This window comes from Ixodes scapularis, unplaced genomic scaffold (genome assembly GCF_016920785.2).
Source record: "Ixodes scapularis isolate PalLabHiFi unplaced genomic scaffold, ASM1692078v2 PGA_scaffold6__148_contigs__length_123643588, whole genome shotgun sequence".
In the NCBI taxonomy this organism is placed as follows: Eukaryota; Metazoa; Arthropoda; class Arachnida; order Ixodida; family Ixodidae; genus Ixodes; species Ixodes scapularis.
Window position 1 is genome coordinate 53,303,864 of NW_024609881.1, and position 72,089 is coordinate 53,375,952.

Here is a 72,089-nt window from a genome sequence, read left to right on the forward strand (position 1 = left end):
AATGTTGTTGAATGTGTTAGAAAATACTCTATCGTGTCTTTTCCATCAGGATAGCCCTTTGTGTACAACGTTTTCAAGCTTTAAAGAAAAACGCGCTAGATTTAAGAAGTCGGACGTGACTTCAAGCTAGCCCTACAGCGTTTCTATTAACGCTAAAATAAAAACACGCTTAAGGCCACGGTCCCACTGAATGTGGCTGTTTAGGTACTTTTTGGCCGGTCATAACTCATCTCCTTTTAAATACTGTTTTGTGGGATTGATGTCATTTGAAAGGCAATGGCAACCTCTTTCATTTGATATTATGTATGTGTTGGTTTTTACTGCTCATGCGCGTTTGTAGCGTTGCGAATATGATAGCGCGGACCCCCACTTGCTCCGCTAGTTCATGTTTTATGAACGATCCATTAAGATAGCACGGTTCCAATATAGAAGTTTTGTTAAGATGATGTCGGAGCAGAATGTAACGATATACTTTTTTGGTATTTGCATTAGCTTGTTTTTTTTCATCCCTCCCAATATTGCCCTAAAATTGACATTTTTTAGCAGAAATATCTTTTTAACGACAAGCGCTAGGGAAATGAAATTGGCTACAAATGTAGTGCTTATAATTGGTAATATGCAGAAACAAATTTAATGTTGTGTAAAATTTGTTTGTTTAGATATTTTATATCAAACGTAGCAGTTTTTGTGCTTTGAGTCATGGTACTTCAAATGCCGCTGAGGAAATAATTAAACTAAGATCAAATATTTTATAACATTTAGAGCTACAATGGTGGCCCAAGAGGTGGACGATGGCTTTTTTTCATTTTCAAAGTCATAACGCTTCAGGAGCCCTTCAAACTTACTGTTTTTGACGTATATCTTTTTTAGACATCAAACTGATTTATGGGCATCTAATAACATTTACTGTTTGAAATAGATGTACATCACGATGTATTAAATTTTCACAATGATCTTGCTTTGGTTTTTTAATTGGTGTAGAGCTTGGCTAATTTTAAAAACAATTAAAACTGTTTGGGTGTTTTGTTGCGCTACCTGGCGGATGGCAGACAAATTGCTGATTTCTAGTGTTCAAACAATTTCCGAGGGCGGCGTTGGCGTCTGTATCATCATCAATCTCCGTGTCTCTTTACCTTCACATTTAAAAAATGTATTGGAAGATTTACTACCGATAAATGAATGGTTTAAGTACTGGGTCAGGTTAATATATATAAGTCGAATAATTACACACGCGTAGCGTGATATAATGTGTTAATTATTCAATATGATTGAAATCAATAAACAATAAAGACGAAGTGGAAAATAATAAACCCGAGTACACTTCATGCCTAGAGTCACTAAATGAGCTTTAAAGTATCGGCACTCCGTTCCCCAAAATTGTTTTGGGCGCCGCCATTTCGGGTCTTGTTCAGAGCAAACGCAACTGCCGATCGTCATGATCCAAAAGTACGACTTCCTCAGCATTAGATGCGGTGCTAGGAAGCTGACGCAATATTGCAATCCTCTGTCGCGGGTTGTTTAAACATTTGTGGGGGACGGAAAAGCGTTTCCTGTTATTTTAGATAAAGCTTTAGGTAACTGTCAACCATGATTTTAAGCCACAATATGGCGAAGTGTCGTTACTCTGAACGGTAGCTAATTTACTGGCACAAGCGGGAACAATGAGGAAGAGGCAGGTGTCAAAAAGGCAGTGGCTTGTGGAATCCACGGGGCTTACGTCATGGCCCCTCCAGGTATTACAAGCCTCTTGAACAAGAGCATGAATAGTGTCATTGAATAAGCTACGCGTCAGAGTAGTGAAACTTGGCCATATTGTGGCTTAAAATCATGGTTGCCAGTTATTTGAAGCTTTATCTGAAATCACAAGAAGCGCTTATCCGTCCTCCACTTTAAACAGTGTGCGACAAAGCAAAGCAACATTACATGTGCTTCCTAAAACCGAACCTAATGCTGAGGATGTTGCACTTTTGAATCATGACGATCGGCAGTTGCGCCTGCTCTGCACAAGCGCCAGAATGGCGGCGTTCACAACACTGTCGGGGAAGAGAGTGACGATACTCTAAGCGAAGCTAATTTATTTGCTCTAGTTCCCGCGAAACTCCTTTTCCCTGACTGAAACTGAAAGTAATTATGATTTTTAAAAGAAATTATGTATCGATATAAGAACTGATAAGAAATATCCAAAAACTGATATGCGACATATGAAACTGATATGAAATATCCAGAAACTGATATGCAATATATGAAACTGATACGAAATACCCAAAAACTGATATGCGACATATAAGAACGGATGTGCAGCATATGCCAACGTATAAGAATGTGTCCAATAAACATATCAAAAATAAATTCATATAATTTTTTTTTTCAGTATACGACGTGCCGCGCGGGAAAGCAAACACGTGGCTTGGAACCGCAATGGAGCGGCTTGATTTGCTGGCTTTCAAATAATTACGGCATGAGCATTTACTTTTTATTAAGAGATTCATCCCCTGAGCCGTTCGAAATACTCTCAGAGGTATGACATTATTGAAAAATCATCCAACATGCTGATAATATTAATTATTGCTTAAATGATCACCGAAAAACTCCGTACTTACAAAACCACCCATATGAAAGGCGGAAGCGCAGAGCTTGGAAGTAGTTATTGGGTGTGCTGAATTGTATTCATGTTTGTTGTGCTATGTATGTCTATGACGCTCAATGTGTATGCTCAGCTGCAGTGATGCTAGTGGTATGCGTAATATAGTAATGTATATATATGTGGCGTGAGTAAATAAAACATTTTTGTAGCACATGAAGTTGGCGGTACCTAGCGCCACCTAGACTAGTGTAACTGATATGCAGCATATGAAACTGATATGAAAAAATAAGTTCTGATATGAAAAAGGTGTCCAATAAACATATCCGAAATAAATTCATATAATTTTTTTTCACTAGGGTAATACACCATTATTAGAGCTTATTTAATTATAACCAACTACACATAATGAGAGGAGGAAGCAGCCGGGTTGGAGAAACGCGGGTTTTATGTGCGACCGTTCTAACCGTCTCAAAAGAGAGAACGCCCGAGCTGCGCTGGTTTAAAAAAAGGCATCCAAAGAAAAGGGGCGGCACGCTGTGCTCTTTGTTATTATGCGTCTAATTGCAAATTGTTGTGTGTATGTTTATACAGCCGGAAGTTAGTTCGCCTTAGTGGGCGTCTGACTCTCAGGTGCAGATGAGCAATTTAGCCAGTGCGGTACAAGCACTAGTGATACACGACCTCAAGCCGGTACGATTCTCTTCCAGATCGAAACAGGCAGGGGCGGCGTGGCTTCTGCAGCGCGACCTTTCACTCCAAGTGCTCCGAGCTGGTGTGCGCTAGACCTTGCACTCGGCCACCGCCCCCCCCCCCCCCCCCCCGTTGTGCGTCTAATTTATATACAGGTATAAGTATTTGAAGATCGACGATGGACGTCGATCGTCTCGAGGTAATATAACGTAATAACTTTATATAAATAATAAACTTGTTGAAGGACTGAACGACTCAATTTTTCAATTCTTGGATTGTAATATGGCGGTAGCCTATTTTATTTACTGTTGATGAAGAGCAATATGAGATGACGAGGTAATGATTAAATGGTGAGGCTGTATAAGACGACGGCATTAGTGGGTGTCGAACCTCAACGTACAGTGCCAGACTTGTTTCAAGTATCGTTTACCCAAAGACTTTCTTCACCCGCAACAAAATGAAGACGCTGCTTTACATCTATACGTGGAACAGGAAAAATGCACTGTGCAGAAGTGCGGCTTATTCGTTAATAGGAGGGACGGACTTCTAGCAGCATTCTCTGATTGACTACTTGGAACAAATGGCCTCGTTGACGTAAAGTGTCCCCGTTCCAAAAGATTCTTGAGGCATACTTAAACTGCAAAGGAGTATGAGGCGAAAAATAAGGAAAGGAGAGCCTGGTGTGAAAGGTCCAAATCACCACCAAAGCTTCTACTATCAAATACAAGGGCAGTTACACAATACACAAAGAGAGTTTGGTGATTTAGTTATATTTACGCGCAAGGGCATTGATATCCAACGTATTCAGAGAGATGACTCCTTCTGGTCAACCAACATAAAGCCTTTTCTACTCAAGTTTCACATGGAAGGCCCTACTTTCGCTGAAATTCCTTACGTAGACGAGTTGTCCGACCGAATAAACTGCAATTACTCCCGATCTGGAAATCTCTCGATCTTCGTTTGTAAGCCATAGTATCATGAGATCGAGAAGTGTGGCTCTTCGTCCGCCGAATATTGCTTAGGCGGATGTTTTTACCGTGTAAGATGAGACCGTCGCGTGCTGCTGAACAACAACCTTGCGATTCTTCACTGAACTGCTTCTTCCGTAGGCTTAAAAAGGGTTTTTTTTTGTTTCGCATACCATCTCTTCTGCATACCCGTTAGTTGCAGGATAATATGGTGCACTAATATGATGCCTGATGCGGGTTTTGTTTCTTCAAAAACTTGTTTATTTTGTTTAAAGCAAGATTTGGCGCGTTATCAGAGAAAAGTATTTTCGGTAGGGCAAAAGTAGGTAAAAGAGACCGTAGAACGTCAATGACGTGTTTGGACGTCGTGGGAGGCATCGTGTAAACTTCCAGCCACTTAGAGTACGCATCGCCCATGACTCCGCAGATACGAATACGTTTCGCCACCCACCGATTGAATAGTGGATCGTTTACAGTTACTGTTGATGATGGCGTTGGACTCAAGGAAGACTTCGAGTCTTTCCAGAAAGTTAGCCAAGGTGCCAGGACTTTTGTCGGATTTTGTCGAAAGCGGTAAGTGTTCGAAACGTCTTCAACGTCGGTAGCCACGTTTTTTGCTTGACACTGGACACTTAACATTCACTGAGAAGAAACTTTGCTTGTTCGTTTGCCACGAGTCGTCCGATATCAGGTCATCACCGCAACACTATCTCCCGACAAAAACGCATGTCCATAGCTAGCAACCACGTGAACTTATAAACTCCCGGACGCTCGTAACTTGCCGTCGCTAAACGCCGTTATTCATTGCGTCAACACTGCAAATAAACGTCTTCCTATTTCTTCTCATGGCTTACACCATATTTCTGCTAAGCTGTACTTACAACATTTTCTGTGCCGGTACTTCCGAAAATATTGCAACGGCGTTTGTTTTCTGGGAACTATAATGTAACAACCTTTACAAAATCTTCCGGACCCAGTGAAACACAATATTTCATGACGTTATTTTAGTCGTCATTAAAATGGTGAGGTAAGTACCGTAAATCGCGTAGCAGTTTACTTGACGTCCGCTTCCACTGGTGTCTTGGAAGATTGAGTCTTCTGAGCGTGCATTCCTGCAGAAGAAATTTCATTGATAGAATACTGACACGTCAATCAACATTTGATTCCTTCTTGGTAACATTTATTGCGAAAGCCCGTTACAACCGCCGAACCGCATGTCCCTGTATCAGAGAACAATTTATACCCAGCCTGACATTCTCGCATACATCCGTTTGCTGGGCGACGCTACTTGAGCTAGCTGAGCACAGTTGGCAGCTGCGTGAGCAAGGCCACGAGGGGAACATGTTGGTGCTCGAGCCATCCCAATGTGAACCAATGTTTCGGCCACCCCACGGGTGCGTGTCGCCATCTATTGGTTGAACTAACGCCTTGTTCAAGATGGCTGCCGTCGGACCGCAGCCTTAAGGCTACCTGCAGGGAAAAGACAAAGTGGGGCTATCCTCGACACGCTCGGCCACCATTGTATTGATGGTTTTTAGCACAATTTACTATTTAGATGATAGCTAGAAAGCTAACTAACTTAGGTTAATTAACCAATTCGGCACATAGCAAAAAGGTTTTATTGACTTTCCCACTAGAATTGTGAAAAATACTGGGCTGGTGCGACAAGTCGGTTGCCAAAATTTTCCAGGTCTTATTACAATTTGATTAAATGTACTGCATTTTTTTAATCTTGCTGAATATCTCATATAATGTTTAACGTACCGATGTCAATAGGCTGCTAAAAAAGTAGGGCTGTACGTTTTGCGTTCCGGCCAGCACTTTGCATCAGTTTATAACATTTTAAGCTCTAGCAAGTGTTGATGGACTTTTTGGTCGAAGGAATTTCAATGAGATGAACGCACTTAGAGAGCTCTGCGCTGTGTAAATGCTCTGGACATAACTTTGTTATTTCCAACGCTTTGTATAATCACTGTAGAAAGGTCATTCGATTAGTTCAGTTGCAGTCATAGAGAATTGCATATTGAAATTGTACGCAAGGACGACAATCGCGTGATAGACCGTCGGCTCAAGATCCATGCTAACTGAAAAAAGTATGGGTTTTAAAATTACTTAGTTCTGAAACACTGTATGTGACATAGTACACACGTCGGCAATTAGGCACAGAAACCGCAATATTAATATCAGTACGCACTACATTTGTTTAGGATGTAGAAAAATAAGAAAACAAAATAAACAAGAATTACCTTAGCCTGTGAATCTTTTAAAATGCTTTCACAAATTAATTTCTTGTTTAATAATCTGATATGCCTAATGTATTTTTCTTTATCTCCGCACTTTTTTAAACACACATATTGTAGAGTTTTCGTTTGTTAATATGAGTAATAGTCAGCATCTTCTTAGTTGCAAAATACAAAATAATAGAATGTTAGTTTTCTCATACAGTTATAGAAGCAGCAAACTCAATATACTAGAGCCACTGTGTTTAAAGTGATACTCTTACTGTTATGAAATATTTTAAGCAATATTAGTGACGTAACTCAAAAATATTTATAAATTGCATAACAACCTTTCTCCGAGAACGCCTCCTACATTTATTTTGATCGCATATTTACGATTCGGCATAACTGATCCTGAAATCCTTTTAATTTTGGTTATTTTTTCTCAGTACTTTAACAGATGAGTGCCTCAAACGGACGAAAGGGAATCCCGTCATCTAAATAGTCTCAAAAAAATTTCTGAAATCCAACGGAGCAGTCAGTGTATTCTACAAAACATAGCTTATAGCGATCCTTGCTGGTTTGTCTCGTACTCCGAGTGATATGAATTCCCCCTACTATGGCAATATTTGTATATGTCTTGCGAAGCAATAAACTTATATTTTTGCGGAATATATGAATCTCCTTTAGAGATTTAGAAATCAAGATTCAAACAAAAAAGAGAGACCAAAATTTTATCCAGCACGCATGTCTTTGCGGTTAATACGGTTAGAAATGTGTCATCGACTATTGTTACAATGACAGACTTAAGAAACACGGTATCATCAAACCTGTTTAAAGCCAGCCTAGCCTCTCCATCTGGAATTAAGCCAAGCAAACAATAGTTAAACTCAAAAGTTTTCGATAACATCTGTAAACTGTGCAACTAGTACCAAACACAAATGTAAACATAAACTTAAAATTATTAAATGTGATAATAAGAAAAGTGTATATGAAGCAGATAGCACAGCACAAGTCATAGCAAAGGTGAGTTGCAAAGAGTGCAGAAATGCTGCGCTTTTTTCACAAATGAACAAAAAAAAAAACGCTTAAGTTTCGCTTCGGCATTTGTGTGCCTGGTGACGCTTATCGTTTTTAGAAATGGATTAGAGCAGGCAATATTTACATAAGTGTGAGTTGTATTTTAAGGCGATACAGTTTCTTAGTATATATTTACCATATGTTTTAGCTCAGAGCACTTTTGAAGTGAGAAAATTGTGTAGTAATTGGCTCGACCTTTGCGTTTCGCCCATAGTCAATAACACAAAAGATCATGCGAACTGAAGGAGTGTGTTTCCGAGTATACTCTTTCTACCATAAACAGGCAGCCGTCTTTTACGTTTGATAGAGCATATATGCCTTTCTAAGGGTGACCTTAATTCACCGCTAGGTTTTCTGGGGTATGTCTTTAGGCAGATAAGTATTTAGCACCGTCACAAGACGCCATTTCTTCTGATAGTGTCATCGTACCCCTCACAAAAAGGAGGGTGGTTTTCTCGCGCAATAGAACCTAATGCTTGAATGTGTTTCTTTGCCTTTTTTTGCGTCGCCAGGTTTGTATTCAACCTTAAAAAAAGGTTTAAATGGCACCTGCCGAATTTAAACAGTGATTCTTTGTTAGTCACCGAAACACGAAATATCATAACGTGTTAAATTTGAACTTCTTCGATTTTCATAGTCTTCGACTTAACTGGAAATTGGCAGACCAAGTAAATTGCCATTTGAATTGTTAAGCGACATATATTATAGAACAAAGATCAATTGTGCGCAGTTATTTCATTTATCGATGACACCTGTTGCTTAAGTTCCAGCGAGCGATTCTTTACTAGCAACGTTGAAAAGACTCTACTTTTCCCTACACGTAAGCGGCGGAACCGGGACGCTTCCCAGCATCCTGGCTCTCCAGCGGTCGGGATTGTTCTTTCTGTAGTATCAATGGTGGAAGATCCTCTGCAATGAAGCAATATGTGATCCAAGGTACATGGTACAATCAATGACGGGCAAACCTCGAGTGCGGTTTCGTGATTTCATTTTCCGGAAAGTATGCTCTTCGCACGGGCTGTGCAGTGGAAATGCGCGTGCGAACATCTTCAAAGTGCTTCAGCTAGAATACGGTTGTCATCTGAGTTATTTTGTTGATTACATTGGTGTTTTCCTGCCTTGTGGCAAAGAAACAAAGCATTAATGAAGGCTTCACAGCGAGAGAACCAATGCGACACGAAACATTCTCGCCCGTGCTCTGAAGACTCCTCAGCAACGAGCTGGGAAGTGGGAAGTCGTAGGTGGGATACTCAATGTCCCAGGCGTGATGTTTGTCCCTCGCCAATTTTTTCGAACAAATTCAGAGGGGTTCACACTAAGCTGAGTAGTTGCTTCCGAAAATATTTCCGGTGAAATTTTTTCTTACATAAGCACTGTTTAAAGGTCCTTGGAAATCGCGAGACATACGTTATAAGTAAAATTAAAAAAAAAAAAATATGAATGATTTTTTAGCAATGCCAAATATTTCAATTTGAATTTTCTTGCATTCGTGCACAATATGAGGCCAAATTTAACTTAATGAATGCGTTTTTGTATTATTTTCCTTCAATAAAGAAGCTGCAATAGCATATATATTAAGCTAATAATGTTTAAATTTACTCTTTTCTATGACCTCACTAGTATTATTTGTATTCGGTATTGAAGTTACAGTTAAGCATGAAATAAGTTCACAGTTAAAAAAATATCTGATATTAAAACATGAAGTAAAGAAAAACGGCACTCTAGTGAGGATTGAGATGAAAACTTTTCATCGGGGTGCTCCCAGTGAAATTATGTGAGACCACTCGAAAAAAAATCGGCCTTTATAACAGGTGATTTACAAAGTTTAATCTCGGTAATATTTTTGAATAGAGAAAGTCTTTTTCGAAGTTGGGCATTCTCGACATCGCGTGGAATGATACCTACTTGCAGCTGAGGTACTTCATGTGGGATATGTGCATTAGTTTGGCGTTGTTGTAGGTGGCTGCAAAGCTGATGAAAGGAAAACGGTTTATATTTATCTGCATTTTACTGGCGGTTTGTTGCGCCTAGCGAGAAAAAACTTATCAAAAATATTTTCGTGATAAAATATTTTTGAAAGCCTCATTGGTCAAATAAATGTAGCTCTCTGACTTGTTTGACACCTGAAATTCTAGAGTCACGAGACACGAATCCCCGAAATTGAAATATACTTGCAGCGGTAAAACCCCCGCGTACAACTTATGATGACTGCTGTCTTGAATCTTGAAGCTAGTTCGGCTCTCTTTTCCTGCAAGATGACATTTGGTACCCAAATAATGTTTGCACCCATGAAAACTGACCTAGTGGGGTGCTTATTTGGCCGCGGTACAAAAGTTTATGTCTGACTGCTACCAAACGTTTGACGATTCTTCCAATATTATTGCAGAGACTTTTCCGATGGAAGCTGCGTCTTTATCATTAATACGAGGCAGCGACTTTATCGTTAAAACTTTATCGAAGACTTCATCGTTCATACAAAGGTTTAGAAATTGAATTTATATTTGGCTGTAAGCCTGCTTCGTCGAGAAAGCAAAAAAAGAAAGTCCCTTAGTGTGTGCAGGTCGTTCTTTAGATGATTCAAAATCTCACTCGAAAATGTATACACTCCATGGGTATCATGTTCTAGGCATTCTAAAATGACAGTAAAATAGCGGACAAATAATGTTTGAGAGCGTTTTTGGTAGACACAAATATGCAACAGGGTCAAGTGTAGCCTGTTTTTGACCCAGTGATAAGACTGCGGGGGCGTCTTATCGCAAGAACCTCTTTCTTGGAAAAGTTCATAAGCACGATCGCCTCATCTTCCTTTAGCTCTGATTTTAGACTTCAATGTAACCGCGCAAAAGATGACCCACACACTCAGAACAAACCCACACCATCAAAAAGGAACCTCTCACGTTGCGCTGACTATCAACACTGATTAGTATTTTTTGTCTTCCTACTTTAAACTGATAAAAATGAGAAAACACGAAGAAAAAAAAAGGAAAGGGAAGAAAAAATTGTTATCACAGTTCGTTTTTTTCTTTCTATGGCTAAGTAAGACACCTCCTTTTTGGCGTGGTATCTCGTCCACTTCTGATTTTATAATCTAACGCACTTGTCGTCTTCGAGTAGAGTCCATGTATTACAACTCATTCTCAGAAAGTAATATAGAAGGAGTAGAAACACACATGTAAGTCTGCTTCTCGATACTCGCCGCTTCGATGATTTCTCTTGTGAGCGAGTGATGACTCTTGCTGATGACAAAGCCGTATTTGAAGTTGGCTGAGCATCTCCAGTCACGGCAGTGAATGCCTAGAGAAGACCCATGCAACCATAACTGATGTGCTTCGTGTGCATGAATATTTAAGCTTTTTGGACCCTAGACTGCTTCTGTCGTCACGCCATGTATGTTGGTCATAGGAGCCTAAGGGAAAAAACACTCCTTAAGTATGCTTCGGATAATTGTAAGTTGGTAAAAAGTGGTATAATGAGTCATTGATTCAAAAACATTATTTTAAAGTCCGTCCCATATTAAGTCTAAGTAAGCTTTGGAACTCGAGTATCCAGGATACAGAGAGCGCGTTACTTATCACATCTGTCAAGCTCAGTCGGTGAAAGCCTCCCTAAACAAATCAAAGGAAGGGGAAACGACACCGCGCCTATAGCTAGAAAGAAACAAAAACGAAAGGCCGGCTGTTATAAACTACACTCTTAATTTATCTCATAACCTCAAGAATATTTATAACCGAACAATTATTGACGTTGTCTTTTCGGCACCCGACTTCGAAATACATCCGGAACCCTATACGAGCACTTTAGATGCTCGTAAATAATGTCTTCTGGTTCATCCTGCAGATCAGTGTCTTTACGAGATGTCACTTCTTGCAATTACAGCAGAATGAAGGCCGATTCTCCACCTCTAAAGCCAGAAACTGAAGAATTTGTTCATATACATTTGGATCTAAAATATATTCTACAAGAATAGCAGTAAACCACTGTTGTGAAAATATTTTATTAAGTATTTTATTTTATTAACCAGATGCCTAAAACTTAACTCTAAGTTAAAAGTTTCCTTTGGGTTTTTGTGATTAGATGCCTCCCAACTGTCATTTTTTATTCGTGCGCCTCCTGAGGTTCACCTTGTAATATGTTCATTTCCTTTCTGGCTCATCCACATCTATGAAAAAATTAACACTGAAAACTTGTTATATTTTATTAATTTGTAAGTGCAGAAAGTACCAGCACATATGTTACTTCAATATATTAAAGCACAGTCAGCATCAAGGTTCTTGTTTATTTAACACTTACTCTTCCATTCTTAAATAACTACACCTGCATTTACATGCAGTGCGGTTGAAGAGGTGGGTCACACTTGTGTTGTACAGCATAGTCTTGTTTCTAGCATGATTGAATTGCTTACAGCAGCATACCTCACCATGTAAACACCACTAAAAGTGTAGTGCAAACGAGCGATTGCCTGGCTGTCGAGAAGGTGACACCAGGCGCTGGAGTCACACAAATACAGCGGGAAAGGTGGGACCCACCAGACTACCATTCTTATCAATGCTTTCCTGCCACACCAAAGCGGTCGCGTACGTCTATTTACCCCCTCCCCCCCCCCCCCCCCCCCAAGCTGTTTATGAATTGCGAAATCCGCTTTAGTTACGACTGTACGTCTGCAGAATATGAACACGAAAAGAACTCACAGTACTTGAGACAGAGGACACCTGAACATGCTGCACACATTTTATACTCTGTTTCCGCTTTTCATGAACCGCAGTGGACTCCACAAACCACCGGACACAATTCATCGCTCGTAGTGTCTTACGTGACCTTCCGCATCGGCGGAACAACGTGGGGAGCTTGAAGTCGCCTGGTATGTTCGGAATGTCGGATTGACTATGATGACTTCTAGAATTAGTTGGAGTATATATATGCACATATGTGGCTTTACCCAATGGTTTCTGTATCAAACAACTCACTGTTTGTAAAAAGCCCGCGTTTGCCTACACCTCGTGCGGGCATTGCGCGTGCGCAGAAACCAGACTCCGATGAGACGAGGCGTCCGCGCATGCGCAGAACCAACAGCTGCGTCACCGCATTTGTGTGACGTCAGAGCGTAGAGCTCGTCTGCAAATATACTTTAATAGGGGTTAAAGCATCTTTCACAAAATGATTCTAACGCATCACTAAGAAGGCCATATTCCTTAGTTTTCAATGCATTTCCAAACAATTGGATCGTTGTTAATGTCAACATGCTTCCGAATAAACACATTTCTTTTATTCCAGCACGTAAATCGATTGAATTCAGAACCCAGAAACCTTCTAGAGTCTTTAGTAAATATACTGTCAGTTTGTTTTGTTTAAAGGGGCGTAACATAGGTACCATCCCTTAGCGAAAACTAATACGTTTGAAATATACCACAATCTAATTCGAGTGTATTTTAAATACAGTTCATAATTTTAAGTACACGAAAAATAGACCGAAAATATAAACTTTTTTTTTTACTTAGTACTGAAATATACTTCTAAAAATCATTTTAAAATACCTTTACTTAAACTACATTTGAAGTTCCCTTCATGCGTTTTGAAATATGTAAATACTAAATTAATAGGCACAAAATACCTTTCACATATATTTCTTGAAATATTTATTTAATTCATGCAAAATATACTCCAACCCTAAAAAAATGAAACAATCAAAAATACGTGCAGAATACTCTTAAAATACCTGAAAATCGTAAATACTGTTGTGTTTTACTCTAAGTACCTTTTGACTGCAATACTTTGGTAGTTTGACTTAAACTACATAAATATTGAAAAGGTCCCTTCTAGAAGTTCGCTTCAAGCAGATATGGAGTACACTGAAGCGCCTAAATACAACATTTGATTAGTTTGTCAACTGAATTGCGGAGCATCGCACTGATAAATCAGCCCAGTTTATGTTATTGTTTCCTTTTTTTATCAAGAACACACCTGATCAGTTCCTTGTACACCAATCACAAACGGGGTTCGGGAACTACAATCACAACATTTGCTGATGCTGGAAAGCTTCAGCAGGTGCAGTGAACAGATGCGTTTGGCGTGGTTTTGTTAGCACAATGTTAGTTCACTGAACGCGTATACTCACCGTTGTACGTGATGCGAATAGTGACTTTAATATAGTGATATTAACTACCATATTAAATAGTCAACTACTAAAATAGAAAGGCAAAACAACTACTGTAAAATATTTTTTTTTCGCGTGCTCAATATTTCGCGATTTAGGTCAGAGTTGGAGTTTTGGAATAATTCGCAAATTCTAATTTTCGCGAGCGCTGCGATCGCATTATAGATTTTAATGTTTTTTACATTTGGCCGGAATTGTTCACGGGACGTATTTTTCGGAATTGTAGGCGATTCGCGAACTTTGCGAGAATGAGGTCCTCACAAAAATAAAGTCGTTTACAGTATTTTAAAGTAAAGATACTGCCTTAATTCGCTTCGTCCTGAGTGGTGCTACGCAGAGAAGCAATAACATGTATTTTATGAGCCGTTTGTGTGGATATTGTTTTAAGGACTGCGCCGAATTGGTATTAGTTGTAGCAATGCCTTTTAGTAAGAGATATCGTCCACGAACTTCAAAACACTGTTTCCCCTTTGACAGACTCCCGAGGAGAAGATCGAATACTTGGAACCTTAATAAGCGCAGAGGTGGTCACCGAAAAAATGATTACCTTCAATATGTAGGCTATATAAGGCTCTAGAGCAGTCAACGGGACTGTGAATGACCTGTTCAGTGCGTCATGGTGTTTGTGTTTGTGTTCGTTTCTAATGTAGCTTTGTGAGATGTATTTAGCAGTGCCTTCAAATATCACAGGGACACCATTTGCTGACAAAATCAAAAATAAAAAAATTGTGTGACCGGTTTTTAATGCACAAATGGCATCTTGAGTGTGAAGGGATAATATTTTTGGTATATTTAAATATTTTTTTTATTCATATTTAATATGTATTTTGAATACCTTACGCGCGTATTTCGAATGCGGCCAAAATAATACTGAATAAGTACAAAATGAATATTCGTACTAAATATATTTCAACTTCGTTTGAAGTACGGCCTCTTTTTGCTAAGGGATGGCTAATGTAACGCAGGATTGATTATTAACAGTCAAAATTGCTTTCTTCGTATTCAGTTATACTTTTTTTAAATACGTGTGCACGTTAGGCTTCCTTCTATTTAATGCTCTCTAAGCACCGAAGGCTACTGAAAGAATAAATTGCGGAAAAGCATTGCGTATTTGTACAAGGCGAAACAGATACTATATTTACATAATTAATTTTTTTTCCAAATAGAGCAAAAATGGCATCTCCAACAAAAATATTTTTCAGAAGCTAGAAGTTTCTTGACCTAAGTTTGAAGAATCATCTGATGTAAAATAATTGGGTACCACAAATCACAGCTAAATGGTATGAATATGTCCATACTGTCAGCCACACACAGATTTACATTGTAGAGAGCCAGCGCACTTTTACTAGGAGATTGACGTCTTCAGATGTTTTATATAAAACGTAACTAGCGATAAAATATTCGGTTAACTGTTTGGTAGCTTTATAATTATGAGATATCTACAAAATATTTGAGTCCATTCATAGTGAAAAATGTAAAGTTTCTCACTGGAAATTGGCCAAAAACCTTGAACTACACTTTATGTATTGAAGTTTTGCTTAGCGATGGCTGTCAAGTCCCTACTAGAGCTGCGTGTCTGCACAGGCTCTGAGATTCGAGCATGGTGTAACGAACTGATGCAAAATCTACTTTAAGCAGTAATCGCTAAATAAAAATAGAAGCACCAGTGAAGGCACGAAGCTGAGTGTACGCAAATGAGCCCATGTGGAAGTTAAAGTGATGATGCTGGTATACGAATGTGACATGCAATTATTCATCCTGAGCAACGTAAAAGCAAGCGTGTCCTCCAGGCATGCCCTTTCGAAATTTAGCTGTCATTCATCATGAACCACAGACGAATGCTTCTCAACACAGGTTGTCTTCCCAGCGACAGCGTGCCGTCAGCGTCTACCTTCTACACGACTTTGATGTATCTAGCGGTCTTTCGGAACTCCCCACAAAGAGGCATTTTCCTTTGCGTCTATCAAAGCACATTACATATCGAGTTATCTCTAAGCTTCTGCCACCTCGGTGGCTCCGAGGCAAGGCGCCGGCCTCCGTATACCCAGGTGGCGAGTTGGAATCCTAGCCGATGTGCCCGCAATCAAACAGGCTAATTGCGGGGAAGACACCGTGTAACCGAGCTATTTCTTACACCTGAAGAGATTCCCCAAGTGGTCTAAATTAGTCCTCAGTCCTCCGCTGAGGCGTGCCAGATGCCCGACGTTCGCTTCACGCGTAAAACCCCAAAATGTTACATTATATTATTAGGGTCCTGTGTTTTCAGCATACATTAATACATTCCGAAAGGCAACCCGCCAGTAGTTCGTTCTATCAAAACAAAAGATGGCCAAAAACAAATTTAAGCTGTTCTTGAAAAAAAGAAAAATACCCAAGCTTCACGAAAAAAAATAATCTTTATCTAGAGCTTTATTTTGTTTTGAAACGAAACACGACCTCCACTGAACACTGCGCAAGCCCTTTTCTTTCTTCGGAAACTACGCCCCTTATCTTGCTCCTTTATCTTGGGGACATGAACGCAGTCAAGGATACGTGTCACTTGCGTATATGATCCCCGAAGGTTTCGTAGTCCCGCGGCCATCTTGTTTTCGCGAAAAAAAAAAAAAAGTCCTGATAAAGCGTACTTTTTTTATTGTTCGATCCCGAAAATAGATACCTAAAAGACTGATTTTGTAGGAAGTTATGAACGGGAGAAAATACACTCGATTTTGAAGAGACACAAACCCTCCAAAAAACCGGCAATAGACAAAAAAAAAAAAAAAAAAAAAGAAATCAGTTGGTCTGTCATTTTATGCCACCACCTCGAAGACAGTGCAAATGTAGAGATAAGTGCGGCTGACAGATGACGCGCACCGCGTCGATCGAGTTTCGGCCGATTGGGGTTCTTTTGCTTGGTCGTCTGCTATCACTCCGCCGAAATGACCGGCGCTCCCTCGACGCGGTGTACGCCATCTGTCGGCAGCTCTTCTGTCTATGCATGGATAGTCGCGAAGTGGCGGTATAGATTAGATCGTACAGTTTTTTTTTTATTCAAGTTTATTTTTACTCTGAAATTTTAATACCTGCTTGCACCGCTGTATTAAATTGGAGCTGAATACGTTGAGAAGCCGGTTTTGCGGGCAGTGTAAATTGCCTTAGAAGCGTTAGTTTACATGGTGTAGTTATCACAAAAACTAATATTACAGTTTCCTTTCTGTGGTTACGTTTCCTTTGCATACAGTTGGCATTTCTAGGCACATTAGATAATACAAGAAAAAAAAACTATAATGAAATAGATCCTGTTACCTTTGCGAGCATGAGTCTATGTTTCAATACTCCTTAACATATCTACGGAATCTTGATCTACAGATAGCCCCCCTATATTTCCTATCTGGGGCCACATCGTACTAAAAAGGAGACGCCTCGATCGGCTGCTAGTCAGCACCGCTTGTGGCCACATTGGGCAAATTTTTGAATGCCATACTACCGAACAATTAGACAAGAGCGCCAAGGCAAAGGAGATACGAGTGTGAGATCGGGTAAAATGTTGGGCAACGCCGCCATGTTAGGGATTCTGACGCATCACTTAAAACAATATATTACATAGTTCGCAATACGATTCCAAACACATGGGCCATTGTTTTAAAGTTAGCATGCGTCACTATTAAACAAATACTTTTTTTATGCCTAGAACGTCAACCGAGTTAATCCAGAAACCAGAAACTTTCCAGAATTTTAGCAAATATACTATCTGTCTGTTTTTTGTGTTTTTGTTTGTTTAACAGGCGTCCCCTAGTTAGCTTTGCTAAAGTAACGCGGATTGATTATTCAATATAAAATTGGATTACTTTTTCGCGGTAGTACTTTTTTATATAAGTGTTATCTTTAGGCACTCCTCTGTCTACTGCACTCTAAGCCCTAAAAGCGCATTGAAGAAAGCAGATATAGCGAGAAATAACTGCGCAATTGAAAGGGGCCATACGAATCCAATAATTACATATTTCAGAATTATTTTCCTTAATAGAGCTAGAAAACGGTATCCTAAACGATTCTGTTCTAGCAGGTAGACCTTTCTTGAAAAAAGTTTGAACAAGCATGTCAAGTTGAAGATAATTGGGTATCAAACATTACCGCTTAATGGTGTAAATATATTAATACTGTCAGTCACACACAAATATGGATGCAGACTTCCAGCTTATTTTTACTAGGAGACCAACGTCTTCAAATATTTTGTATTGAACGTAATTCGCGGTACAATTATCAGTTAACTTTTGTGTTGCTACATAATACTGAAATATCTGCTTACTTCGCAGGGCTTTTTACACTGTAAAATATTTATAGACTGTCACTAGGGACGGATTCTCTTGGCTTAAACTTAATTTAATATTGTTTCTCTTAACGATGCGCGTTATAATGATTACTAGAGCTGCATATCTGCAGAGGCAATTAGATTCTAGCATGTTGCGACAAGCTGATGCAAAACGCAGTACTCGCTAGATAATAGTAGGAAGACCAGTGAAGGCGCGAAGTTGAGCGCACGCAAATGAGCGCAACTAAAGGCAAAGTGATGATGCTGCTATCTGATTACGACCCGCAATTATTCATTCTGAGCAACGAGAAACCAAGGCTGTCCTCCAGACATGCCCTTTTCAAATTTAACTGTGCTTCATCATGAATCACAGATGAATCTTTGTCAACACAGGTTCCCCTCCCAGCGACCGTGTGCCGTCAGCGTCCAGCCTCTAAAATGACGTTGATGCATCCGTCGGCCTCTGGAAACCAGACTTGTACCGTACGCATTACAAGTAATCAAATTACTTGTAATCGATTACTTTTTGGAGTAATTTTGTAATCAGTTGATATTTTTATTAGGCAGTAAACACAGGAGTAATATTATTACTTTTTGAAGTAATAAAATTACTTGTAACCGTTACAATTTATCCACGGGACCCCTCGCCCCCCCCCCCCCCCCCCCCCCGGCACACGCCTTTTTTTAAAATAAAATGACAAAAATAATTATTTTTTTTTGTCGAACGGAAAAAAGAAAGATTTTTGCGGAGCTGTAGGAAACAAGGTCAATTTGTTTCTATGTACTATCGGGGAAAAATGAAATGCGAACAGAGGAGCGCGTGGCTCGCGGTACAGGCTGCGCCGCCTGGAAGTGAGCCTAGGAGCGAGGGTTCGCGGCCTACTCCGATGTGTTCACGCCCCTCGATTGGTGCTCCCCAAGCTTCAGCAGTGCGCCTCTTAGTGCGCTGAGAGCTATCACTGCTATCTTTGCTGGCTCAGCGCGTGCGGTGCAAAAAAGCTCGCCGCACTCGCCGAGCAGGCAAAGATAGCGGTGACAGCTTTCAGCGCACTGAGAGGCGCACTGCCGAAGCTGGGGGAGCGCCAATCGAGGGGCGTGAACACATCGAAGTAGGCCACGCACCCTCGCCCCTAGGTTCACTTCCAGGCGGCGCAGCCTGTACCGCGAGCCACGCGCTCTGTTCGCATTTCATTTTTCCCCGATAGTACAATTTCTGTAAAATGCCCGTTTTTTTGTTTTTTCTTTTTCGAGCTAGGACTGGGAGTGGAAAGCCCATGGGAAGCCACAGTGCGTGATAGGAGGCCCTTCAGGGCGAAGTTTGAGGAAGCAGAATGTAGCTTTGTTAGTCCTTCGTTCAAAGTAGCTTCCTCACGCACACACACAGAGAAATAAAAAAAAAATCCTGCTAAGGGTACCTACTCGCAGCCCGTAGGAGAACCAGAACCGAAGAATGCCTAAAGCGGATGCAAAATATAACAAAGGCAGTTGAAATATTTCCCTATTTCCCCTACGTGATCTTTGTGAGAAGCAATGTTTCGAGTTGAAAAGTGGTCGGGGCGACCTCTTCCGCTAATGGATACTGCACATGATCCGTTTCAAATCCTGGAGCTGCTGCTCTTTTGTATAACATGCGAGCTCATTCACATGTGAATAATAAAATGAGCGACAACCCTTGCTCAAGCTTAAAAAGATCTAAAACCCCCTCCACTCCCCTCCCTCCCCCCCCCCCCCCCCCCCCGCAGACACACACTCGCGAACGCCCAAATCATTAAACGTTTCAAACGAATTCTATGCTTGTGTCCGCATTGTGAAGGTGCAACGATTACGAAGAGGGAGCCAGTTTTTCTTCTTCAATACTTGTGCAAATGTGAAATATAGGTTGGAAGTAGTTCATTGTTATGAGCGCTAAAGATGTGTCTTCGCACAATAAAGTAATCGGAAAAGTAACGATTACTTCTTCAAGTAATGTCCAATTACTTTTGCCGTCAAGTAATCCAGTAATCTAATCAAATACTCTTTAGCCAAGAGTAATAGTAATTGTACTCGATTACTTTTTTTTAGTAACGTGTACAAGACAGCTGGAAACTCTCCCCCCCACGCCCCTCTCCCCCCCCCCCCCCCCCCCCCCCCCGCACAAAAAAAAGTTTTTTTTTTCAATCGTTTTGATTAAAGCACAGAAGATAAATATGTCGAGTTATACCTAAGCTTACCCTGCTGAAAAATCTAATTTGTATTAGAAATTCTGTGTCCAATAAACACATATGAACCATACAAGATATACAAGAACAGATAAGAACTATATCAGAACTATATACGATATATACGATTATATAAAAAACATAGGAAACTTGTGAGAAGCTTCTTATATGGTTCTTATATGTTCTTATACATATTATATGATTCATATGTGTTTATTGGACACAATAAATTTATCATACAAATGCCTTTTCACTAGTGCTCCACTCGCGTGCGGATCCGCAGGTCGCGGGTTCGAATGCCAGCCGAGGCGCCCGCAGTCAGATTTGTGCTTATTGCGGAGAAGGTCTCGTGTAACCGAGCTATCCCTTACACGTCAAGAGATCCCCAGTCGGTCTAAATTAATCCCCAGTCCTCCGCTGGTGCGTGCAGATAACGCCGTCGTCGGTTTGGCTTGTAAAACCCCAAATTTGATATTACACCCCCTGAAGGTTCGGAGTTTTCTGCATGCACTGATACATTCCGAACTGTAGCCCAAAAGCAGCACCTACTAGGTAACAAAGTCGAAGTACTGATACAGATGTGGTCGTGAGCGAAGGCCAACGCTGGACCCAGATCGGACGCGATGATTGCGTCAGCGTTCGGCTCAAACTTGACTGGAAGCCGAGTGCTGGCGAAGCACTCATTTCCAATCTGTCTTCAGCATTGGTCATCGCTGATGACGCAAAAATATCAGCACTACGAAATTGTCTTCTAGACGGTGCTGTCCCGGGTATGTTTTAGGAAAATCAAAGAAGACATAAAACGAATTTTAGCTGTCCTTGAAAAAAAAAATACGCAAGCTTCACTTACAAGAAAAACTTTTTTCGGGAGCTTCATTTTGTTTGAAACGTAACAAGGCCTCAAATCAACACTGGGCAAGGCATCTATTTTCTTGTGGTACTACACCCCTTTCCTTGTTTCTTTTATCATGGTCACATGAACGCATTCAAGTATGGGGACACTTGCGTGTGCTCCCCGAAAATTCGGCAGTCCCACGTCCCTCTTGTTTTCTTCAGAATAACCTAGATACAGCTAAGTTTTTGTTTTGTTCGATACCGAAAATGAATTCCTAAAAGACCGATTCCGAAGGTAAATATATACCCGAAAAAAACAAAAAACAACATCCTCGAATTCGAAGAGCCATAGGCCCTCCTCCTCCAAAAAAACTGGCAATCTACAGAATACACAAAATCTTTTCCGCGTCGAGGGAGTGACGGCCGATTCGGGTTTCTTTGCGAGATCGTCTCCATCAACCTTTTCGACGGGGGCACCCTCGACACGGTGTACGCCGTCTGCCAGCAGCAATCTCTATAGGCGTGGATCGTTTGTGAAGTGGCGGCGTAGATTATCCAAATATGTCTTTCTTCTTTTTAAAGATTTTTTTTTTTTTTTTACTGTGAACTTGAGCCACTTGTTTGCTCGTCTTTAGTAAATTGCAGCACTCTACGTTGAGACACCAATATACGCGGGCGGACTAAAGTGCCTCCGAAGCGTTAGTTCACATGCTGTAGTTATCAAAAAGACTAATCTTACAGCTTCATTTTTGCGATAGTTTTTGCTTCCGATCTTATATCGCCTTCCTAGACACCTTGGTAATACAGCGCAAACCTATAATAAAAAAAAGATGCATTCAAGTTTGCATGAACGGGTATATATTTGAAGAATTCCGACATATCTACGCTTCTTACTTTATATAGATAGCCCCGCTACTTTTACCAGCTATAGCCCCGTGAACGTAAACAAGAGGTTTCTCGGACGGCTGCTAGTCAGCGCCGCTTTTGGCCAACCTCGACGGCTTTTTTCATGGTCCAGCCAGCAAACGATAGAACATGGGTAATAAGTCACAGTCCGGCAAGCCACTCAAAGGTCGAGTTTAAGTTAGGGTCCATTCGTTGTGGCAACCGCCTGTTTCAGAGTTGCTAACATTCAGTATAAGACGGCGCCACCTGCCAAACCAAACTGCATTGCCCGGTGGGTATAACCCTCGTTTTCCTGGCGTGGGCAGTTACTGGCCACGAATATAGGTGTCTATCCAGTGGCAAGAGGTATCTATCATCAACAACTCGCAAACTACTCTTTAAACACAGATTGTGTTATATGGCTCGCTCCTAACTAACCATTTCTACGTCTTACTGCGACGACGGAGGAAGACACATAGTTACAGGTAAACACTGACGCAGAGCTTGTCTGGGATGCAATTTTGGTTAACGCGAGAGGGAGATCGAGATCTCATTTGCTTCTCATGGAGCAGACGATACTAGTGTTCGTAGACGTTTTGCCTGCTGACCCTAGCAAGGAACGTGGATCGACGGCTATAAAGCATCATAGTCAGACAATAATGAAACAAGAAAATGCCATATGTCGTCTCCTAACTGACCGGAAATAAATTTGATCGTCTGCAACGAAGCCAATGCCGCGCGGAAGAAGTTCGAGAGCAATCTAAAACTGTGATCGTCTGCTATTTTTTTTCTTGAAAGCCATTGACAACCCACGTTTAGTTTGCACACCTTGAGTTGCTCTACCGTACACAAGTTGGCATCAACGGGTCCATCAAGGATCGCCCTATTGAAAATTCTCATTTGTATGAGAAATTTCTGCGTCCAATAAACACAAATGAATCATACAAGATATATAAGATCATATAAGAATCATATAAGAATCGTAAAGAGCAATATAAGAACTATATAAGATATATAAGAACATACAAACACTATATAAGAAACTTGTGTGCAGTTTCTTATAAGTTTCTTATATTGTTCTTATATATCCTATATAATTCTTATATAGTTCTTATATGTTCTTCTATATCTTGTATGATTCATATGTGTTTATTGGACGGAAGAAGTTTTTCATACAAGTGGCTTTTTCCACTAGGAGTACTAAGGACAAGCCCACCAGGGATTAAGAGACATCCCTCGTTATTTGTATATTGGTGAGACGTTCTCACCAAAATATGGGCAAAACACGGCACTGGCAAAATGATAAAAAATTATCCTTAAATGATTTCGCCCAAGGTGTGTCATCACGTTCAATGAGTAGCCGAGAATGTCTCGCTCTCACATCGGCCAAAATCAGACCCCTGCTCAATGACTGAATGCAAGTGCCAGTCACACGTCTTACTCGAGTTGGTTTGAGCTACTACCATGGTGACATCGCGCGAACAAACTTTGGCGGTTCCCAGCGTTCCTCTCTTAATATGTATAACACGCTAGACGAACGAGCACCGGTCCTTTAACCATGCTGTCGAGCACGCGTGCTGTTTTGTCTTTTTAGGGGCGAAGCTCCTTAGGGGCTAGCCAAGTCCGTATGTCCGTCCGCCGTCGGGTGCACGTGCTCCTGCTCGTGAGCTCACGCGCTCGTGAGAATCCATGTCAGAAAGAAAGTGCGTGGTATGGAACGTGGTTATATACGCATTTGAGCATTTGACCAGAGCGTGACATGGATGAAAACGAACGAAAGTCTCGGCATGCTGCGGCTCAGCGTCTACGCAGACATGAACCACCAGAGCTTCGCCCAATCAACATCATTCACCACGTGGAGATACGGATTTTTTTATGTATGTGCTTTTCCTAGGTGCTGCCGTTCACAAAAAGCCGCAGTACGCCTCTTCCGTATTTACTCTCGTTCGCGAGGTCACGGTGCCGGAGTGCTCGGGACGCCAGAAACGGTGGCTCTGCGATCGCATCTTGCCCGACGCTGTAGCCACATTTTGTGTCGCATTTTGCCACAATAGTGCGGTCGGAAGAAGGCGATCATTTCAACCTTGATGGACGAAGGGCGTCTTAGTGCAGGTTAAGGTTGTGGAGATAGCATACCTCTTGGACCAAGGCAACACAACCTCACCATTCCACTAGCAACGGACATTTAGGAATTCGGAAGGCGAGGAACCAATTAAAGGCGGGAAAATCAAGGAAAATGCCACCTTTCTTGTAAGTTTTTTTTTTTTTCTGTTTTTTCGCATGTTTTATTTTATTTGAGGGTTTTATGTTTTCAACAGAGCCGCCTACACAACCGGGACAGAACCCCCTCAGCAACCTCACCTCCCCATAAAAGGCCTCTAAAGTATACGTGGCGTGTATTTCACGCGTCCTCATGAGTCCCTTGGATTTCGGCCAAATGACGTACACACGACACATGCTACGATCCCTGCGCTTATAGAATATCTTTGTATTGTACGTTATCCGGCACACAAAACACTAGGGGGCTTGTACGCAGCGCGTAAAAGCCTCTACAATCAGCACAAGGACAAGTGAGGGAGAACCTCTCCTGCCCTTGCGCTAATTTTGCCAAGATGTATAGACAACTAGCAAACCAAATGATTTTAAGGCATAAAATCTACATTTATGTAATTTTACAGTATTACTGCCAGTGCGCGACCAATACAAAAAAAAAACAAGACAAGAAAAAAAATAAGCTTACAAATCATATTTGTTGTACATCGTACATCAAACTGTAGACTACACTGAAAGCACCCTTGGGAGAGCTGTGGTCCAAAATAGGAATTGAATGCAAAGTGGAAGTCCCATACATCGAACTTTATCAACAATTGAGAGAAAAATAGCGATTGTGCAGTCCTCAAACCCGGGAAACGTTTGAATCGGGTGTTGCAGCCATTAGTGCTCAGAATTGGGGGCAGAGAGGGGGGTACACATCAGGTGTCCTTTTTACTGTAGGTCGCCACACTTGCACGCGCGCACGAACACGTACATCTAACCTTTGCAATTGGTGCCCGCTACTCAACTTCCAGAGACCTTAATGCCTTCAGCAACTTTATCTTTAAAATCTTGGCTTTCTAACACGAGGGGCCGGCTCCGGTGTCGTAATACCTTGAAACTTTGCCATCATTTTGTGGACATGGGGAGTGTAAGACGGTGTTGTCCCCGACGCATTCCAGGCACCATATTAAAGATGAAGGCGTTCTTGTGAGCGCACTTTTTCGCGCGTCATTCCAATACGATACATTAAATTACTGACAGTACTTGAGAAATGCATAAAGCTACGCTTGAACACAAAACCGTGTTGATTTCTTTTTTTTTTTTTTCGTGCGTGTGTTTTTCAAATTAGAAGGAAGTGCAACGAAGCTGCTGTGTGCAGTAGATCATTTTCGCAAGCCTCGCGTTATATATTTATAGTTGGTCATCTTTGTCCTGAGGAAGTCAGCGATATTTTAAGACAAGCAGAGCATATTTTCTGATGATCCCAATATTTTTTTGTTTTTTTTTGTGTTATAAATGGCTGATGCAACAATACAATTTCATTTGCAATGAGAAGCTTGTAACTCGACACGCCCTCTGTTGCTTGGGTTGCCGGAGAGTATAATAATACTACCAAATAGGAATATTTTATTACAACCTGTCGTCCAAGTTGTAATAAAATCGAATCCATTCCAAATTTCGTCTGGTGACACCTGCACCTGCGTCGAAGTCGTCACGGTCCTACACACAGTGACTGCTTAAGAAACGTAGGACGGGGCGAGCGTTGTGCACATAATTATCACCCATCGTCCAATGAGAGTGCTGCACCTCCCGATAAGAATGTCAAAGAACGAATCACAAAGCAAGGACAGTGCACATAATCATCTCTACTCTGAGTTTCTTAAACTATCAAGGTCTATATTTTCCGCAACTCGGCAATAATCAGATATCAGTCGAGAGCCATCAGATTAGAGTCGTTCACACAAATATAACAAGCGGAGTGGAATTAGGCCTTTCCAAAAGTGGGCGCCTTCCAGTGGCACCTTCGAAGCCGCCATTGTTTGGGCACGCGCTTTGGGCATGCATTGAACACTAAAGTTGTGGAAGCTCTCGGTGTGATCGCGGATCGTATTGAGCGATTCGCAAAGGAAGCGATGCCAAAAATATCGCTGCCGCCAGGCTGTCTTAACGAACTTTTGAAAGGGCTCTATTGACCCTTTCAAAGGAGTCCAATGAGAACACGTGGATGCAGCACGCCCTAAGGAATATGGAGTCCCGTCGTTTTTCCTATGTACCTGGCAAAGCAATCACTGAAATCTGTAACGAGAGCCCATCGAATTACGAGGCTTATAAAAAAGCTTGAACCTAAAGACCAGTCTGGGCTGCGACACTGAGTATGACGTTCTACCATGTTGAGTGTTACACAGCAAACGGCTTCATTAGATCTGTACAGATTCCTGGGCGAGCAATTCCACGAGATTCCACCGATTATGGCGGTGACTGCCTCGACCAAGTTCTTTGTAAAAAGGTAGACGCCGTATATTTTTTAGATTGTCATTTTTGGTGATGCGTACGTCAGTGGCTGCCGCAGGGTATCGAAGCATTTCCATTGCAGCACAACGTAATTTTATTCCGTTTCTGTTTGAATAAAAACTAAGCGAAATAGCTAGATGTTGTTTCTTTAAAGCATATCACACATTTTTTTATTTGCGATAAGTCGACTAAGATAATCTAAAAAGTTAAATATTCATTGTCCCAAGAGAATGGCATCTACTCAACTACAGCTTGCGAAGTACGCTGCCTACAATTCCTGGAAAAAGGGGGTTTGCATACCCACGTACATTTCCCTCCCATGTAGTTGAATGAATCATAAATAAATGTAAAGAGGTTATGTCTACGGAATATTTTTTTTTCGCGGTCAGGTTAGTAGTTATATGACACTTCATTATATACTGTGAACGAATTATCTTTCGTGATATCAATATTTCGCGATTTATGTCAATGCTGAAACTTTGTAATAATTCGCGGGTTCTAATTTTCGCCACGCGATGGGGTCTCAATATAAATGAAGTGTTTTTAAATTGTACCGAAATTGTTCAAGGCACACATTTTTTTCAAATTGTAGGTCATTCTCGAAATTGGCTAAAATAAGGTCCTCGCGAAAATAAAGTCGTTTACAATACTCCTTCATGCCTTGCAGTTTGCGTTTATAGCTTTTGCTTCATTAGCGGCTTCTATTGATAATTCGGAGATAACCTCGGTGGATGTGTTTTTTTTTCTAGTGTCGCATCATGGTAACCTTCAATTTGACTGACAAGTAAAATCCGCATAAATCTGACAAGCAGCTAACATAATCAGGATTACGAACTAAAAATCCGTCTTCGTCATCTCATTCTCCCCTCGCAGTACACACGACAGCGTATACCGAGAAATAAATAAAATAAATCAGGAATAGGTCACGTTATTTTCCCCTTCTGGCATGTCTTACCTCATTTTTATTTCGAAATAGAGAAGCCTTTAAAGGTCGTGGTGACATCTCGGGACTGTATAAATAGCCGTGTAATCCACGGAAGCTTTTGCCACAAGTCGGTATTCGGTCCAAAATGCTCAAGTATTTCGGTCTCGTATTTGCAATATTCCTGGTTATCTGCAATGCGGGTGAGTGCCTAACCGTTACTAAGGTGTAAGCATTTATAGATACCAATGTCGAAAACTGTAAGACTTGTTCCTGATAATTTGGATGATGAAATTGCCATAAAAATTAATATTTAAACTGAATTTTGCATTAAACTTAATATATAAGGATGAAAGCGATCCTATTGCATTTTGTTACTTTCTGTAAGTTATATTATTTTATGTTGTTTATTTCAATATTAAAATGCATTTTTTTGTATTATTTTATCAACACATTTGGGTTATTCTCGCTTTTGTAGAAGTATAAGTACACATTGCTTTCTTTGGGCTTTCAGAACAAACTTAGTATTTTTTTACACTTCAACGCCTTATTATATTCAAATGTCCGGTGAAAGAAAAAAGTGACAAGAAGTAAATGTACACCTTGAAACCGTTTTCGTCTTCTGGATCTTCAGAATAAAGACTTAAACCAGCTCATGATTCAGAAAGTATATCGCCTATCCGGAAATTCTAAGACGTGTTTAAGGAAGTTCCAGGGAAATTGAAACTGGCGTCATTTCACTGCATGATTGTTTTTGGGAACTCGTGTGTGCAAACACAAGCTTTCTAACTATGCCAACATAAAATAAATTTGTAAATTATTTTGTACATTTTTTCCAATTTGATTTACTTGCTCCTAATGTTGTACGCCGCAACAATACTTTAAAGAATATGCACGAAAATCTTGGTCGTCGCTCTTGTTCTTATATTTAAACGTTTGATAATGCACACTCGCAGAACTGCCAGTGGAGGAGGTTGTCTACCCGAGAGTCCTAGAAGCCAGGGGCCTCAATGGCGAGAAGATGCTCTATGTACGAGATGGTCTTACCTTGAGCCTAGAGAAGAGCACAGTGTTCTCCGAAAACTTCGTTTTCAGCGAACATGATGGAGAGAAACAGTACGATAGAACTGTAAGTAGATTCCTAAAATGTGTGAAAATTGGTGCGAAGTCAATGAAAAATGTACGGTAAACGTCGGAATCCCATAAAGCCTTGTAAATATTTTAATAGAGCCCCTTTCATACTTGAAGGCGTGCCTGATATCACGGACAAATTTAGAGCTGTTGCTTTGCTATAATTTTCTGCAGTTTCTCGTCTAGGTATACCGCATAAATATCACAGCTCATACAGAAGCGCTAAGCGGCGCAGTATTGAGTTTTGAGTATGTGCCAAGTGGCTATATGAGGTCAGCTGGTCGACATGCTGCAAACACAAGTCGAACATTTATTCCGCTGAAAATATATGGTAGAAAACCTGTCATTATATTTTATACTTTTTATGCTGAGCGTCCTAGGAACTATTTTCGCGATATGTGGGCAGTAGTTGCGTAACTCAAATTCATAAAACCTTTGTACATATACAAACACAGACAATCCCTCGACTCCTTCAAACTCACGAATCGGCTAGACTCTTACAAACTTATAATTGTTTCATACATTTAGGAGCCACACTTTTTTATTAACTTTGTTCCCGCATTAATCTAGCTGACCCTATCCCACTCTCTGTTTAATACTGTATTTAAGCATGTGCCATATTGCGAAATGTGTTGAACGTCGCAGTATGTCACTCACAACAATTTGTGGGAGTTCAACCTCCATGGGGTAAAGGTGTAGCCGAATTTGAAGTCTCAAGCAGAGCGCCAACAAGTTATCGGGAACAATACACTAAACATTATTATGTTTTTCAAAGACGTCACTGTTGATGCAATGCTCGTACTACCACAGCTGACGGAATCAGGAACCGTTTAGCATGTTGACCGAAATATTTTATGATGTCAACACGCAAGCCACAGCTCTTAATTCTTCTTAAAGATTTTATTTTTAAAGCAAGGCGTAAAATGTATACCAACCATCGTGTATTCTGGTGCTTACACAAATGAAAGCTATGTTCGAAGTGTTATTTTTCTGTTTTTACCAGGTGAGCGGCAAGGATCTGGAAAACAATTTGTATCACAACATAAAACATGGCTCTTCTCTTCTTATCGACGAATCGAATGGAAAAGTCCAAGTGGTAAGATTTACCCAGCTTCCTAAGCTTCAACTCACGAAAAATCAAACTGTTCCGCGTTTTGAGTTTGTTTAATTTGAATTGACTTTGCAGAGAGGACTCCTAAGTGACCTGTTATCAATCGAACCGCTATTAGCAGCTGAAGAAGCAGACAATGGAGCCGTTGCTCACAAAATATCCAAATTGGACAAGAGCCAAATTCGGTTAGATGATTCCGGTGAGACCCATGACCGTAGTGCGACGTTGGTGCCGCTCTACAATATAAAGTTCCTTTCAGAGCATATTTTAGCCTCGAATCATTTATTGGACTTTTTTCTGTAATCACTGGCACCTTGAGGAATGTAGGTCATAAGAAGTTTCAAAAATCTATCATAGCTGCTGAGATAATGAGATTCCGTCTTTAACCAATGAGCGGCACGAGAAAACATAAAACGCCCAAAGCCCAGGTTTTTAAGACTGTCAGTTAATATAGTATTCACATTGGTTGTTGATTACTTTAATCAATGACGTACTGAATTCATAACTTCGGAATACAGAAAAGTTGAGAAGAAAATGTAATATATCCTTATTGAAAAGAAAAGTTTCGAGATTAACATGTTTAGCTATTAAAAAATAAAATAAAATAAGCTGGAGTAATTGCACTGCATAACAAATCGGTTTTAAAATTCGTTGCAAGTACTGTAGTTCCTCTCCCCACTCAGAAGTCCAGAAAAGTTGTGATTAGGGCCCATATATGATAATAAAATACAAATTAACAGAATTTTAGGATAACTTAACTGAAGAAGCCGTTATTTTACCCACGTACGGATTTTAATTTCTTTTGTTTACAGTCAGAGAACTCAATATTCCGGAAGTGGAAGCTCAGTACAATTACCACCAAGGTAAGTTTAATTGAAGAGGGTGTAGGCCGTCTTCAGATGGCCTCTGACCTATAGTGTTCTTCAGGAGCTTCAGATGAAAAGCCAGCATGTATACCTGTACTCTGTGTACGTAGAAATATTATTTTTGTAGACAATTCAAACGGTTTGAATTAGAACTAATCATACTTTAGATATGCATATTAATGTTATGTCAGAGTATTCTGAACATCAAATCTTCCTCCGAAAATTAGGAACGTGAATGAAGAAAGGGTTCTCTGAGTGCAAAAACGTTTGGGTTGTTAAAAAAATAAACCTCTTATAACCAATCATCAAGAACCAAGCATCATCCTATATTAAATCAAAATAACGTACTTTAGCAAAAACTAATGTGCACATCTTTAAGAATCGTCTAAACAACTGAGGAGTGTCTATCATGAATAATTTTGCATTTTTCGTTATTACGTAGCAAGCTTGAATTTAAATGAAATTAAACGAACGAATGAATGAATGAATGAAACGAGGCTAACCAGTGTAGAAGAAAGAAATGAAGAGCCCAACCATTTCGTCGTTTACCCTGAGACTGGGGGTAAACGACGAAATGGTTGACTTCCACCAGCTAGCCTGTACCTTGACTCTTTTCTCGAAAATGAAGAGTGCCTGTAGCGAAATTTTGCAACATTTTCGTTCACGTGTGACGAGATAGATTGAACTTTGCGTATCCTTCATTGTTAACGCCAACCCATTATTTCTTGAGGTTACATTTTCTTTGCTACTTTTGTGTAGAATTTTGGCAGCTCGACGGCTCTTTGGGCAGGCTCATGCGATTTGCCTTGTTTAGTTTGAATCTGCAATTGCATAGCATTACTCCATGTCCTGTAGACGTAGGACAATTAACACTTTGAGAAGATCGATTCAATAGTCAAAAGTGGTCAGGTTTAGCCCGACTTAGATCACCCGAAACACTCCATTGCAGTTTTTTGCTCTGTAGACTTGAATACATACAATGCTTTTTCTCAGCACAGAGTTAGTATATCACTCGCATTCTTTTGTACAAGCCATATTACAAATAAGAACTTTTATACCTATTCGATATTTAAGATTATATTCAAAAGAACGAACTGGAAAGAAATCTTAATGACAATTTTTTTTAATTTAATTAATAATTTACTTGAGCATTGACCCTAAAGAACCTTCTATCGTGGTTTCATCATTTCCATTTTGTTTCAGTGGGCCGAAGTCTAGAAAATCTGCCAGAAGAAATAAAGGTTGAAGTGCTGATAATATCCGACCACGTTCATAACGAGAATAAAACAGAAAAGGAACTTATCGACCACTTCTCCATTCTTATTAACCAGGTGAGCGCACTAATCATGCAAAGAAATATTTGTGTAGTATATATTTACTTTATCAACCTTTAGTTTGGATAATTTGGCTGGGTTCGTTTAGTGTTAAGGATTAAAATACTATCTGTAAATAACAGCTTCAACAAGTTAAATACAAAAGTAGGCGTGCGTTTAAAGTATTTGCTGTTAACGAAATATTTCTCTTTTTTATCCTTTCGAAAGGTTCGCGATTATAAATATAATAAACGTCGTGTCGTTACAAGTAGAGCAGCTTTTTGGGAACGATTTTGTATTTGTATGGCAATTTAGGACCGTCAATTTCAAGAAAGTCAAGCTATAACCAAATTTGATATTTTTTGGCAAGTCTAGAAATATCGTGCTTATATTGCGAAACGCGTGTGCAAGTGAGGCTTTAGTGACTTCTGTGGTTGTAACCTGGCATCTTTTGCTCTCAGCTCCCGAGGAAAGGCTAGAATTATGTTTAAGAGCTGGTTGTCCGATTGATACATTGTATTCCTTAGAAAATGTGATTATGAAACAATAATAGCCATTCAATCTTATGAAACAAAAAGCTACACTTAAAGTAAGATACAATATATATCTCAAATATACCTTTCCTAAATTTTAGCGTACTTTGAATTTTAGTGATGCTTTCTGCACGGTTGCTTAGTCCGGCAACTGAGGTGCACATATTAGAAATATATGTTTAACATAATATTTTACAGTGAACTAAAAGTTCCACTACGTATACACTGCGAAGTGTTTTATCAAAGTACAAAACTGCAGTACACTTAGTATATCTCTTTCTCCTAAAGAATGTGTGAGATTGTAAACGCGCTTCACACGTTTGACATAATTAGTTTTCTTTTTAACTGAGTTTTTCAATATTGACGGTAGCATAAAAGGCGTAGCAGGCTCATAGATGGGAAATTTGCGTGAGCTTCGGAGATAATTGCTAAACTAGAGCAGACTAGAAAAGCACCAACCTTGGAGCATCACATTGAGTACAGAAATGCGAAGATAGCTAACTTTCAAGATAATTGGTTTAATAACTTAATTTAATTTTTCTGAGGTAACCGCAGACAAGCAGAGCATGGCTTTTTTATACTGACGTGATCTGGAATTATTTAGAGCCATAATCCGAAAACGGCTCATGTTCTTACGTATTTCGTTTTTCTTTGATGAAATATCATTTACCACAGATATCTTTGTCTGTTAGTGTAGATTTTTTTCTTATAACTTAAATTTATTTAGGGGAGACAAAACCATAATTATAGCGTTTTCATCAACTACAACGTGTTTGGTACTATAAATGCACCGAAAAGTTACCACGTTGCAAATTTATGATCTGCATTTTGTTCACTTCAAAAGTACTACATGTGTTTACGGAGCTGCACATGTTGGGACTTTGATAGGTTCGACAGACGTTCGTGCTTTATCAGATTTACAAATAAGCTTCATAATCTGAAAAAAGTGTCTAATATTAGATTATGTCCAATGAACACAGATTCAAGAATAATAATTATATATGAAACATACAATATTTTTATTATTCTTATTCCTCGGTCCTCATGTTTTCTGGCCTAATTACATCGCTACCGTTTTTTTTTTTTTGCTTTGTTTCTCACAATGGCCGTCTGAATTAAGCATATGCGTCTACTGCTCCCTTAAATTACACCATTACCAATATGTAGAGCTAATTACTATTATTATTATTATTATTATCGGAGTCGTTTTTTTAAATATTTCTTTTTGTCTGCACACATCCTACTGTTCTCCATGTCATTGTAATGAAGTCCAATATTGCGATATTGTCTAATATCTCGACCTTTCATGGAATTCGCATCTCAAAAAGTGTGTGCTAAGTAACGAAATGCTTTCTGTCTGCTCTTAATACGAAACTATTGATATCTATCGGTTTACGTAAGCCCAATTCCTATTCATTAGCACACCCATTTGCGGTATGGCATAACTCAATTTGAGATAATTTCGAACTGCAGCAAAGGATAATTGGCAGTGCCGTGAAGGAAACAATGAGAAGGGGGGGGGAGAAATGCTCTCCTTCGGATTCAGATATTTCTCAAACTTCTAAAAGGTTTGAGATATCCATTGAAGTATTCGTACGTGCATCATGTACTGTTCAAGTATTTCTGAAGGGTGCGAGAAGCACGTCATAGTTTTATGAGGCGTGCCTGCTCCGTAACATTCTCTCGCGAAAGAGCACCTGACCTATCAAAACATTTTAGCGGGTCCGTGGGAGTGATCACGTGACCCTACAGAGTATATGCGTCGGTGAAGTCGCTTCGCAATTTTGTATCGGGCGGCAGCAAAGAACGGTAGCTCAGCTTTGACTTTCCGTCCCTCGCATGGATCCATTTTATAAAGCTGCTCAACGTGCGAATAAAAGAAGTCTCTTAATGCAAAGTGTTTTGCTCTTATTGATATGTTCGGCTTCAGAAGGTTGTGCGAGCGCAAAATTCCGGGGACGCTGCCACGATGACACCAGCGACGACAATTAGAACGCGCTCAGGATTCCGTCAAAGGCAGCGTATGTTGGATTCGCGGTCGTAGTTTTAGCTAAACATGTTAACGACAGTGTGTGTGTGGGGCAGGCCCGCTTTGTTTCAAGAGTTTAACTACCGTACATCTCATGAATGTACCCAGTGGCACTCTGAGTATCTCCATACCTATTTTGGAGGCAAAGATCTCGGTTACAGCTCTTTGGTGTGATCGCTTCCCTCTAAGGCTGCTTGTGCCCGGGTTTGAGTACACATTGGTACGTAACGTGTTTCTCAATTTAAAAATGAACGTAAGACATAAGGTATAAAATAAGCTTCAAATGACGCCTTAAACACCTGAAGGTTTGGTTTATGGGTCACAGTCATTTGGCAGCCTAAAGTGTTCGAAAGGTTCAGAAAACCCAAAAGACTGAAGGGTCTGAAGGGCTAGATGGGTTTGAAGGGCTGACGGGTCTTAACGGCTGAATGGGATTGAAGGGTAGAAATTACATCAGAGCCGGAGGGTGCTTTTCAATAAGAGTCATATTTCATAAAATAATGGTCATTTAATGATATATATATATATATATTTAACGCAGGTTAAATGTGCTTGTCGAGTACATATCAATCCTCCCAAATTATTTTAATTATACCTGAATGTCTCGCGGGACCAATTTCGGGGACCTTTGGCGAGCGTTGAAAATTAATAATTTCTAGATTTATATAATTTCTAGATTTATATATTTTAAACGAGCACTACATTATTGCTGATTTTGAAGGTTAACCTCAAGTACAAGGAACTGACCAAGCCAAGTGTTCAGCTTGTCGTCGTTGGCATCATAAAAAGCAAGGTAAGTTTTACCAGAATGTAATTCTATGCCACGTCCTTCTCACTATACAAAGGTGTTTAGGCTTTACGGACTAGCTTAAGAAATTGGAAGTTAAATAGTCCTATAAATAAATAATCGGGTTTGTACGGGTGAGTTATGTGGTCGAATATATTTTTTGCGGCTGAACACCATAATAGGCCGGTTAGTAAAGAAAACTTTGTTCATTAACTATTTAATTAGCAAAATCAAAAATACGGTTCCAATTAGAAACTATCTGGGGGTAATTGAATGTACTAAACCAGTAAATTTCCGAGAGCATTGAAGCGCGAGGTACGCAGCAATTTTGCAGTCAAGCTACCACCCATGCAACAGGCGCGAGGCTGGAGGTGTAATAACGGAACTCCAGCTTTGGAGGTACGGTTTCGCTTCTCCACGTGCATATCATCCGTGTTCTCGCATCGTCAGCTTTGAGATGGCAGTGATATTCGATGAAGCCAAAGCGAGTTTCTGGATAGTATATACATTTATTTTGACTGATCAGAGCGTTACCCTACACATTTTCCTTCATTATTTCACATCGTCACGAATAATTCCTTGTGTTAAGTTCCTCTTCTCGTATAACTCACCTGCGTAGACCGAATTATTGTAGCTTTCAATGCTTTTTTTTAAATATATAGCCCATAAAAGCACACTAGGGTATGCGATTTATCTGAATGCCTCCACTACTCTTCCAGAGCGAACCCTACGCGAAAACGGAATACAATGAAGACCGCAAGGAAGTTTTGATAGATGTGTGCGGAACACTAGCACCTCTAACCTCACATATTTCACGCACATTCGAACGAAAGTCTATGGACGCTGTGTTATTCGTCTCAGGGTAAGGGATTGATATTCAACGTTCGTATGGTACTATTGCTCGCACAAAAAAAAAAACACACTCAACTGTTACAGGTTTTCCTTCCTCCTGTGTGAACCGGGGCGTTAAAGAGGCAAATAAATTAAGTCACATATGTTTACTTGTCATTGACACAATGATGGTGTTAGGGAAAATGCTATAGGAACAACTTGAAGTAAGACATAAATGCATTTTGAAAGGCATGGGAGATTGCTGCCATTAATAAGTATCAACGCTTCGAGAAACGTTACCAGCCAAATATTGATTAGAGGGCGAATCTCACCTCCAGAAAGCCCCCATCAGAGAGCACATCAAGTCCCGCGACGTGTACCGTAAGGCCATATTACCATATGGGACACAATGATGCAGACTTAGCGCGTTCTATAGTGCTTCAGCGCGCAGCTTCAATGATATATAATAAAATGGAAGCAGTTTATTTCAGATTCGGGAAGTGCGCTCGGACTTTAATTTATTCACAAAAACAATTATTTTTTTCAACTGATGATATGGTTGAAGTTAAAAGCGATCAGTACAAGTGAGTGGCTCTTTAACCCACGAAAAAGCAACATGTGCAATTGAGCACAAAGGAAATCTGCGGAAACAAGCTCCTTTGGTGGTTTCCATCTTTGTAGCATGTTGCCGGTCACGACACAGCAGCTTTTTTTCCAAAACGCGCTATCAGGACGCGTCTGCTCTGCCTCAGGCTTGGGTATTTTTTTGCGTACTCAATGATAGCCGTAGTACCTTTGTAGTTTGATCAGTGTTCTAGGATAATCGAGCTTATTAGGACGCTAAACTAAAAAAAAAATGTCTCACACGAGTAGTAAAAATATATTTTAATGCTTTATCTACTTGCGTCCCCACCACCGAGACTGAATAGGAGAAATCCTTCGCCCCTTTTATTCTCAGTGTATTTCCGGCAGCACAGGGTTGTGTGCGGCGATTAAAAGTCGCCGGTTGTCACTTACGTGGGCTAACTTTATCGAATCGATGGCATATGACGAGTTGATTTCGGTAAGCTTCGGATGACTACTGTGTAATACAGCACTGCTTGGCGGCAGATTTGAATGCAACATGGCATAGGTGTACCAAAAATAATGTGCTGAATGCATACCCTTGCCGATTTCGGAAGGAAAAGTGTTTTAAAACTATGTGCATTCGCGCAACTATTACACCATGAGATTTTTAAGTTTAGCAACCAGAAATGCGTTTTCCACAGGCTCTGCAACTCTTCCGACTGTGGGCCCGAATAGTGGAAAACACGCTGTTTTTTTTTTGTTATTTCAAGTGAGCCCACCTGTTGTGCAGTGATAGCGTATAGAATATCGAACAGCCTTCCGAAAAGCCCGTTTTTATGTGATAATTTAAAATTTATCCTGCATCAAGTCTACATTTTTTTAAGTCCCAACGTCTGATTATAGTGATTTATATCAAAACGGGTTTATTTAAAAAAAAAAAGCTGTGTACAGAAACATCCATAAAGTGCAATAAGAAGTTCAGCAGACGCCCGGAACCTTGAGTCAAGCGCCGACCTTGTTACGGCTCCACTCGCGTCCTGCTCTGAAAGCGACCAAACGCCATCCATCCTTCTATAATATGACGGTGTTGTCCACAAATTCAGAGCGCCATTGTGAATGTATTCCGCATATCTTTGTTCACAGGCTGAACCACGCGGGCATTGCGCCAGGTATGTCTAAACCCTGCATTTTTTACATAATGCATAACTAAAATAATGCAGAAACGAATAGCAAGTACACTTTTATTTAAAGGTATATATATAATATTGCATGCATATAAACACTTAAATATATGATTTTTATGATGCCATATGACTTCAGCAAGTTACGCTTCAGAAAGCACGTGTCATGTTTTTGTTGATGTGCTGTCTGCAAGTGAGCTAACATATACACACGTGGTTGAACACGATAACACTTTTAAAATTTATGCAGAGTCTTACTCTTTCGGGAAAATGTATTTTCCACAATATCTGGCGCCAGATAATGAATTCATTCCTGCAAGCTTATCATCGAGAAATGTGTTATTGTCTACTTTTTTACTGAGAAGCTTCTTTCACCAGACCACTAATCCAGGCCCCCGCAATTCTATTTCTTATTTTCTCAAAATTATGCCTAGGTGTGCGTCGGCTCATAGAGAAACTTGTCTTTCTTTTCTTTTTTTTTTTTTGTTCATTCAGGTCACGCCATGTGCTCAAACTTCCGCATCCTATCGCATCGCTAGCGCAATATTATTAATGCATTTTAAATTTTTAAAGTAGTGGTTTAATTATGCGTGACAAAAAACAGAGCTTTATTTCCTTCATCGAACCCGGAGCTAACGCTCAATGCCCGTAAATATTATCGGGAAGCGCGTAGTCCGATGAAACATACTATTCCAAAAGCCAGAAAAGGCAAAAAATTAACCATCAAAACTGCGGACATGCTCGCATCTAATTTATTGAACAATCTTTCTCTACTCCAGTTTTAGAATAGACAAAATATTAGCTCTTCTAAGATGTTTGCTTCAACTAGAAGCTAACTCAAGTGAAATTAAGCTGAGAAACAAAAAAAAAAATGAAAAAGTTGGTGACCTAGCTCGTCTTTGTATCCATACTACACTATATTATTGCCTCAGTTGACAGATCAGCATTGTGGAACTATTTTTGGATAATCAAAATATTATTAAGGTAAAATTCCTTGTTGTTGCTTTAAATGATGCCGTTAAGATTTCGCTACTTTTAAATGAACAAACGAACTGGAAGAATTCAAGCAATACATATCCAATTTGGAAATCATAACTTCAGAAGATGAGCGTGGAGCTCCTCCGCAGCGTAAAATATTTATTGATTCTTAATTGTTCTACCATAGTTTTGCTGTAACTCTGCAACGAGTGAACACAAGTGCTTCCTGAGCCTTTTAAAGCGATGAAGAGGTAGCACGTGACAGAACTTACCAAAGGTACAGAAGCCTAAGCGTAACCGCAGGAGTTATAGAAGAAGGGACGGAGGAGCCCCCCTCTTACCTGCACCCTTTTTCGACTGTACAATATTTAGCCCTTGTTCCTTTAGAACTGGGGTCTCCCAACCCCAGCCCACGAGCCAGATCAGGCACTCGGAGGCGTTCTAGCCAGCCCGCTGATGACCACAGTCGTTCTAGTGACGACCGGACCACATCCCGTTGATAAAAACGCAAAAAACTCCCGTAAAAACAAACGCAAACATGGCTCCATGACACACACTGAAAGCGCAAACAAAGATATCAAGAGGAATGCGAGAGAACTGCATCAAAACGCGGGTTCTCTCGCCTTATTGTTCATTGTACATTTTCTTCTCCAGCATTTCGTGCTTTCCTGCTAAATGTACAGGCAGACATGATAAAAATTCATTCTGACCTTGTGCGCATCGGGCTTAGTATGGTGTGCCATAACTCTTGCACATTGTAATCATCAGGTTTACCATTCTCATCTGTATTCTGCCCCGTGTGAATATGTTGAAATTTTTATGCGCGCAGATTTATGCATGGCAAGTTCTCAGGCCTACAAATATCTCGTAATGTCATAATTCGCGACATTAAGAGAAGAACATGTGTTTATTATCTTCTTTTCCTTTGTCTGTTCTAGTTGAAAGCTATTCATTTAAATGCGTATTTAGGTTTCTGTCTAAATTTCCTAACTTTTATTTCTGTACCTCGCGACTGCGACAGCTCCCAAATCCTTAACCAAAAAGTTCGGAGACCTCTGCAGTAGAAGATAATCTTGATACTCAAAATACGTGCAACATCGGCTTTTTTTTCCCCTTTCGTTTCTTTAGCAGGACATGCGGGCAACTGGTGAGACAGAGTACAGTACACTGTCTCCCTCTAACGCGCTTGTTGGCTCGACACGACTGTAGCCTTCGCGGTTTCTAAAATTACGTAGAAACAAAACGTCGTCTTGACTTACATGTTTTTCTTTCTAGTTTGCGCGAACCTTGGTTCCCTGTGCAGACGTAACCGTGTATCCGCGCTATCCCTTCGACAAGCATCAGACGACTACTCAGCAAACCTCATAGGACACGTAATGGGACACATGTGAGTAGTGCTGCATAGATACTTCGCCTCTACACTTCTTAGAAAACCGGCTCACCCTTGACGTCAAAAAAATCTGTTCTATTTTAACATGGAATGTTTTAAGTGGATTTACGTGGTTGTGTAATTTGTAGAGCTGGGCAAATAGCCATTTCAACACAATAGCGCAAGGACATGTATAGCTGGAATACTGTCGCCGGTGCTATCCAATTTGGACCACTATTTGCCCACCTCTAGAAATTTCGATATTAATAAATCGGCAAAAGCTAAATAGAGCGCGAAAGTACATCATATTCTAACTATAGCCTACGGATGATGTATTGAGGTGTGAGGTAATCAGCCATATTTTACAATAGATATCTCACCGATCAAACCTAACCTAATCCAACATAGCCTAACTTCACCTAGCCTTATCTAACTTAGCACAACTTTAGCGAATCTCATCAAACATCACATGATTTCCGTTAATCTCGGCTGACTATACCTAAGCTTACCTAATCAACCAAGCATGAGGCAAAAAAACTTCACCGAACCAAGACTAATCTCACCTGGCATCAGTTGCTAATCAGGAGTTAATAGGTGAGCTTCAGTCACGTACTTCATAAAAGCAGAACGAATCGCTTCATCTCGTTATTCACAAAATACTAGCTCAAGGTCACTTGAGGTTCGCTGGGATTAAGAATAACACTATTTTTGGCTCTCAGGACCAAAAAAGCTAAACGTTGATTTCATGTGATATTATTTCAGGTTGAATAAAATATTATAAATATCATTGATACATATTGTTAAAGTAATTCTTGGAAACAAAGAATTAAGTCACCCTTAAAATGAACCTTGAAATGCGCAGGATTATGCAAGTTTTGCATATGTTTTAAATTTTACTTTAGCTTTTATACGGCAGGAAATGAAACTTGCCAGCGACATGTTCACTTAACTTTGTACATCCTAACGGAGACACATCGAAATTCTCAGTCAATTTTTTAAGCGAATGGTGTGCCAGAGAGGCTTAAGACTAATTTCGCACATAACGAGTACAGGTTTGACGAGGGAAGTTGCGCAAATAGCGCTGTCGAATTTACTAAGAAATGAACACTTTATTGAAAGACATGTCACGGACCGCTGCGTCTTCATATCCTCGACAAAGAATGTCTTTAATAGGTAGTTCAAACACCAATCCTAGTAAAATACATACTCCAATTTTCGTTAGTGTGAGGCTCGGTTAACACGGTTAGAAGCCTGTTATATGAAGTACCTACCTGACACGTAAACCAGGTGACAGAATTAGTGCGAACAGAAGATCGGTTAAGTGAGCAGCCCCAACGAAACAGCGAATGGAAAGCTCACACTCCTGCATGAGGCGCCCCACGCGCGATAGGCCGTTGGAGGCGAGATTGGAATGGGCAACTTCCAATTCATACCAAAGGTGTATTAATATAATTCATAAGAAGCGTTTTCGCTGTCAACCTTATTAATTGATATACTGGACGGGGCAGTGGTTAGTGCTGATGCAAGCTCTTAGAATGCTGTACACCCTTTTTGTGGATTAAGGTTTTATCATCATCTTTTGTTTAGCACCTGTAATGATGATGCGTCATAAAGCTTCATACTATCATTCATCAATTATAAAGCGGAACTTTCCAATCTTGCTCCCAAAGGCTTATCGCGCCTGGTACGCGATAAGCCTTATCTATCTATCAACCACATAAGTAGATTTCATTACAGCCTTGAGATTCTAAGATAAAAACTAGCAGACGTTCAACCACTCAATTGTCCTAAGAGTATCGCGTTGTGTACCATCTGAAACCTAGGGGTCTTATACTTAGCACTTGTTTAATTGCATTTAAACTGGATATTGTGACCACTAAAAAGCACTGCTTTGTTGTGCCGCTTCAAGGCAACGTGAATTCGTTCATTCACTGGCGTCTGATGCACAAAGAAGACACTGACACACCGTACTGCAGTATCTAAACCCTCCCGATATCCCAAAGGGATTAGACGCCATGTTACGACTGGGTGACGTTTGGCTTCACAAATATTACTTGGACCATTATCACACTCTGTCGGCAAGTGGTAGGGAAAGAGCAAAACAAAAACAGGACACATTGTTTCAATTACTCAGAGTGTGACAAGCGGATTTGTCTCTCGGTCTTCAAAATGACCCGTTCAGAAAACTAGAAGGAATACAAAACACTGCTGCTCGCTGTTCGGACGCTACGACCAATATACAGGTGTCTATGTTATAATAAGAGAGCTAGGATGAACTCCATTGGCACTCCAACAAACAAACTGTACGTTTGATGTTTTTTTCTCGTTTTTTTACTTACCTAATATTACCGCTAAAATGTTTCCACTAATTATATTTCTAAACGTAGCAATAACTCTCACAGAAATATATTGAGGTTGGTACTAAGAAGACACTTGGTAAAGAGGTATTTTTTTTTAGGCGCATTAAGGAACGGAATGATCTGCACTGTGAGAATCTTTGTACAACGAATGATGAAAAGTTTTGTTTTGCTCGTTGTTGTTTGCAATGTGACCGAATGCCTGATGCTGCTGCAGATTCAAAAAGAATCAAACATAACTACATAAATGATTCTTACGTGTTTCTCATAGCAATAACTTTCTTTTATATTTTATACTGGCATTTTGCAGGCTGGGAATGGCGCACGAATCCCATGAACCCATTTTCTCCACAACGGGAGTGAAGCGCATCTGCCCCCCAGAAGAACGAGGAATCCTGATGGGGGGCAAGGGACCCCATCAATTTTCTGAATGCGTCAAGGACCAAATGCGGGGCTACCTTATGTGAGACGTTATAACGCAATATTAATAATCTGGTTTTAATTTTATAGCGAGTGCTTCTTTAACTTACTGACGCTGCTGCTAGACCTAAGGTTTGCGGTGCAACAGTGCTCACTTAAGCTCTCATGTTCAGCGTAAACCATTATGGTCATGGGCATCAAAGGCTGACTGATCTTATGCTGTAGAAACACGGACGTCAAACTCAGTTTTGTTTTGGTTTCGATGTCTTTAGTTTGGTCACGCTCAAGGCGTGATATTTTCCGTTGCGCATGCACCTGATATGGCTTTCTCGATTTCTGTGGAAAACATGTTGCGTGCTTGCCAGCGTTCTGGTGCTTTTCATGCTCAGAGAATTTGATTACGACTCACCGCATTGGTAAAGTTTCTGACTACTTCATGTAAGATTCAGTTTATATGTATATATATAAATATACCCCTTAACCCAAAAAATCACCCCTGAGACGGTTGAAGCACAACCAAGGTATATTTCAAACTCTCGAACTGAAGCAGGGTTTGAAGACGGAAATAATTTTAAACCACATGGCAATAAAGTTTTATATAACGGTTTATATTACGTTGCCCGTTAACAAAACCGTCACCATATTGTAGACTATAACGCTTTTTCCAATGCAAAGAAAGCCTGTCTTTTTTATCTGTAACTTCAAGTTTTTAAAGTATTCGATTTACCGGCCATATTCTCAGAATGTTGAAAATCGAAAAACCGTGTCCTGTATTCTTCAACATAGGTCTCCATAGCGCCAATTTGTTTTGGCCGTTACCGAAAATGGACGCCGATAGTCACGGAATCTGCGAAAAAATCCCACTCCTTCACACAAAAAACAGCAACAAGAAAACAAACCCAAATTTGGAGAACTATGAAACCCGCAAACGCGTATCCACAGCTTTATCCTACTTTTTGTAATTTCAGTGTGAAAAAGTTACTTGGCCGGTTCACTTGCAGACATATTTCATAGAAAATATACGGAAGGGTTTGGACTGTTAGAGAAGGTCGGTTCACGGCGTGTGAAAATTGAAATCCTTTTGTTTATTTATATTTTTTATTTAACATGTTCCGTGGAATGCGGTAACCCCCGGTAATTATACACACAAAAATTGAGAGTGTAATATCGGTGACAACATTTATCGTTTTTTTCTAATATTAGTAAAATAAAATGAAAATAAAGCAAAATGCTCAGCTTTTTTATTTATTTCAACTCAATTACAAGTTAGATTGGGTTGTAGTAACCTCACATATTTTGTATATATACATCCAAGCCAGTTTTCCAAAACAACAATAATCGCGTTATCCTTTTGTTTACACAAAACTATTCGGTAAGTAGGCACTTACCCAACATGCACGCCTCTCGTTTGCCAGCTCCTTGAATTCAGGCCCCTAACTACGCCAAAAAATGCAGTCTTACTCAACAATAATAATTTAAATTATATTTATAAGTAATCGTTAGTCCCTTCCCTCATTGGTGCTACAAGGAATGTATCCTAGCTTAAACACGCCATATACCGAGCATAATTCTCGACATAGCTGCCCGTGGCGTCCTTTTACGTTTTTGTTCTTCTCTTCCAGGACGCTACCAGCCACGTGCTTTGAGCAGACGGGAGGCAAGCCGATCTTCTAAAAAGAAAGGAATGTTACAAGAAGTCGGCAGAACACAAACGATATTACACTACACATATACGACACAAAGATGGTTCCTTGTTCTTCACGTGCTCTTCGGTGATCTCTCCTGTCACGCCCTAAATTCTATATTTTTGTCGCCCTTGTGTGGCCAGCCGATCCAATAAACTTCGATGGTGGCGGAATGTATGAATCTACACATTTCTTCAGTTAATCGGGATAAGACATAAATATTCTCAAAGCAAACTCAAGCAGATATGCTTGTTCTCTTCTTTGCGGTTATAGACATGCCGTAAACTAAACGTACCTGTACACGAAGAACGAAAAAAAAATAACCACGAGTCTTTTTTAGGGTTGATCTCACGTCCCTATCTGGGGTTGAGGCAATCAGAGAATATTTAAATCCAAAGTTCCTGAAGGCCTCTCAAATGTAAATGTAGTGTGGGACGCCATATGTGAAGTTCAAATTTAGACATAACAAATCATCCAGGCCGTATTCAGCCAACAACATATTTAAGAATTGTTTATTTGCCAGCGTTATTGATAACTGGTGTAAGCGACTGGAAGCGATCGCAAATAATGCTTCATCGCAGCATTTGCTGAGAGTCTCACGTAGATGCTTCAGTATAATATAGACCAAGTACATTTCTTTTCGGCGTGAAATTTGCCAGTTTGGTCTCTTCGCTTCTTGGATTGAACGTGCGAATGCCGCCTTTTGAAAAAAAAAAAAAAAAAAAACGTGGTTAGGATCCTGCTGCTCCGCTTGTTTCCCGTCACCCTTGACGAAGAAACCGAGTTGGCTTGGAAACGTCGTTCCTTTTCAAGATGTAGCTGAAGCTATATTTGTTTGACTTTCTAATCAAAGTATCTACTTTTATTTGATGGGCGAGTGGTTCGTAAGATTTTAGTGGGTATTTTTCAACAACATTTTAGTTTAAACGATGCTCTTGGAAAGTATCTACCGGCAGTCACAATTTTCATAACAAAATCTTTAATATTGTCACGGGTGAAGTGACGAGACTGCGTTCGGTGAAGAAACTAAAGGTTTTATAAAGGCAAACTTGTGAAAAAACAAAGGGGTAAAAGAGCAGGCGTCGTAAGCGAAGCGAGCGACGAGGTCGGTGAAGAAGCAGAATCCGGCGCTAGCGTGAGCCTGACCGCGACTTGCCACGCGGAGACATTTTTGTACACGCGTGGGCTTCTGGAACAGTGGTCGTATAAGGTTCGGCGCGTGGAACATTCTACTCTCGATTCAGCCAACAGGGTTCTCGAATTTGCCAGAACATCACATTACAGAGGAAACAAAAATGTTTACGCGTGGCCAGGCATTGAACCTTGGCTATTTGCGCGGAAGGCAAGCACGATAACCGTGAGGCCACGAGCGCGCTGCCTCCTTGATTAGCTGCGCGCGCGGCATTACTCCCCCCTTTAAAAAAACGTATCTTCCTGATGCAGCACAAAACGAAAACACAAATCCACAACAAAAGGACCGCAGATTCGCGAGCCACAGTTCAGGAGCAATTGTTCACAGTTCACTCTTTCACGATAGTTCAAAGTTCTTCCGCTCGTAATACGGCTTGGGCCGGGCGACATTCAATACTTCGGTTCGTGGCTGGCGTCTTGCAGATGGGCGCGTTCGGTCGGGAAAAATTGCAGTTTAGATCGCCGAGGCGTCGGATGATTTTGAAGGGTCCGAATTAGCGATTCAGAAGCTTCTCGCATAGACCGCGGAGCCGTATGGGTGTCCCGACCCATACCCGGTCTCCGGGTTGAAAGTGGACATCCCGTCGACGAAGGTTATACCTTCGTGCGTGGAATGGCTGTTGGTCTTAAATCTTCTCTTTTGCCAGTTGACGAGCTTCCTTCGCGAGTTTAAAGATCGGTTGAGTGTCGCCGTTGCTATAATAGGTTGGCGCGTGAGGCAGCATGGCGTCGAGCATTGCGGCAATCGTCTGGCCGTGTACCAGTTGCAACGGCGTCATTCCCGTGGTATCTAAACCGCTGTGCTGTACGCAAACATAACGTACGGCAACGCTTCGTCCCTCGTCTTGTGCTCTACGTCGACCTACCTGAAAATCATGTTGGCGGTCGTCTTGTTGAGCCGCTCCGTTACCCCGTTGGTCTCCGTAGGGTAAGCGGCGGTTCGTCGCTGGCTCGTGTGACTGAGTCGAAGAACCTCTTGAGTCAGCTGTGCCATGAAAGATGACCTTCGATCTGTGATCAGCCCTTCAGGTGCGCCCTGTCGAAGACGAATAGACCCGACGATAACCTTAGCGACTTCCCCAGGTGTTCCCGATGGAAGGACTTTCGTCTCGGCGTATCTTGTAATACAATCGGCCGCGACGATCATCCACCGGCTTCCTTGCGACGATGTTGAGAACGGCTAAAATAAATCTATTTCGACCTGCTGGAAGGGCGTAGCCGGGGAAAAAATCGGCTGCAGGAGTCCTGCTGGCTTTGTCGGAGGCTTCTTACGTCGCTGGCAATCATTGCACGACCGTGTGTACGGATAGACGGTTTTCGGGAGTCTCGGCCAGTAGCCACGCCACGAATCCGGGGAGCGCCCTCCTGGTTCCCAGCCATCGGGTCGTCTTGGCATGCTTGAAAGATTTCTTCTCGCGGGCTGACAAGAACAACCGGCAGTCAGGTAGGGTTGCTGGTTCCGAAGTACTTAAGGAGCTCGCCTCAGCGCAAAACGAAACCTTGTCAAGTCTTGGCCCAATAATCGCGGAACTAAAAAATTGACCTTCGATGTGTGCGATCACGGCGCTAAGTTCCGGGTCATCTCGTTGAATTGCTCCCATGTCGGTATTTGAAACTGCACTGAGTAAACGGGGGTCGTCGTCGTGGTTGGCGATAATAATAATAATAGTCTTTATTTTATGTGTCCACAAGCAGCGCAAGCCCTTTTGTGTGGTACACAGCGAAAGCCGACTACATGAAAGTATAAGCACTGAGTATAAAAGTATAAGCATAGCTATCCAAAGAAAGCGCGTAAAAAACAAATGTTGAACACATAGCGACATCTGACAAGCAAGATAAGGTAAAAGAAGAAGAGGTACTGAAAATACAAATACAGCTACCCCAAAAGAGCAAACAAAATGCTTAAAATTGCAAACCACTGGTATCATGCAAACAAAATACTCTCTAGATTACGCCGCCACGTTGACTTGTCTCTGAATATTTCTAGGAGCGAACAATCTAACTTATAAAAATCGTGCGGCATTCGTATTAGGGGAGATGTGTGAAAAAAACGTCGATGGATAGGAAAAGTTGCGATTACGGATTGAACGTAGTGGGGCGTGAAGACATACAGCGATTAACAAAACAGGACAGTCGACAAGACCATTGACAAGTTTGTGTGAAAACAAGATATCCCGATAAACGCCGTCTGTCACACAAAGTGCATGAACCAGGTCTCTTGAGCAGCCGATTGTTATTATAATAAATCGCACGTAAAAAAACAACGATCAAAAACGTTGCGAATAAAACGCTGATTTACATGCTCGATAGAAGACGATGCTGTGTCATTTATACAATTCCATGCTATAGATGCAAACTCGAGCTTTACGCGAATTCAACTACAGAATAAACGAACGATACATGCATAGGAAGAAAATTGTCTTGTGAAACGTGAAATTGCTCCCGATTTTCTAAGCGATGCGTTGCATGCGGCCGACACGTGATGTATAAAATTCAACGCCTTATCTATAAAATACTCCAAGATCACGTCCAACATCCACTCATTTGATGACGACGCCATCTAAGATAAAACTGAACTCATGGGGATTTTTCTTTTAATAGAGACCTATAGCCTGTGTTTTATGTTCATTAAGCAGAAGATCATTATTAAAGCGACACCTAGCTATGTTCCCCACATCGATTTGAAGAAGTGTGCATTCGGAATGCGACCAAACATGCCGAAACAACTGTATATTTGCCGTTATGTCAAAGTGGCTGAGGAAGACTACGACTACCTCATGGCCGACGGCAAGATCTGTTAAAAGTGCCCATATTGAGTAAAGCGTCTTTTCGATGTCGAAGGAGATTCGATGTCGGGAGGCAATTCGACTGGGGTTCTAGAAAAACAGTCGGCGTCATTATGTTTGGGGCCGGACTTATCCATAAGGTTCGGAGTTTTCGATTTCAACTGATAAAAACTGATAAAAGTGCGCCGAATCTATTTTCAGAAGTTCGGTTTTAACCGAAATAGGTCAGTTTTTATGTTCGGCTGTTTGGGTTTAAACCGACAAAAGAACGCCGAATCCATTTTCTAAAACTCACATTTTAACCGGGAAAGGTCAGTTTTTCAGGGCCGCGCCGAGGTGGGCGGGGGGAGGGGAGAGAGGTCGTTGCAAGGTTCGACATTATGTGACCTCTTCGTGATTGCCCTCTTCCAAGGTTCAACATGCAACAAAAAAGGTCTTGGGTTGGCCTTCGCGGGACATCTGTGCCCTTTGTGTGATCGGGCTTAGTGCGTCAAGTATATAAAAAAAAAAAAGAAAACGTTGGGGTGTGGGTTTGTATGAGGCTTTTTGCTTCATGCACTTCAGAGGGCATCCGGCAAAGCCGTTGAAACCTTTCTTAAAACCCTCTATCAAACTTCCCTCTGGTTGAGAACATAAATGCAAAGGTTTTTGTAATTCCGCTTATTCCTGTAGAGTCGTCACCAGAGACGGTCGCGCCAAAAGAATGGGAAGGAAAAAGAAGCGCACTGAAGATTATGCCCGCGAATTCCGCGATATTGAGGTGTGTCCCGACGGAAGTTGTAGCGTTGACCAGGTTTCTCCGGCGTGAAAATACTGCCGCACGACGCTAAAGTTGGATCACGGAAGAACTGCAGTGCGCCTTAGAAAGGACATGAAGTCCGCACGCCACTTGAAGCTGAAATCCCCGCGAACGCGACAGAACAGCACACGACAAAACAGCACGCGACAAGACAGCACGGTTGAAACAGCACATGTCAAAACAGCACGTGTCAAAACAGGACAGCGTCAAAAGAGCACGGCTACAAAACAGCATGCTTCAAAATAGCACGCGACAAAACAGCACGGCGTCAAAACGGCACAGCGACAGAAGAGCACGTGCCAAAACAGCACGGCGTCAAAAGAGCACAACGACAAAAACAGCACGCAGGTAAAAAGGTTGTAATAGGTAGCGTTTTATGAAAACAAAGCAGAACGTAAAGAAAAAGGGTTGGACATAGCATGGCATTATTTAACAAATAGTAAAGAAACAATAAAAAAAAAAAAAAAAAAGTACGCTAACGGCGACGGGATTGCACTCAAGTCAGCGTCCCGAGTGCTGCTGCTGTGTGATTGCTAGAAACAAATAAAGTTAGCAGTAGTTACTACTAACTAACTGCGCTAATCTGTGAAGAAATTGGGTAGTTAGAGGGGATACCTTCGCGTCGATGTTGGCTGCGGTGTCTGCTCTTTTTTGAAGTATGAGGCAAAGAGGAAAATTTATTGGGAAAAAGATATCCATAAGTTCAAATTATGAACTGCCTGGTTTGTGGCGGTCCGGTCAGGTTCCGTAGTACTCGTTTTGTAATTACCACCTAAGCGTAAAACGTCCCCCCCCCCCCAAAAAAAAAAGAAGAAAAAAGCGGCAGATGCGTTGATCACAAATGCATTAATAGAAACGGCAAGATAACTAAATGGAACAGCGCGGAACATAGGACAGAAGGAACAGGACAACACGAGCGCTGTTCCATTTAGTCATGAACCAACTAGCCCATCAAAGCACACTGCGGCAAGATAAGCCGACTTTAATGTGGAGCGTATTCATGGTGTACCATGGGCACCGATTGTGCGGGGTACATTTGCCGTGAATGAAATCTCCTCAAAACACGCGGCTGGAGCTTGCAGGCGAGAAGTACGTTTTGAGTTAAATTCAGAAATTATTGCCGACGAAGGCCTTGATCGAGAGGAAAACCGGTGAAGCAGTACCATGCCGCAGCCTTAATGCTGTGGTTTTACACTACAGCATGGGCTGAACACACTGTTGCCGCACAGGCCTTCTGTTTTTTCTTTTAAGAACTAACCATAGCACATTGCCGTTTGATTGAATTATTTATTGTAGACGAGATCACCAGCAAACTTGCGCGTAAAAATGAGCAAAACTGCTCGAAAAAATTGCGGTGGCTTAGCTCGGCTATGCCAGAATATACGTAGTGTGAGCTTATGCGCACAAAATGAGAGTCGCTATCAAGTGGCTCCGGTGCAGCGTCAGACTTGGCTACTGCGCAACGGAGGCGCACAGCTGGGCACGCGGTGACGCCACCGCGTCTGCCGCTGCTATAACGTAACTCTTCTGGAATGCGCAGACCGGCGGGGCGGGCGCGGCGGCGTCGGAGCGCGCGGCGGCGGCGGCTCCGGCGCGCCAGCTGTGCGCCGTCTGACGTCACTGCTCCTCGCGCATGCCCAGCACAGAGCACGGCTCATTATGCGAGCCACGCGAAACTGCTCACCCTCGGCCCAGTGTAGCCCACGCTACAAACTAGCCAGAATAAGCACCAGCGGGGGCTTTGGTGCTGCCCAGGGAACCCTCATGCGCGCATCGAGCATACTCCCCACTCCGCACTTGCTTCCAAAAGAACATATTCGAAAAATTGGCCGTCGACGAGTTGGCTTTCGACGAATTGGCGCAGAACCTCAATTCTTTAAAGTGCCTTATTTGAGACGTGCATTTCTTTAACTTCAAACGTCATGTTTAGGGTTCAGCGTTTTCGGGTTAAACCGAATATAACCGGTAAAAGTACGCCGAATTCATTTTTTCCAGTTCGGTCTTAACTAAAAAAAGTTCAGTATTTTCGAGGGCGTTTGAAGTGGTGTGTGTGTGTGGGGGGGGGGGGGGGTGTAACTCATAACTAGGGTTTCGTGGTACCCGCTGGTGAAAGTTTCGTCTGTTCGGATTTATCTGATAAACTCTGAATTTCGATGTGCCAATCCCCTCCCCCCCACCCCACACAGACTCACATATATGTTTTACAATTAATGGTTTAATTAGCGCGAGGAGTAAATTGTCCTCGGAAAAGACCACCACACATATCTTTCAAATTTCGGTCGCGACAACAGGTCATTCTACTATCGGATCAAGACAAACTCACTGTTTATGTTTCCAGTTTGGGTCATACTATTTGTGCCTGAGAGGAAGGAGAGGTTGTTTTTTTTGTAACCGGTGAAAGGTATGGACCATATAAATTGCATGAAGTGGGGAAAAGGACAGTTGAAACTTTACTATTTCATCCTTTTCCACCCTGCCTCTTGCGGCCGGGCGGTAGGTTGATGGAATAGCATGGAATGAATACAGGCTTCCCAGCAACTACCTCCAGTAGGATATTAATTTTAAGGTATCGACATTTATCGAAAAAACACTTGTGTGCCACTTTTGTTCTAGGACAAATTAGTATTGCCAGTAGTAATGGCACCAACGCCAAATCCAACTAAAGAAAATATTAATTGATATAATCGTGTTTTTTGTTTCTTTTTTTTGTCCAGCATACGTTTACATTTAGATATTATTTGTTTATTTTTAATAATAAACACTGCGAAATTGAGCTCCGAATTTCGAAGAATTCGAAATCAAACAAAAATAAGCTCCGATAAACTCCGAATTTTCGGCAAAAAATAAACTCAGAAAAGCACCCTCCAACCTTGATGAAAACTAAACTCCGAAAACACGAAACCCTACTCATTACTGACCTTATCACCACTTTCTTTCGAAGTTTTCAGCTTGTTTGCGAGATCGGTTCAACTGTCAACAAAAGCTCCGGGGCCGCAGGGGTCTTCAGGACGAAATCTGGGGTTTTCACCTGATAGGGATTTGTACCGAATTTTTCGTTAAAAAAAGAGTTTAATCGTGAAATCAAACAACGGAAATCAAGAGCGTCCGTAAATGCCGCGCATTGTTTAACACCCCTAGCTTCCGTCTACTAGAGAAGGGCATAAATACGAGTGTTTGATTGTCATTTCTGCCGTCGGCGCGAATTTATCACCTCTCGCAGTCGTAAAAAGGGGGGAAAACGCACCGAGTACAATGCTTGCTAATTTCTGCATTTTGATATTTGCCTCTCCGACCGAAGTGGTACTGAAGCTCATGCTTGTCCTGTGTACAAATACAACCACACGACGATAATGTCAGATCACGATAAGGCCCCAGTGCGTCTTACAGAACAGGTCGCGTCGGTTTCCAAAGACGGCAACAAATAAGAAGACCAGTGCCTCGTACTCAATATACAGTTTATACAAACTCTTTGAATTACTGTATTTTCGTTAGTATACTGGTTTTTGTGAATAAACCTAATATAGCTGAGAAGTTTATGACTCTATAAATATGCGCTGCAATAAACCGAAAACATTAGTTTGGAATAAAAACCGAAACAAAATGCCCGGAATTTCAAATAATACAGACCGAAAACGCCGAACTCTAGCTTTATTGTCAATGTCATGTTTTGACGCTGTGCTATATTGTCGGTGCTATATTGTAGCTCTGCTGTTTTGCCGACGTGCTGTTTTGACGCCGTGCTGGTTTGGCGCGTGGTCTTCCGTCGCTGTGCCGTTTTGACAATATGCTGTTTTGTTTCGTGCTATTTTGACGCGTGCTGTTTTGTCGCCGTGCAGTTTTAACGCTGTGCTGTTTTGACGCGTGCTGTCTTGACCGTGCTGTTTTGTCGCGTGCTGTTCTGTCATGGTGCCAAAATCCGCACACTCTGAATCCGGTAAGTGCGACTAGTTCAATCGTTTTATGTACTAGTTATTTTATTGTAACTGAAAAAGCCTAGTGTTCAGAGTATAAATGTTGGGTCAAGCGTACTAGCAAGGAATGCATTGTATTACTACCTCGGTGTTTGGAACACAGTTTTGTTAGTTATTATAACTCGAGGTTGTTCAGTGTTCATCGGTTCAGCTTTCACTTCATTCGTCGATGACACGTGCTGCTGAGAAGCAAAGTGGTGCGGAAGACATCGCCCACAAATTCTGCAGAGCCCTGTGACAGGCAGCGCTTCCGCTGCATCAGACATGCGGTCCTCTTGATGACCCTTTCGTTGGCGCTGCCCATCGGCCAGGACCATCCCAAGTTCTTCCCAGATACACAAGCAATACCTTCCCGACGTAAATGCGTACGACGTATCAGCAATCCGAGACTTCATCCGGGACGCTCCAATTGCTGTGACGCTTGACGAGTCACCTGATCTTCGAGGACGCCCTGCTGTTGCTGTAATGGTGACATTTTATTACCCTACTTTACCAGGCAGACGCACGCACATGCTTGATCTGAAGGTGCTTCTGCAGTGCAACGCCCTCTCGATGGCCATGCTTCTTCAAGAAGTTATATTACATTTTGGCAAGCTTATCAGTGATGTTTGCATGCTCGCATTGGACTCGGCGTCCTACATGAGGAAGCTGTATCAAGATCTCTGCCACTTCGACATGGGGTTTATTGGCATTCACCTAAGCGACGCCTGTCACCTTCTCAACAAAGCCCTTGCCGCAAGTCTGCGCATAGGCTCCACGTCATTGCATGACTTTGTATTGCATGTCGCGGCAATGCTGAAGAGTCCCAGAGAGCTTCGACGGAAGTTTCAGGTAATACGCAAATCAATGAATATTGAGCCCTAATTTCTTACCACCGTTTGCCCCACACGGCGGTTTTCTTTCTACGAGTATCTGTGCGATGCACTTCACTTCTGGAGGCCTATTCTGGCTTTCTGGAGGAGCTCAGATGCGAAGGGTGAGAAATGTAAAAAGCTTCAGACCATCATTGAGGGCAGAGAGGAAACGCTTGACCTTTTGATTAAGATGAAGTTTGTGAAAGAAAACTTGAACACGGTTTTAACCATTTTGCGGCTGCTGGAGTTAGACACACTCGTGTGCGATGTGTATTTATTGCTTGCCGTGCACCTTGAAAGTCTCTTCACAGTATGGGCAAGGGACGACGTTGGCTACAACAGGGACGTAGCTAGTATGCTAGATCTAGTGGACAAGGACCGACGGTGCGAGCTTACTTTTACCTTCCAGTCGTACCGCAGAGCCGCGGCGAAAAAGTGAGACGACAGTGTTTCTCGAAACGTGACCGAATGTATGGGATACACAGATGCCATCACGACATTCGTGTTTAATGTGCGCATCATCGAACCAAACGTTAAGTCCGCAATGCCCCTGGCTTCGCCATGTACGAGCGTGTTTTTAAACTCATTGCAAGGGAGACTGACTTGATGCAAACTCTGCAGCCAGAGTTTAGTGAGTACACGAATTGTGTTAACTGTGCTTCAAAACGTCGCACCGTGTCTCTTTTGGCGCTCGCATTTAGTTGATTGGCCGATTTTGGCTTAGGCAGCGCTTCATCTCCTCAACCTGCCAGTGGTCGGTGGTAACATAGGGAGGCATTCTTAAAGCTCAGGGTCATTAACGGGAAAGAACGAGCCCGGATTAACTTGGAGAACCTGGGAAAGTACATGTGTGTATAATAAGATCAAGTAATCATGATCTACAGAAGGTGAAGTTCCATGTTCTTTTTTTTCAGCATAGGCTTCATATCCCACTTGTTTGTTCTACAGTTGCGCACATTTGTCAAATAAAGTGTCGATTTTTTTTCAATGTATCTGTGTCGTTATTCTTTGAGTTTCATGAGGGATCACAACTATCAGGGCTACAAGGTTCTGGTGTCCAATGGTGTTTCTTTCATATTCACCAAAAAAGGATAAGCGTTTGCGGGCATACATTTACACCAAAAAAAAAAAAAACGAAAATTAAATTTTCAAATGAACACCCAAAAAGTACGCCGAGTTTCGAAAAAATAAAAACCCCAAACGAGGAAACCTACCTACGCACCATGGTTACGTCGAATTTTCGGAGTCGAAAACTCCAACGAGCGAGCCGTCCCGACGTATCCTTGGGGTTGGCGAGCCAGCAGAGTGCGTGGTGGAGCGTGACAACGCGGAACGGGATCCCGTACAGGTAAGGGCGGAACTTAGAACCCAGACGACAGCACGACATTTTTTGTCGGTCGATACGTACTTTTGCTCTGACTTGCACAGTGCCCGGCTTGTGTAAGTGATCACCCTCTGCTCCGTCTTGTCTTTGCACGAGTACCGCGCCGAGTCCGGTGTTGCTGGCATCCGTCTGAACTTCCGTTTCCGCTAATAGATCGAAGCGTCCGATGTTAGGGGGAGACTGGTGTCTTTCCTTCAGCTCGTTGTACGCTTGTTTTTGCTCCTCCCCGCACTAAAAGTTCACGTTGTCCTTCGTCAGCTGCATGAGCGTTGCAAAAATCTTGACAAAAACGAGAACGAAACGTCTGTAGTAACGGGACAGCCCAGAAAATCTTCGAACGGCTTTCTTTTCTTATGGCTTCGGAAATACGGCGACAGCGGATGTCTTTTCAGGGTCCGGGCTTACACCCTGAGCATTCACAACGTGGACCAGGAATTTGAGCTTGCCGTAAGCTAACCAACATTTTGACGGCTCTTGTGTCAGTCCAGCATTTTGATCAGCCTGTAGCACGGCTCGCATACGTCTCAGTTGCTCATCGAAGTTGATTGTGAATACCACGTCGTCGTGGAGGTACAGGAGACAGCTTTGCCATTTAAAGCCTGAAAGGACGGTTTCCATTACGCGCAGGCAGATCGTCATATCTGTGCAGATTCCGAACGGTAACACCAAATACGATATAGCTTCGCCAATAGTGGAAACTCCTCCGAGAACACATAGGAGCGGCGGCGAACGTGACAGTGGCACCTCTAGCGGACTCGGAGTCTAGGGAAGCAGTCGTCGCAATGGAAAAGTATAGGTTCCGCGACGTCCTCGAGCTTTACAAGCCCCGTATCGTCACCCTAACAGCAGAAACAATTTATTACGGTCAGTTCGCTTGCAAAGCGGAATCCACTGATCGCAACTGTAACGACAATCGAATAACAACGCGCGCATAAACAAAGATAGAGCAGTTTATTTAGCGGTCTCAAACGCCTCGCAGGGGATCACACGTGTTTGAAACGCGCCTGGGAAGCGGAAAAAAGGCGTTTAACTACTCGAACTACGTCGTAATCGTTAAAACATGCAAAAACGACATGTTAATATTACCAGAGCAAGCGCACGAGCTGCTGGAGCATAAAAACAAAACAAAAAGTAAGGATAAAAATCAACTTGATAAATCAACCTACCGAACTTTGCAGAAAAAATGGTGTCGCCATTCCCGACGAAAATAAGAAGAAACGGGAAAGAGAAGCGAACAACGGCGAATAAAACAAAGAAGCTAGCAAAAAAACTATTTCAACGACGACGATCGTTGCGGCGCTTATAGAAAAAAAGAAGGAAGAAAATCGAAAGCAGCAAATGAACAGCTGGTGATCGCCACCGGTGTTGAGTTCACGACAAAGAAAGCGGAAGCAACAGACGAAACTCATGAAAAAAGAAGAAAGCGACCCTTTTTTTTTCAGCTGCTTGTAGTTCGTTTGTTTATTTGCTTTCGCGGCGTAGGTACAAACTAAAAACAAAACAGGGGAAATAAGTAACGTAGTGCAGCTTACACTGCCCGGTAAAAAAGAGTCGCAGAAATGTTTTGGTCGCAGGCAGCAATCTTCTATATGTGCTAGCAGTGAGTAACCTTTTTTTGCTTTCGAATTTCTTTTTCCAGTGACTTTGGCGGGTTGTTCGTTCGCTCGCTTGACGAAGCAGTTTAAAAGTGCATTCAAGTACTTGTTGACGTAGGTGTCCGTAGGTTGACGTAGGAAGCAGAAGAAAGATTTTCCACCACATCGCACAAACTTGTTCTTGAATGCGGCCGGTTGATGAACAAACGATGACCCGTAGCAGACGTGCCGGCCGGACTACACAAATAAAATGCGAATAAAAATGGGTAACGAGCTGATATTTATTTAATAAATATCAAAAAGCACGTATGACGATTTTGGATTAGAAACTCAATCGAAGGCGAAAATATTAGGTTATCGCAGACGACAGTGGAAGAAAACAACAACAACAACAGCAAAGTTGCAGACGGCCCTCAAAATGCCCGGGCCTAGCGCAGACGAACCGGGCGTAGTAAGCGCCGAAGCAAAGGAAAGGGAGTAAAAACTAAGCCAAACAAAGCAAGGATACGCGATTGTTTAGACGTCAGGCAAAAAAAAAAAGCAAACAAAAAATATACACAGCAACATATAAGCAGGAGGAAGAAATAACGCGGCAGAGTGGCGTCGCCTCAAAAATATAAAAGAAAGAAGACTCAAAAATGGAAAGAGTGGAGACGGTTCAACGGGTCTCGGCCTTTATCGTAGAAGTAAAGAAGCAGCGAAGCAGAAGATGTTGGTCGTCCCCGCGCTAACAATCGGAATTTGTGCACTGTAAATAACGTGACTGAAATCATCTTTTTTCGCGGGGCTACGACGCTCTCCCCTTCTCTCTTTGCAAGCGCGAGAAGTCTGCTTTTTTCGTAACTCCGCTTTTGTTAATCTATAATCGCGTCAGATTTGCATATGCACAATGCCTTCTTTCGGAGCATACTGACATCGCCGTAACGTACGTGGTTCGAAATTGACTTCTGCTTCTTCATCCGGAGACGATCTTAACGGGATTAGCCAGCTCGCCTGTTCGACGAAACGGTTATAAGCAAGACACTCATGGGAAATGGGAATTGCAACGACAAAACGAATTGACTGATAAGAACAATAAAGTTGAAACGAAAGCTATGTTCTGAAATGTTTGTACATTTCCATTTTTCACGAAACAGCGCGAAGGCATACATTCGTGTTTTGCTTGGCTTACATAAGTTGTGACAGGATGTTTTCTTCAGGAGAACTCTGAAATTTCACCCAGAATGCTGTAACATCTTTCCCACACGAAGAGAATGTCCTTCACTCATGGGCTGGCACCCATTTTTTTAACTTTCAAAGCAGCGAATGTCTGTGACAATTTTTTTTCGTTGGTCACCTCGCACGGAGATAGGCAAAACCAATGCATTTTGAAGTGATAACACTTCAAATTTGTGCAGTCCGTCCGGCGTGACGAAAGCAGTCTTTTCAGTATCTCATTCGACGAATTCAATCTGCCAGCACCCAGTCTTCAGGTCCACCTATGAAGCGTAACGGGCGTGGCGCAGCCGGTCCAGAGTGTCGTCGATGCGTGGCAGCGGGCAGCGTACTTTTTCGTTCCGGCGTTCAGTTGTCAATAGTCCACGCAAAACCGAAGAGTCCCGTCTTTCTTTTTTACCACAACTACCGCTGAAACCCACGGAGTACTTGAGGGCTGCATGATGTCGTCGTCGAGCATTTCTTGAACCTGCTTCTGGATGACTTTTATCTCTTTCACGGAGACATGGTACGGCGACCGATGAACAGGGAGGGCGTAGTCACTAGTAACAATTCTATATTTCGCAAGAGTCTTTCGGCGTGCCTTTGACGACGTCGAGAAGCACTAATTAAACTCGGCGGGAACGTCAGTGAGTTGTCGTCGTTGTGGGGTAGGCAGGGTTGGATCGATGTCGAACTGCGAAGGCGGCGTTGTCCGGTGTGGTTCGAAGAGGGGTCTTTTGCTATTGCGGTTGACTCCGGGATTTCCTCGGCGTGACCCACGGCGGTGCCTTGTGTAAGGTGCTGAGCTTTCTGTCGGAAGTTTGTTACGAGTGGAACAGTGTGTCCGTCCTGGAGCTCCGCGATGCCTCTTGCGTCACCGATCCCTCTTCTTAGGCGCAGTTGGACCCTACCTTCCAGCAGATCTTCTCCGCGAATGCCTGTTTTCGTCAAGACAGGCACAAGTACACTGGAGCGTGGTGGCAAGTTCACGTTGTGGAAGAGTGCACCCACTGTCGCCGACGTGGCCGCCGTAGCTTCCTGATCCTCGGGCATTACGACAGGTTTCCGCAGCCTCAACTCGTTAGCTTCCAGGTCAATGACGGCGCCGTATTCGCACAAGAAGTTTATTCCGAGTATAACGTCTTTCGCGCAATCTCGTGGAACGATGAACATTAACCGGACATGCCTCGCCTTGAATCTCGACGCGAGCGGCGCATCTTCTGACTAGCGTGATAAAATGTACCCACGGCGCTCCGTATCTGTGGGCCATTCCACGGCGTCGTCACTTTCCGAAGGCGTTGGGAGAGCCTCCCATTCTAGACGGAGTAGTCTGCTCCGGTGTCGACGAGATCCGACGCGTCGTGGCCGTCGATAGATACGTTTAGGTTATTCTTTATCATTTCAGGAATGTCGTTTCTGTCTTTGGTGGTGTTTGAGAGGGGGCCCTTTGACCCTCGTAGGGGATCTTGACGTCGGCCGTCTTCGGCAACTCCACCTCCAGGGGTTGCCGCACCTAGTTTCCCCAGCGAGGAGCGAGGGGCGACAGGCTTTCCGTCGGGGTCGGTGCATCGGCGAAGCTGGACGTTGTGGCGACGGCGACCGGAACTTTCGGCGGGACGCTGGCTGGGGGTACTGAGGCCGTCTCAGCTAGTACTCGTCGATCTCCCGAGGGTATTCACAGTGCCTTGGGCGCGGGTCGATTCTGTGGAACCAACGCAGCCCAAGTTGTGGGTAGGGGCGTCGACGGTAAATGTGGTCGGCTTCACCGCTGTGGTCGCACAGCTGGTCGTTGGTCTGCCATGCGCCAGACGTCGGTCTTGATTGGCACTTCTTGCTGCGGTGGCTGTACTGAACCCGGTCTTCCTGGCGTTGGATATGTGGCGGCTTTTGGCACTCTCGACGAGGTGGCTATGTTTATTCGTGGGCAGCCGGTGGTGGCCATCGCGCTATTGAAGCATAGGTTATAACAGGTTCTTCCGGATCAGCGACATCGGCAGCAGGTTCAGTTTGAAAGGCACGCTGCATTGCTTCTTACGACGTGGACAAGGAACTTGGACGTGGACAGGGAACCACGGGCAAAAATACGTAGGACTACGCTGCTGGAGGGTTTGCCGTCTCCGGGGCCTTGGAGCTCATCGTCAGCTTCGGCGTCTTCATTGTTTTGTCCGGCAGTGATCCAAACTGAGGGCGTTGTCTTTGGAGACGCTGGCTTGCCCTCGGTCCTGGCTCTTCTACGAAAGGTCGACGTTGGGTGGGGCTTGCGAGCGGGTTCTCGGAGCGGTACGGGTAAGAAACTGTTATGTTTCAAGCAACCAAGCGGCCGCACAGAAGAACCGGAGAGCGCGCGCCATGATCTCGAGCGGGTGTATGCGCGCGGCGCGAGTATCGGGGACTGACCTGGGCGCTACGCCAGTTCTGTCCGTTCCGTACCAGTAAATATCTTGATGTATTTAACAATTGGCGATGAGCAAACGGCACGAACTTTACAACGGTAAATCCGGGAGAGTATGGCGACTCACGGCTCCGTGGAGGAATTCTCGGGAAAAGGCTGGTCGTCCTGGGCAGAGCGACTTTAGTTCTACTTCTAAGCAAACGGTATTAGAGACGACGTCAAGAAGCGTGCGATCTTGCTTACGCTATGTGGCCGACCACGATCGAGAGTGTCAAGGCCTTAGTGGAACCAGGGAAGCCCAGCGACTACTCATTCGAAGAAATCGTCAGTCTCCTGCGCGTCCACTACGATCCACTCCCGTAGGAGCAATTGAGCCGCTGCAAATTGCAGCGCCGGGACCAACTGCCGCACGAAGCAGTAACCGCTTACGTAGCAGCGTTAAAAGCTCTCGCGGCAGATTGTTAATTCGGCACTCTTCCGTCCAACCTTCAAGCTAGCTTCCTAGGCCATCAGTGTCGGAATCCTCAAGGGTGAGTGCAGCCATGTCTACTGCCATTCGGCCAGATGTGAAATCAACGATGTTGCCCATCGACGTGATGCTCCGCGATCAATTTGCTTGAGCTGTGCAAGATGACAATCTGCACCGAAGGTTGTTTGCCGAAGAAGATGTAACGTTCGTCAAGGCATTCGATATTACTGTGCGGGCGGAAAACGCAAAAGACTACAAAAAAAGTCAAAGCTGACTTCATCAAAATCAAGAAGACCACACGCACACATGTATATCCATCAACGCAGGAGGACATCAAACCTCGCAAACCTGATTAGCGTAGCGAAGATTGGCACGATCCAGGAATGTGTGGCTTTCGCAGCGCACGATGCAGGTTTTGTAAGAAAGTCGGTCAGGTAGAAAAGGCCTGCTTCAAGAATGAAAACATTAGCAGCTTACTGAAGGATCCCAGACGGTTGTACGTTTTTGACTCCTCAGAAGAGCTCCGGGAGGCCACGGCTACAGAGGGGACCACTTTGGATGAGCTCAATACAATGACGGGGGTGAAGAAAACACCGCAGAAACATATGGTTTCATTGGACGCACAAGGGGTGCCTTACTATTCTAAGTTGATTCAGGGGCTGCCCACTCTATAATCAACAAAGACACATATCGGGAATCATGGCCCCGTTCACTGGCCACCGCTTCATCCCGCCAACATCGCCCTGCGAACATGGTTAAGAGAAGGCCTGCGGCCACTGGGGACAGCTCACGTGAAAGTGCGCCTCAAGCAGCAAAGCAAGGAACTACCCTTATTGATAATGAGCGGCACAGGATCCAACCTCCTTGGTCTGAACTGGTTCGATCCTCTAGGCCTCAGCCTCAACAGCATTCACCACGTTCTCCAAAATAAGAGCCTAGTCGCCATACTTCAGCACCACTCAGTACTGCTTGGCGGCGATTTAAACAGATTCAAGGGACCAGCTGTAACGCTGGAGGTACAAGAAAAAGCACCGCCCCAGTTCCTGAGAACACGAAGCGTTCCATTCTCACTTCGACCAGCCGTTGAAATAGAACTGCAGCGATATTCGAAGTGGGACCTCAATCGTCGTTGTTCAAAAAGTAGATGGCAGCATTTGGCTGTGCGGCGATTATTGTTGCACTGTTAACGCAGTGACACGAGCCGCGTCATATCCTTTGCCAACGGTCACGAAATTTTTGGCAAAAATGTGAGGTGGAAATAATTTCTCAACGATCGAGCTGGCACAAGCTTATCAACAGCTCAAGGTAACCGACACTACAGCCAAGGTACTGACTATTAACACTGTCAAGGGTCTCTACCGCGTCAATCGACTGCCTTTCTGTGTGTCCGCGGCACCAGCGATTTTTCAAAGATGCATGGACACGACGCTCGCAGGGATCTATGCATGCGTAGATGAGAGCATCGCTGCTGTATCCACGCAACAAGAACACAACAATCTTTTAGACGTCGTGCTCGCGAGGCTTAAGCTGATAGGTCTTCGCGTAAACGAAAAAAGTGCGCTTCTGGAGTGCCAGAGGTTACCCTGCTCGGCTTCAAAATTAACGCAGCAGGAATCTATCCATCAGCTGACAAGCTGGAAGCAATCCGAGAGCTACCAGAACCGACATCAAAAGACACACTACAGTTATTTTGTGGAATGAGCGCGTTCTCCGTCAGATTCCCTGAGAACAGAGCAACAGTTGCGAAGGACCTTTATACGTTATTAGAGAAGAACACTTCGTGGAGCTAAGGTACCGAAAACAAAATAGCATTCAGAAAGCTAAAGGAGCTCATCCTACAAAGAACCACTCGGATTCACTCTGATGAATCTAAGCCTCTCATGCTCTCCTGCGACACGTCTCTCTATGGTGTTGTTGCCGTATTGGCCCAGTTGGACAGCGCAGGCCGTGAAGCGCCCATAGCTTTTGCTTCAAGTACATTAAGAGAAGCTGAGAAGAATTATTCTGAAGAGGGCCTTACAGTCTGGGACCACGCAAGCCAGTGCCGCAAGTGCTGACTCCGCGCATGATGCGTTGGTGTGTCAAGCTCGCAGCTTATGTTTATGAGCTCGTGTATCGTCTGCGAGAAAGGCACAGGAATGCTGATACATTGAGTCGACTTTCCTTATTGGATAGTGAGGACGAACCCTGCCCGCCTGGAGACGTGCTGATGATAGAGGCGCTTCCGGCATCACCGCTCACGGCGAAAAGAGTGGCAAGCATGACAATTCAAGACCCCATCCTCTCCCATATTTTCAACGCGTTACAGCAAGGGAACTCCGACCACCTTAAGGGGGAACGGTTTTCCCAATACAAAAAGAAACTCACCGAACTCTCGACTTAACGAGGGTGTGTCATATCGGGCTCAGGGGTGGTCATTCCGTCATCAGCATGTTAAAGCCATGGAATTACTACACGCTGAGCACAAGGGCATAGTGTCAATGAATGCAACACACAGGAGCAATTTATGGTGGCCTGCGATCGACAAGGACATAGAGTGCGCCGTCGGAGAATGCATGATCTGCCAGGAATCGAGGTGTACACCGGTGAAGGCACCAGTTCCTATCAGGAATTACGCATCTCAGACATGGCTTAGGGTACACCTCGATTTCGCTGGACCGATGGAAGGACACAAGTTACTCGTTGTCGTGGATGCTTGCACCAAATGGCAGAAGGTGAGTGCAGTGACGTCGGCGACCTCCACAGCTGTTATTCGAGAACGGCGTGCTATTTTCGCCACTTTTTGCCAGCCACAGAAAATTGTGTCAGACAATGGGAGCGTTCTTGTATTCCGAGAGGTGCTCGACTTTTACAACCGAAATGGAATAAAACGGGTGGCAAGCGCACCCTACCATCCCGTTACCAACGGCCAGGCTGAGCGCATTGTTTATGAGCTGAAACAAGTGGTTCAAAATATTAAAGTTGGTAGATTGTTGGTGAAGGGCCAGAGTTCTAAGCAATGTCAGAGCAGTGAGTGACCCGGAGTGAGCTTGGCAGCCAAATAGTGTAAGTTACCCTTTGCTGAACACTTTCAACTGATCTTACAAGATCAACCTCATAGGAGTCTTACATGAAGCCGCAATACACCAGGTGTGGCGTGACCACGCAATGACAAGCAACTAAACGTGTTTGGTCTGTTCCACTGAACATGCAAAGTTCAAACTTCAGCGTACCGCATGTTTTGGACAAGACTGCTGACATGCTGTGTGAAGAAACGTGGCTGGATGTTTAATGTAGACCTTGTCAATGTTGTTCTGTGAACCCTCGCGGTTTCTGGGGTAACCTGATAAGCGGCACCAGGTCGTCTATAACATCAGTGGAGTCGATTACAGGGAGGCATTATCGCGATTATTAAATATGTTGAGAACAATTGGAGTGAGCACACTGTCTCGTCGAACTGTGTAGTACTTAGACCATTGGAAATAATTTCATGATATATGCTGCACCCTGAGCGACTCAAATTGAAGACTTCTAGTATGCACTCAATTAATTAATTCGTGTTAATGAGCACCAGTGTCGCGCTGGGAAAGTCATAGGGCTCAGCTTTCACGGAAGGCGGGGCAGCACGCACAGCATAGCAGCACGATGGTTGTGGGAAGTTCCAGCTCCAGGTTACGGCGTCGCCAAAAGAATAATCAAAAAGGTACGATGACCAGCACAACTCTACAGTTCTTAACACGATTCTTTCTGTAAGCAGTGTGCTCCACTGTATCAATTGACAAGGTGACCCCCATAAACCGTACCCAGCATCTACGCTTTACATACCGCTAGAGCTCTCATGGGAGGCGTCTCGGGAGTCAGTGAAGGTGCTGCAATTTATTCGGGACCGAGTGCCCGTGTTGAGAACCACACTGAGAGTTGAGCAACGCAGAATGCTCGCCTTTCGCAGCGTTACCTGTATAGTGACCATTCCAACAGTCGGGACACTGTGAAGGTAAGAGCGTTCACATTGAAGAGCTAACACTGAAGGGGAACTTCTGAAATTTTAGGAGCCACTTATCGCAGTAACCGCGTTCCAAAGACGCCGCGTTGTCGTAGATTGTCTTTGACCAGCTAGGTCATCTAGGGCTGACTGAGGCCAAGGCTGGGGAATCGGGCGCCGGAAACGTGAAGGAACCAAGCACACGTCGTGAGGCTCACAGACCCGGTTCTTTGGTTCCGACGACGTCCGACCCACGCTTTGAGCCGCCCTGGTTGGGGCCTTGCTTCCGAGAAGACTGGGTATTCTTTCTGGCGGACACACAATATTTATACAGCATGCTTGTGGCTGATGCGGATCGCAGGAGGTAAATAACAGGACAACCAATGCATAACATAGGTCAAAAAGGGCACACGGGAGAATGATGGTAACCGTCATGTTAAAATAAAATGAAGACAATTTTTAGTTTCATGCGCTATGCACTCGACTAAAACAAGCAGATTCACTTTGCGTCAATGAGCTTGGTCGGAACCAAAAAGCATCGCCGCTTCGCCATCGCCATAGTAACAAAACAAAAACCAATACGAGATACAAACTTACACTTACAAACCCATGACTCCTAAAGCTTCCCCTTAGTGCCTTAGCGCTTGAATTGGCACCCCGTTTGCCTCCACTGTGGGAAGTCAGATTCAAGTTCGATTTTCATCCTCTGAAACTACTGGAAATATGGCGCGACGTGCGAATTTTGAAGTAGGGCCAATATGATGATATTGCTTGAGAAAGATATAAAGGTTTCTTTTCGACTGGGGCACGGACGTTTTATGCAAAGTGCTGCATATGTTGCGCTTATTTACTAACCTTCTGGCAGTACTTTATTGTGAAGGTTGGAAAAAAAGCGCATTGAGTAGTGACAAAGCAAACGAAAAAAGAGGTGTTTTGAACAGCTCTTGTGAAGAGACCATGAACTGAGTGTTTTACTACTTCCTCCTCAGTTGATAAGTAAAGTGAGAAATAATGTGGTCTTATTTCACTGGGAAAAAAGGTTTTCTATCTGGTCTGAAGTTACTTTTACATAAGTGCAACTTCAGCGTATGGGCTCCAGCAGTCTTTCGAATGAAGCGGACGCAGCAACGTTTACACAATGCGCATCAAGCCCAACGCGACGGTGGCGCCACACCATGTCAAAGCTCAAAGCTCAGCCGCACCACGTGACCACGTTTTCGGTGCATCCTACGTGAAGGCCTTTCGACGCTTTCGGCGAGCATAAAGGTCGTACTTGCTGTCTTCGGTGCTGTGCAAGAAGTTACGAGCCGGAAGAAACATCAAAACCCAAGACTTCTGGTCGCCGGTGCACCCTGAACCGTAGACGACATGTGTGGGCATGTCTTTGCGAGCGAGATCGTTACCAGACGCTGCGAGGACGCTACCGTGCTTCGTCTCGCCCAACCTCGCCGACCGCGATTGGACAAATTGGACCCCGAGGCCGGGAGGCTCTGGCGCAGCCAGATACAGTACCATAGGAACTGCTTCTTCTGCGCTACTACGCTGTGCTCGGAGATCTCGGCGTCGTTCGTGCTTGCGCCGAAGTCTCTTGGGACTCCCTGGGAGGTGCAAGTCGCACTTCGCAAGGCGTTTACGGGGGCCGCCCTCACCAAGTAGCTGAGCCATATTCCGATCACTTATGATGACAATTAAAGCTCGCGTTACATCTGGGGAGAAGCATGCAGGTGACCACACGGGACCGCTCTCCGCGCCGCTAACGAGGTTAGCCTCTGCCATGTTCTCAGCTGTCCACTCGCCTCCACAGCGTGTGCCTTCCAATATTCCTCCTCGAACTCCGTTTACATAGGCTTAATGAATGCGCATTTGCCGGCTCGATCCACCTCTGTCTAGCGACCTGAATGCGATGCGCTTTTTTAGCGGATTATGCCGTTTATATTCCCGCATTCAATGAGACAACTTGGTTTCGATACGACTAAGTCACGTTCATGTATACTCTGCTTGAGAGTCGGCAAGGACAAAGCCCTCAATAAAATTCACGCTTCACATTTTCGGAAGCGCCGACAACCATAAACTCTAAACCTCAAGTAAGCGATTTAGCGAGCGACGAGACAAGCAATGATGACCCTTTTTGGCTATCGGTTGGTTTGTCGCGCGACAAGGCAAATCGCTTGAAACCAACGGGAGCAAGCGATCAAGGGGATGAGCGACGTTGTCGAGAAATCCAGCAGCCTAACGACAGTGAGAAATTTCAGTTGCTCGTCGCTCGCTAAATAGCGTAAATGCGGTTCAGGCTTAATAATATAAACCGCATCTAACCGTTTTAGAGAGCGACCAGACAAGCAACAGTGACCCTCTTCGCAGTAGCTTAGTCAATATCGTACGGAATAAACTGCGTGAAAAGGACGAAAGCAATCGAACAAGGCGATGAGCGCCATTTTCCAGAAATACAAACACCGAGTGACAGTGAGGAATTCCCGTCGTTCGTCGTTGATTCCGGTCGCTGTCGCCGTTAGTCGTGTAGTCGTTCGCGAAGTAGCTCACATGCAGCTTAGCCTTTATAGCGTGAACGCGAGAGACACGTGCCACGAGTGAGTGCTGTGCTGCCATTCACTTCAAGGTGCCTCTCATTTAAGAGCTATGCTGCAATTTGCTTCCAAGTGCTGCACGAGGCCCGTGTGCTGGCACTCTCACGGCACTTACGAAACTAATAGAAACATAGCAAGAGGTTTTAGGCGGGGTTAGCATGCATCCTACAAATCGGGGCTGCTCAATTAATTTATATCAACTTCAAAATGAACAGCACTCTTCATTGATGGCCCATTCACCCGACAGACTGATCCGCAGATGGATTCATCATGCACGCGGTTCGTCCATCTCCCTAAGCGCATCCACACGGAGGCGACAAACAGGCGACATCGTAGGGCAAACTGAATCTATTCGCAACCTTGGAATTCCGCGAGAAGGCAACATCGCATCGTGCCACCGTTTTCCGAGAGCAGAAGTGATATTTGCGGCTAGGATCACTGTGCTATCATGAAAATAATTGTTGTGTGCCGCTGTTAAATACCAAGCGAGACAAGGCACCTTGACCGACTTAGCGCGAAGCACCACTTTCTTTACAAACATCCCGTGACACAAGTATGGTCCTGCTCTAGGAGTATTCCGCGTCGTCAGAGCGCTGAAGTCCTAAGGTTGCAGAGAGGCGTTTGGAAATGTCTTTACACACTGTTTGCTTGTGCGCCACTCTTCAGCACACTGCAGCCGTAAGAAAAGTCTTGCTGGATGAAAAACTGGATGGATATGCCGGAAAGATTGCAGCGTACTAGGCGAGTATTCGCAAGCTTCTTGACACTAACCCGGAAAAGTACCAGAACCTGCGGCGCGTCAGCCGTGCAAAGTTTTTTGCGGCTTCTTTTTCACGTGGAAATTAAGAATGGCGCGACAAAATGAATCAGCGAATGGACTAAACACGGTGGTGCGCGATCTTTGTTTGACTCATTCGAAAACAAAAAATAATGCTATGCGAATGCTACGCTACCGTCAAAACGCTTTTCCAGTTCCTCACCCGACAAATATCTGCACAGGAAAAGGCAGTCTGCCTTTCGAGTCTGGGCGTCCGCGGACGAGGCGCAAATCTCGGGAATAGCCAAAAGGGGGTAACACGACAAAGGTTGCACAGATGAAAAATTCAAATTCGATCCATGTTGTAAATATACCATTATTTCAAAATTATTCTAATAGGATACATTCATCCTAAGTAGGAGAGAACAAGTGTTCTATGAAACAATGTACTGAAAGGATGTTTTTATAAATAGTGCCTGCTCCTTTCACGATGAAATGGCTTGTGGCTTGGTGGAACAGGAATTTTTCATAGATCAGACATTGCGAATTATAAACGTATGCTTAATTCATGCTCGAAAAGTGAAGATATAAGGTTGTACTGGCAATGCCAACCTTCTTTGTACGATCTAAAAAATTTCCTTAATAACTAAGGCCTACGGAGTGGCGTTCCTGCTTTCAAGAACAGGGTGGGGGGAAAGGAAAAGTTTCTTCATGAATAATGAATGCTCCGAGTTTCCCACTCAGTCAACGTTTCTGCAGCATAACCGGGCTCTAACGGAAAGACGTAGACGGAGCACTTCGAAACCTTTGGGATTTGGCAAGGGATAAACTAAATTAAATTCTCAAAAAAGTAGAGGGAGGAGAATGGCACTAAAGTTTTGGGGCTTGTGTTCTCACATTTGAATTGTTTGTGCATGAAGGCTTACTAAAACAGCGCTTCAACCCTGGCGGAAATAAATCATTGGTAGTCAAAACCAGTTTCCACAGATGCACATCCCCGCAGGGGGCACCTGTGCAAGCAGGTATTTGGTGAGGGGCGTCACCAGGGACTCCGAGCCATGCGGGTTCGCCCGCCCACGTCTGGCTGTGCGTGATTTTCCCGTGTACGGGGAAAAGGGCATCCTGGAGGTTGAGCCGAACTCGGGGTAGATTTGGACCCGTCGGGGCCCCCTGAAATGAGGCAATTCACCACTTCGGCCCCCGCTTCCCGTAGAGGGGTGTCCTGGCTTGGCCCGACCACGATGATTCAGTCAGTCACCACTTCTACTATCCCCTCCCTTCTTTCATATTTGTCTTCCCCTTCTTTTCACTCTTCTCATTTCTCTTCTTTCCTTTTTTCAACTCCTTTGGCGGCAAAGGCTAACCTTGTTTGGCGACAGACCCCTCGTCCAAAACCACACTTGGTTATAGTACCTGGGCAGTGCTAATAGTCTAACGGTTCCAGCAAAGCCTTTTTGTTATGGTCCGTTAACTATTCCCTCGTTGGGCTCCGTGGTGGGCAGCACACCACACGTTCTGAAGACTTTCTGCCTCTTATGGCTGCCCCCTCCTCCAAACCCAACACGGTGCGTCCCCCTAAAAGGGGTTGCTCCGTACTTACTTTTGAAAAAGCACCAGAACCACTAAAGTGTCCAATATATTTTGTCCTCCAAGCCCTAGATAAGGAAAAGCCAATGGCTAAAGTCTCGCCTTTCCTAGTGTCAAAATGTCTTGATGCCATCATAGGCAAAGCTTTCAAGGCAAAAAAGCTTTCTCGTAACCTTCTTGTCGAAGTTGAAACAGAAGTTCAAAGCAGAACGCTTCTAAAACAAACATGTCTAGGCGAACACCAGATAAACGTCAGCCCACATCGGACACTGAATAGTGTTCGAGGTGTTATCTCTGAGGCTGATCTGATAGATTACACCGAGGATGAAATTCCGGCTGGACTCCAAAAACAGGCAGTGGTGGCCGCCAAGCGGATCACCATCCGTAAAGACGGGCAGGAGCAGCTAACCAAGCATTTGATCCTGACCTTTGAACTGCATACGCTACCTATTACCGTTAAAGCTGGGTACCTACACTGTAATGTCCGGCCTTTTATTCCCAATTCACAAAGATGTTTCCGATGTCAGCGCTTCGGGCACGGCTCGCAAAACTGTCGGGGCCGTGAAACTTGCGCAAAGTGTGGCAGCAATGACCATGTTTCTGACATTTGTGAGAATACTCTCAAATGTGTCAATTGCCAAGGCAACCATGCTGCTTATGCCAGAACATGCCCACAATGGAAACAGAAAAAAAAATCCTAACCCTTGAAGCTTAAAAGAACATTACCCTACCAGGAAACAAAACAACAGCATTCCTTTTTTGCAAAAGGAACGTTTGCCCAGGCGGTGAAAAGGGGACCAGCACCGCGAACACAATCGAAGGCCATTCAGATCTCGCCTGAGGTCCTGGCAGTGGCTCTTCAGACCCCGACCCCCCAGCCGCGGCAGCAGCTTCCTCCGGTTTCTAGAGGGAGCGCATCAGCTGCTTCTCGACCACGGGACAGGCAAGGAGTCCCTCTGTCTGTCCCCACTCCGAGGTGTCCTCCCAGAAAGGGGCGAAAGTCTCGCCCCAATTCACGGGAGAGGGCCTCGTCCAATGAGGGGCATTGCGCCGCTCCTTCAACAGTTGAGGGGCGGCGACGGATGGAGTTGGGCGACGCTCAATCCAGCACCTCCACTGCTGCCCCTTTGAGTGAGGGCGGTCGTGGCCGGGGAGTTCAGCCCCGTGCCTCGACATTGCCGAGACCAATACAACAAGCCTCGTCTCAAGAGGTGGAGGCGAAAGTCGAGGCCACCGAGGCTTCCGCTCTTTCGTCCGACCAGGACGACATAGAGTGGGAGACAACCAAATCTAAAAAAAAAAAAAAAAGTCAGTAATTCCACCAAAGTAGTTTTTTGTGGGAACAACATTCCTGGATTGGATTAATTGGCTGTGTTTTGTATATTTCAATCTACTTCTCATATTAATGCTTCCACATCTCCTTCAGTGGAACTGTCGAGGCTTACTTACAAATTATGATGATGTTACTGACCTGCTAGAGGAACACAGTCCTATTGCCTTCTGTTTGCAAGAGACTCACCTGAAGGAGAGTCACTCGAATATCGTGAAGCATTTCAGCTGTTTCGCAAGGATCGTCAACGTTCGAACCATTCGTCTGGAGGTTCTGCTGTTGTGCTACAACGCTCAGTCCCTTGCACTGAGGTTTCCTTAAACACATCACTAGAGGCTGTTGCTGCCCATATACTGATTGACCGTTTAATAACGATTTGTTCTGTATACATACCTCCAAATTATCACCTAGAGTATAGAGAGCTTGAAGCTCTTTGTGATCAGCTACCTCCTCCTTTTGTGCTCGTAGGCGATTTTAATGCTCATAACCCTTTGTGGGGAAGTGCACGAAAGGATACACGAGGAACACTTATTGAACGTTTTCTACTTTCAACAGGATTGTGTTTGCTCAACTCTAAAGAGGATACACACTTTCCCACAGCAACACATACATTAACATCAATCGACCTTTCACTTGTGCATCCGACATTACTTCCACTGTTGTCATGGAGAGCCATTCCTAATTCCTACGGCAGTGATCATTCTTC

The 72,089-nt window shown here is 43.1% G+C and overlaps 1 protein-coding gene across 1 annotated transcript; it reads left to right on the top strand.

The window, feature by feature from the left end:
* The first annotated feature begins 27,512 nt into the window (after window positions 1-27,512).
* LOC8053500 lies at window positions 27,513-44,698 on the top strand. Its single transcript, XM_040214375.3, has 12 exons — window positions 27,513-27,570; window positions 28,324-28,496; window positions 29,502-29,594; window positions 29,685-29,808; window positions 30,422-30,472; window positions 31,679-31,806; window positions 35,072-35,143; window positions 35,857-35,999; window positions 37,679-37,704; window positions 39,970-40,081; window positions 42,731-42,883; window positions 44,463-44,698. Exons 1-12 carry the CDS (start codon window positions 27,516-27,518, stop codon window positions 44,512-44,514), a joined length of 1,182 nt encoding a protein of 393 aa, XP_040070309.3. The 5' UTR covers window positions 27,513-27,515; the 3' UTR covers window positions 44,515-44,698.
* Window positions 44,699-72,089: the final 27,391 nt, after the last annotated feature.

Excerpts from the sequence above, each read along its gene's own strand:
- LOC8053500 (XM_040214375.3), top strand. The coding sequence starts at position 27,516 with ATGCTCAAGTATTTCGGTCTCGTATTTGCAATATTCCTGGTTATCTGC. Across the intron at positions 28,497-29,501 it reads AGAAACAGTACGATAGAACT|GTGAGCGGCAAGGATCTGGA; the intron begins GTAAGTAGATTC and ends TGTTTTTACCAG. Across the intron at positions 30,473-31,678 it reads TCAGTACAATTACCACCAAG|TGGGCCGAAGTCTAGAAAAT; the intron begins GTAAGTTTAATT and ends ATTTTGTTTCAG.